This window comes from Pelecanus crispus, chromosome 8 (assembly GCF_030463565.1).
Source record: "Pelecanus crispus isolate bPelCri1 chromosome 8, bPelCri1.pri, whole genome shotgun sequence".
In the NCBI taxonomy this organism is placed as follows: domain Eukaryota; kingdom Metazoa; phylum Chordata; class Aves; order Pelecaniformes; family Pelecanidae; genus Pelecanus; species Pelecanus crispus.
This window is the reverse complement of record NC_134650.1, coordinates 7556157-7628245: the sequence shown is the minus strand read 5'-3', so window position 1 is coordinate 7628245 and position 72089 is coordinate 7556157. Positions and strand designations below refer to the sequence as shown.

The 72089-nt window shown below is 43.8% G+C and overlaps 1 protein-coding gene across 2 annotated transcripts; it reads left to right on the top strand.

Moving 5' to 3' along the window:
- Positions 1–29761: 29761 nt before the first annotated feature.
- On the top strand, positions 29762–71236 carry GLRA1 (glycine receptor alpha 1). 2 transcript variants are annotated; one of them, XM_075715133.1, is made up of 9 exons: positions 29762–29817; positions 46712–46842; positions 50734–50801; positions 59427–59650; positions 63992–64074; positions 64742–64879; positions 65409–65623; positions 66283–66429; positions 70922–71236. In XM_075715133.1, exons 1-9 carry the CDS (start codon positions 29762–29764, stop codon positions 71234–71236), a joined length of 1377 nt encoding a protein of 458 aa, XP_075571248.1. The 2 variants fall into 2 exon arrangements, with proteins under 2 accessions (XP_075571248.1, XP_075571249.1); XM_075715134.1 differs by lacking the exon at positions 29762–29817 and having other exon boundaries at positions 46764–46842; positions 70946–71236.
- The last annotated feature ends 853 nt before the right edge of the window (positions 71237–72089 follow it).

Here is a 72089-nt window from a genome sequence, read left to right as displayed (position 1 = left end):
GCTGAAGTGAAATATGAACCAAGCCAAAATACAGGCACTCCACAGAGCACCACAAAGCTCAGGACAGTATTTACCTGCACACAGAGAATTAATACTGAAACAAATAAAGAATTCCATTTTAGCTATGTAACATTGAAATATTAATATTGTTGGCAGAGAGAGTACGTGAACCTATTATTTTGCAAAGTGTGGCTAAATATAGAGAAGACAAACACTAAATAAGTAACTAGAAAATCCAGTTCTTTCACTGTTAGTTATGACACCCGGAGCCAGACACACAGATAGTTTATTCTGTTCTGCTTCTACAACTGAAGCAGATTTTCCATAAACAACCTTTTAGGCAGTTTTTAAGTGTGGGGAAAATGTGTTTTTTAAACGTAGATAATTTCATTTCCAACTATGAAGGCATATCTACAGAGCTGAGAACTAGGGGACATCATTGGTTTCATCAGTGGAAAAGGTTTGACTCTAGGATCTATGGAGATTAAAATACAGCATAATTACTCTGAATTACTTCTTACCACAGTAATGTCAAGAGAGTTTGAATAGAGACCCCCAATCTAAACTAGTGTAAAACACAGTAGCTCCACATAACTACCACCACTGATACTATTTTCTGTGTACATCTTCCTGCCTGTATCGCTCGTACATACAGTTTTGCATGAAGGGATCCCTGCAGAGTATCCAAGAAATAAGACGTATTTGTCACTGTTCCCATGTTTACTGTTACTCTTAATTCCTTTCAAGGAGGGAAAATATCAGTTGCAGAAAGAGGAAAAGTAGAAAGTCAAATCTCATCATGCAATCAGTGAAGAATGTCTTGATCAATGCAATGGAGCCTTAACAATTGCAGAGTTAAATACTTGTCAGCATCTCAGCAAGTGTAAAATACTAAATTCATTGGGTGTGACCTTGAATTTAAAAAGAATTCATGAAAGACAAGAATTAACACAACGGGTGGACACGGCCTATCAGGTTATCGGTGATTCAAACCATATGCTTTAGGCATGCATTAAAGACTGCATACATCAGACAATAACAACATTGTTTTCTTTCAAGTCCTAGACTGCAGGCAAAGGACTGAGATTCAGTTCCTTCCTCTATGCAGTGCTATTTGAATTCACATTTCTCAAGAATGGGTTAAACCACCAAGCAAGCCACAAATTCCCAAGGGCTCTTGCTCACCAGATGTTGTATGTGGGCTGCCCAGAATATGCAGGACTGCCCTACACAGGGTAGAGACATGCTCTTTCCCTTGCTGAATATTTAAGTATTGTACATGAAGTACAACTACTGAAGCAGGAATTCTCGCCTTCATTCACACACACAAAAACCCTGCCTACAACCTCATTGGTAGGGAAGTCTTCTGTGAGACAATTAAAGCAGGTTTGAACCCATTCAGCCACAGGAAAGGATTGAACCTAAGACTCTCAAACCATAGGCAGAGGGGCTGTAAGGAAAAACTGCTTTTTAAAGTAATCTTCCACAACTGTGAAGATAAATTCTCAAGTCATTACATAATGATCAAAGCTGCATTTCAATTTTTTTTTTCTTTTCTTACAATGACAGTGAATAAAAGAGGATTTTGTCAAAAGTAGAATTTTGTAAATTTGCATAAGCCTGTAGGAGTACACAGCTATTTGGCCACAAGGATTTGGCATTTGCTTCTACAGAACAGAAGAAAACTCACTATGTATATATCCAATTTCATATGTATATATATTATTTATTTGTTGTTGGCTGTTGACCACAGACAATACCCTGCATGGACGGACCTGCAGACTGTCCCTCTATAGCCACTTTGATGTTCTTACATCAGCAGCAAACATGATGGGGTGGGAAATACCAGGGAATTAATATGCACTTCACCTGGAAGATGGAGTTCATAGACCATGATCCTGGAACATATTTGTAAGGTTATTTCTGCTGCTCACCCTTATTCAGGCTAGAAGCACATGAAGCAATGTGGGCTAGTTTTAAGTCTCAGTAAGCAACACAAAATGGCCATATGCAATTTTAGGAAGTACAAAGAGGATTCTGTGGCTGCTGTTGAATGCAGGCCACCTACATCCCTCATTTTCCCTGTGACAGAAAGGTAAATGGAGTTCCTCCCTCCCTCACATGGAGAAATATAAAGCAGAAGATTACAGTTATTACAACCACCTCTTGTTTGAAACAAAGTTCAAAGGCTTGTCTTCTTTAATCAATCTTCCAGCAGACTAACAGGGCTGTAAATTTCACTTTCATGGAACCAAAGCACTAGGGCTAAATTAGAGTTTTTCCCTCTGTTCCCCTTCTCAAAGCAAAGCACAAGTGAAGGAGCTCAGATGAGAAAGTTAACTGAATTGACGATAGAAGCCACACTGCTTTCTCGGAGGAAAACAAAAGGCAAGAAGTAATAAAACATCTTGGCTGCAATACCATATGCTGGCAAAGCACTTTCAGTAGTCAGATATAATGAATATTTAGCAATCTCTGGGTATTGTGGTATAGCAAAGTGCCTCTGTCAGGGGAGCCATTTCTGTGGCTGAGGTGAGAAAATAATAGATGTCCACTTGGCAGAGGTAGCCACAGACATGTTAACTCAGAGCACATAGATCTCCCTGGGTAGTGTCCAGCTGGAGATTATTAATGAGTCTATTAATGAGTCTGTTTCCACTGCAACAGAGTGGGGAAGTGGCTTTTAGTATATGCATTGCAAGTAACCCTTGGAATTAAAGGCTCAAGAAAAAAAAAGAGGAAAAAAGAAAACGAACATTCATAAACAATAAGAGCAGAGACTTGTCTAAATACATTGTGCTATTGAACAGCATCCACAAACATGCACAGAAATGCTTTTTTTTTTTTTTTTCTCCCCACACAGCCAGTCAAGGACAGCAAAGATCTTACAAATGCACAAACAGAAAGATAGTTTCAGAAGCATTGCTAGCATGAAGCCATCTGAAAAGCCTAATTTCTTTCACCGTCTTCATAATAGTCCAGGCATAATTTAGTCTGGATTTCTTCCAGTCCAGATTCACTAATGATACCATGGACTGTAAATGGCCCCTCAAACACCAAGAATAATGGGTAGCACAAGACCTGGTCAAAGGAAACAGTTTGCAAACAATCTGGGGATCTGTGTCAAATTTAAGGCCATATTGTAACAATTTTGTACATTCACTAAAGCTTAAAAAAAAAAAAAAGTGCTTACCTCTACAAATTTTAAGAACTAAATTCATTCTTAAGCTGTCATGATTTAACTCTACACACCCATTTTATCCCTATTTTTATTATGAACGCAAATGTCCCCCTCGCACAAAAAGCACTTAATCTAGCTGTTGAATTCCCAGAAGTACAAGGTAATGGCTCATATGTGAACGGAGGCTGAGGAGAATCTGTGTTTATTAGTCTCTGATGGGCTGCAGTAGGAACTTGATTAGAAAATAACAACTGTCACACAGTATCTGGCAGAAGTTTCTAACTCAGGATCCTGTCTCTGGCAGCCGAAGAAGATGAGGTATATCTGATCCTACAGAAAACCAAAACTTTCAGAAACCAACCACCTTCCCCTCTACAGTATCACATCATTACTATAAATTTCCCACTGTCCCCCTCTGTCCCTTATGACTCCTTTGCATGGCAGCTGCCTGGCAACCTGGCCTGTACTACTGCAAGGCTCCGGGTGTTGGTTCACCCTCTCTCATTTCTGGCTTGCTGCCCTGCGCTGCAAAACCCGTGCTTTCCAGAGGGTGAGCAAGCCCCTTGACTACTGTGACATGTCCCCTCTGGACGCTTGGCCCAGTAGGTGCAAGAGCAAAAATTACAGTTGCCTGATAGACATTCAGCTCTACAGAAGTTCAGTACCCAATTTATTTTGTCCTTTGCCCCACTAGTTTGTGCAACCACCTCATAATGTGAGGAATTTAGCCTTGTTCATACTGCACTGGTCTTTTTTTCTTCCTCTTTCTTTCTTTTTGTCTAAATCAGGTCTTAACCCTGTTTTCCCTGAAGGAAATATAAGAAAGCACAGAGTCATGCTCTGCTTTCCTAGATAAAAAAGACATTTTCTGCATTACTCTCCTGTCAATTTTCAAGCGTTGCACAGGAACTGGACCAACATAAACCATCCTTCCATCAGCTCAGGCACATCCCCAGAGGTTGGAATATTTGTAGAGTTAAAGATAGCTATTATCAATAAGAAACTTGTCTCCCTTCCCCCTCACTGTACTCTCAGAGCATCTCTGGAAACAGCTCAGTGCTGCAGAGAGACATGACTTCGGAAAGCAAAATTAATTAGGAGTTTTGTGTTAAATCAAGGGTGGAGAGGAAGGACAGGGAGAGGCTGGAGGCAACTGCAGGATTCTCCTGGGACCACACAGGGGGACATCTGAGCTAGTGCTGCACCCAGCCCCTGCAGCGGTGCCTCTGCAAAGTGCCAGGTGAGTTCCACAATGCAGCAATCCGCCCTGCCAAGCCTCCTGCCCCGCAGCTCCCTGCAGCACAGACACAGCTCCAAACAGAAAGATGCATCCACCACCATGCAAACTAGATCTCACCAAGTCCTCTTAACGTTAAATGGCTCAGAGGTAGAGACAGAAAGCTTTTCCTTGCTTATATATTCACTGAGCTACAAGACACCCTGAGAAAGAAGGGGGCTGAAATACAAGCTCAAGGTGCTGGACTCACTAGAGTTGACCAATGCACTAAGAAAAGGTTCCCATCTCTCAGGCCTGGAATTACCAGGGACATGCAAAGTGAGAGACCTTCTCCACACCAGCACCACCCGGTTAGCACGGAGACTGTTCCGCAGAAGTGTCCTTGAGTCCTTCATCATTGGCAACTGCCATGCTGCAGGTGCAACCTTTTCTGTCCTACACACCAGAGGGTTAAACCCATCTGAGGACAGTGAAGGGACAGTTTCAAGCATGTGCAGGGCAACTCTGAAAGGACCCTGGTATACCTATTCATGCTGTCTGCAAGGTCTTCATTGTTACCATTACCCATACTAGCTACGTAGACCCACAAGAACTCAGGTAGCATCTGTGCAGCTTTGTTACCCAGTCCCGCCTACCACAAGGCTTGTGCTCTGGCAGCTAGGGAATCTGTGCTATAGTTCCATCATCTGCCACAGGGCAGAGGCACTTAGAAAGGCATCAAAACACTCAAGCCAGCATGCAGCAGTCCTGTTAATGCAGGAGCATGGAGGCCAGTGCCAAACTGCTGCAAAATGTCTGACAGCTACAAAGATCCAAGCAAGTTAATTTAAAGCTGTCTATGCTGCAGCACAGACATACCCAGAGAAACAGCACCACAGGGAAATGTATGCAACATAGGAGGACACTGAAGGGTGAAGTAGCTGTCCCACTTCTGTGCAAGACTGAGCCTCAAACGCAGAATTCACACACTCATCAAACAACTGAAAAAAGGGCAACAAAGTATGCGACTGCATGTTGCTGATTTATCTGCAGCCTGCACATTAACAACATTATCTCTGGGGCCCTTTTGGCCTATGAGATGGTTCTGGCTCAAATGTAACCTCCTCTTTCCTCCAAACAGAGGAGGAGGGAGGAGCAAAAGGAACCATCTGTGGCCAAGCCAGATTTTTACATATGCAACTAAGACAGGGAAATAAGGCCAACAAGAGCAACCAGTGCTGGCAGTATGTTAAAGGCAGCACCAAATCTTTGGCAGAAATTCTTTTGTAGTGGACAAAAAGGGAACATGCCAGTGAGAAGCTGTCAGGTCAACATCCTATATCCCTGTTTTAAAGTCATGAGGGATATTATGCACACCCAAGCCATACTGAGAACAGGTATCCAACAGGGTAACAGAATTGAACAAGAGGTCTCTCAATTCACTCGTTAAGATTCTATTGCTTGTGAAATCAAACACTGTAGATCTAGGATGATGAAGAACAAATCACAGAGCAGACAGTCTCCCAAATCCTCTATAAAGGTGTCTGAGTACTCAGATGCCATGAATGTGCTCTCAGTCATGGTGCAAAAAGCATGCCTGCAAACATGGGAGCTCAGCAAGATTACCATGGGAAATTTCACTAAACCTCTCTTCCATATGCACACCCCCTATTCCTCTCTGAAACGCCTAAGAGCCATAAGCTCAGGAGGAGACTGCAATGAGGTATACAAGAAAAAATTCTGTAAACGACTCGTTTCTTACTAGTCCTGCTGAGACACCGTATCTACAGCAGTTTCAATTCACACTTGAGGTTGAACTGACCAAACAACTTCCTCCAAATTCACTTCCATGGAAACAGGCCAGTGTCTCCAAACACATTATGTGATAGAAGAGGCACTGAGCTGTATGTGCTGCTTCATACAGTCAGGTTCAGTGGATACGAGACCAGGAAGCTAACTTCCCTAGAAAGAGCAATAAGGTTTACAAACTCTTTATTCCCCTGTTACATATAGTTTGGTTAAGCAGAGTTTTTGTCAATCAGTTTGAAGCTGTGCCACTCTCTTCAGCAGAATTTTCCTACAAATTCTAGCATTTATCAGCTAAGGAAATCTGGTATTTCAGTAGCACTGAGGGAGCCCAGCTGAGTACCAACATCTCTGTTGAAGTTGATACCTGCCACCATAATGTTTCTTTACCTCTATGAGGAGCACCTCCATCACATGGAGAAGTCAAAGGCTGGACTTTGGGAGGCTTGATGCTCCTGAAGAAGTGAGGTAGAAGACAGTATGTCTTCTATACCACAAGCATATTCCCCACCCTGGAAAAACATTCTGTGAAAAAGATAACTTCTGCCAAACTCTGCCACATCTCTAGTCGTACCAGCCACTCTCTTAGCCCCAGGCTCCAGGCCCCTATGGGGCTCCTCTGAATGATGTGAGTAACGTAGGGGGCTGTGTCAGATGCTGCTGTGAGATACCGTGGAAGGCATTCAGCTGTGACAGCAACGGAAGCTGTACAAGTAGAAGACACAGAGCTAATTGAGTAGCCTTGTGGATATTTATGTTATCCATAAAGGCCCACAAGCCTTAGTGATGGTGTCAAATCAGGTTACGGTGCCAGCGAGAGCGGCATGAGGACTTTGCTCCTTTCCAGGCATCTAACATGAGTGAGTGATTGAACAAGCGCATATATGTGTCTGGCACTTCATGGGGAACAGAGCTTTAATGAGTTGGAACAGAACTCTGTTCATCTTGCTGAATTGAGACATTCCCTTCCCTCCCCTCCATGCAGATCAATGTGACATCTGGATAGAAGTTATCCCTGTTCCTTCTGACTACTCCATCAGGGCCAGTTACTGCCACACAGGCTCTCTGCAGCTCAGACAGCAGCTGCCTCCTGGTGAGGGGGCCCAAGAAGAGAAGGAAACATAAGAGAATAAAACTTCCAGCCAGCCTGTACAGCATTGTATACGCTGGCTCTGGTCAAGCCATGCTTTCCAACCCACTTTCTGCAATCTTACTAAGTCCCCTGAGCCTCTGCAGAAGAAATACCTAAGCAGCCTAGCACTCAAAAGCAGAAGAGACAGCTGAGTAGGAGTATGAAATTTCTAATATTGAGCAATGTAAAGAGGGAAATTGTTCACCATCTCTCCCAGCGCACAAAGTGGCATCAAATGGACTAGTAAGTGGCAGGATCAAAGCAGACCAGAAGAGAAGCTTCACATAGCACTTTGTTAAGCTATGAAACTGCTTGCCACAGGAGGTTCAGGATGCCAAATGCTTACCAGCATTCAGAAAGCAGCCTGACAAGTTCAGGGGAAAAAAGTCCCACTAAGACAAAGATATTATGTCTGGTTTAAGTAGCTGCTGAGCTGCAAACTGCTGGAAACCCTTGCCCTGTTCTTCCAACTCTCCCACAAGCATCCATTTCTGATACTGTTGTAGACCAGCATTTCATAGCTGGACCTTTTTCTGGCTCAGAACAACTACTGTAGGATCTGCCAAGGAACAGAAAGCACCAGAACACTGCAGGGGATTTCAAACAAATCTCAGGACAGCTACTGATGTACAAACAGGCCGGGAGAGCTTGCAAAGCTTTCAAACTGCAGTACCCATGGCTGGCCATTGGGCTGAGGCTCCACGGAGAAGCAAACGTGTTAGAAGTAAACGTGTAAGGGATGGTCAGAAATTTCCACAGAAAGACAGTGTGAGCTAGATTTGCAAGACGAAGAGTATAACTGTATACTGATGGGAGGTGCAGGAGAAGAGGAATGATGCCAGCTTAAGTTTTATTACCTTATTTGCTTTAAATACATTTTAAACAGACAATGCTGAACTCAAGAAGACTTAAACTAAACTAAGCCGATTATACTGTGATCAATAACTTACATTAAAAAAAAAAAAAAAGGACACTTTTAAAGCCAGCTGTGACTCTTCACAGAGAGGCTTATACTTCTTTGACAAAAGCAGTTTAATTTTGCACTGTGGTTTCGAAGTCGGGGCCACATCCTGGCACAGATAAGCCTTAAATGTCTCTGATGTTTTCTCTCTACTCAGGGAGTTTCAAATTGCCCAGCCCCTACAAACAAGCTCTGCTCAGGCTCCAAGCAAGCCACCTGCGGCTCAAACACACAACTCCTACCACTTGAAAGAAACACGCCAAAAAGCCTCTTTCAAAGCAAACCCCCCAGGCGGCTGTGTTTGAAGAGGCAGAGACAAAAGCTTTTGCAACTAGTGCAGTCTTCAGATGCTCTCCTGGGCACGCGACTAAACGGCAGTTTTCCCTGGGGAACCTATTTTTTCTCCCTTCTGCATCAGTTTCTGCAAAGGATGACTTTGTTGGCAGCTCAGCCAGGACTTCTCAGCTCGGGCAAATGAAGCCCAAACACATGTTCCCTGCTATGGGAGGTTCTGCTCTCCTCCTTGCTGCTCCGTACCAGGGCAGTGACTGCAGAGCGCTAAGCACTCGACTGAAGTCCAACAGGGAAGAACCTCCCTTGAAAGCAATATGATATCCAACAGTAGCTGTGGCTGAGGCTTGGGATCACTTCCACATTAGGCTCTCTTTTTTTGACTGAGGATGTCCAACTCTGACCTCTGCCAGGCTGTAAATGGTTCCCAGAGCTAGTGTTGCTGCTAGGTCCACATGACTCGATGAAGATGTATATGCACCTCCCCAGCGTAGGCCCAGGTGCAGTCAAAGTGTCAGTGTACAAACACATCCAGGTATCCTACCTCTGATCTGTCATGCTCAAATCCCTTTAAACCTTCTCCCTTCCAGTGTTTGTGATCTACAGAGAGCCTGCAAACAAAGTACAGGCTCTTTAGGTGAGGTAACAGCACTGTGATGTTATTCCCTCTTTGGTGTAAATGCCACTTCTCAACTTGAGTAATTAGGCTTTGAATAGACCACTTTTTCTCTCTCAACCCCTGCTTGTACCACACTCCATCCTGGTTTGGCCCTAATTACAGAGAATAATAAATCCAGCTACAGTGCATTTCTGAAGAGCAATTTGGTTTGACTTTTCCCAGCATTAATGAGTCTGTTAATAGAGGGATTTTCCCTCTCCCTCCCCTCTTCTAATCTGTTTCCTTAAATAGCATCACACACATTCATAGCTTTCCCATGCCACAGCAAGTGATGCCTCTCCCTGACCCATCTTCTCCTCTCCTCTGAGGGAAAGAGAGGGAGAGTACTGCACCTCCCAAACTTTTCTTTCTGTCAAAGGAGAAGGAAAACAAGCATGATTAGTAACTGTTTGTTAACTAGCACCAGGAGGATCACTCATCCGTTCATAAGTGTGGCAGACAAAAATGCTGGGCTACTACCAGTCTGCCTGGTCAGAACCAGTACTGGGGCTTGGAAAGCTGTTGAGTGCTGGGGAACTGATTTACCTGCTGGCCCAAACAGGAAAAAACACACAAATCTTATCAAAACTTACCTTTTTTGTTCACCAAAACAAAACTTTAAAACATCTCATTTATCTGCCAAATGAAAATTTTCAAGTCGCCTGCAGGAAAAATGTTCCACCTCAGTCTCTCCTGAGAGAAGCAAAAAACTTGAAGGGGTAGATGTTCTCAAAGGATTAACAGCTTCTGCCTATCCCCTGTTCAATAAAAGCCCTGCCAGAAAAGGGGAAATGCAGATTAATTTTTTCCCCTCCATGTGGAGACATAAGAACTGTATCTTCACACCTAAGCAAAATTTCCTAACAACTGGGACTTCGTCAGTGACTTTGTGAAAATCTCACCCCCAGTTTTTGTCCCCAGCAAATTTAGTCAGCATTTGCAGGGACAGATGTTAAACTTGACAAATTACTATTAACCTGAATCTAAGAATCCCACTTCAGGGTACTGGAGGGAAATCACTGCATGGTTGACTTTGCCTGCACTGTCTCTATAAAGTGGATACCAGATTCTGGAATTCCAGATTCCATTTTCCATATGAAAGTATTTTGTATTTTTCAACTTATATTTGGAAGTTTTGTCAGAAACAATTCCATAAATTCAACCCAAATTCATAGATGGTTTCAGTTCCCCTCCCTTAGAATATTCTCAGAATATTTTCATGCCTGTTCTGGATCTGGAGCTATGCCCACTGACCTGAAGAGCATACAGGGGATCCCTAGGTATTTCTTTTCTTGGATTATTTACAGTATAAATCTAACCTAGAGTAGCAAGTCTAAGACAAGGAGAGAAGGTCCTTGTGGTGATGTGTGGGGTACAGAGAGATAACAATGATTCTGAAGATGTCAGTTCTGACTTCACGCTCTGCATTTTTTCCCCTAAGCCCCTTATTTGACAAAACTATTTTCTCATATCTCTCTGTAGCCCATTTATTATCCTCTCTATTAATAAACCCTCCTTCCCTGATGAATCACTGCAATTTATCATTAAATTAGAAGATGAAACGGGTCCTTTTTTTTTTAAACAAGGAGATTAACTACTATCAACAGGATATTTCTCCATTATAGAACTCCTCACCAAATGCAGGAGCAGCATTGTTTAAAGCAGCCCTAAGGTGATCCAAGGTGGGAGGGACAACCAGAGAGGTGACATCCGGCTATATAAATACCTGGATCAATCTAAAAATGACTGTGAAAGAAAACACATGGCATTATGACCATGAGTCACTCTGGAGTTTTCTAATAGCACAATTAAAAAAATTTAACTTTTACATAGATGAGGCTGCCAGGAACTGATATGACAAATCACAGTCTAGATAACAAAAACCATCTCTCCACGCATACACCAGTGATTAATCACACAACAAAAGGTCAGTCAGGAAAAGCATTCAACTAAATATAAAGCAACTTTCTGCTGGAAACCCATGTCAGCCGCTCGTATCTTTTTTCTATCATACAGGTCCCAAGAGCTGTCCCTTCTGAGACCACTGAAATTTAATACCGGCACAGGCACAGAATGTATCCTGAGCTCCACTGCAGCCAAGCAAGCAAGTTTGGTCCCTGCAGGCTCCTCTGCATCATTTCATCCCCTGGACACAATCTCTCTGAGAAATTAAAATTGTATTTACCACCATGGCTTGGATATGAACTGCTGTATGAACTGCTGTATGAGGGCAGTGACAAAGCCTCCGTTTCCTGGGAGCTGTTTATGCCCCAGAAATGGTGCCAACAAGAGGTAGATCAAAGCTTGAGAGGGAGAGAGCCCCTGCACCCATCATGCTCCTTTCCAGGAAACCGCTTACCTGCAAAGGCTATGCTTGGCTGCTTGCCTTTCCTCCCACATCCAACCACCTTTACTGCAGATGTCAGCCTTGGTAGGGTGTAACAGAAGTCAGTCAACACTAGACACCACAGAAAACAAAAACCTCCAGTATCGTTCCCTACCAATCCCCAGATCCAACCTCTTCACACATCTAGTTATTTGATTTCTATCTCCAGAATTTAGGAAGTTATTTTCTTTCATTCCTGGACGCTAAGGAAACAGTCCATCTTCTGTGCCCACAGGTCTGCAGTACAGAGAGAAGAAAGAATTAGGATTTTATGCCTCTGTCACTGTTTGCCTGTGATGAGCTTTCTTAAGGAAAACAGGCAAAATCAGGGCAAAACCAACCCTTCTAAGCATCCTTCCTACATGCCAGTGTACTACTCTGCTCCAGATGTGATCTATTCTGGAAAAACACACTCTGGCTGGGCTATGCACAGGCCTGTGTCAGATTCCTGCAATGAAGGAATCTATTAATTCCAAGTAAGGGCTCATTCTCTGAAGAGCTGCTGATAAAATGGAGGTAATTTAAAGGTCAAATGAAATCCAGCTCATGTTCATCCTGCTTATAATGGAACATCACCAAGATGCTTCATCGGCAAAGGGGCATTTATGTTTGGGTTTGGGGGGGGGTGGGGTGGTGATTTTTTTTTTTTTTTTTTTTTTAAGAAAAATTGCTTATCTGTAACTGAGACTCTGAACATCTGATAGGAAACCTTCCCACATTAATCCACCCAACAGCTGGCATCCTGCTGCCTGCCTGTGTGTCCCTTTCTGGAAATTAAATCTCCTGTCATCTTTTTATCACACTTTGGAGAAAAGAAATGGAAACCAAATGCAGTGTTCACATGAGCAACAGAAGCAAGAGCTGAAACTGATAGGGTTGCATTTATTCAAGCATGCAAGAGATGAGCATGAGACAAGTTAGTGCTACACTCAGACACATTCCTCCCCCTCTGCTCTGTGCCCATAATGCTCTTTGCCAGCCCATTTCAGCTGCCCACAGCATCCTTTTGCTTGACATTTGGCCCACAGGCCACACAGATTGGCCTTGGAAGCAAATATCAGGTCTCTTTACACCTGTGCTGTATTAGGTTACTAAATGAAAAAAATTCTTCTCCCTTTTCACAATGGGATAAGCTATATCAAAGAAGAGCATGTTTGCACTGCAGCAGAAACAAGCTTTTCATGGTAGGCATGAGCTGATGCCACCAAGGGATCCAAACTCAAAGGAGAAACTCCAGGGTATTGAATATGTTGGACCAGAGTGTTTTCCCCCCTCAGTGTCCCATTTTCAGATCAGAACTGAAAGACATGACTGTTGGAAGGCAGCCACTTCCAGGGTGTTTGGCTAACCCTGTCAAATAGCCCACTGAAACCCTGAGGTAGTAATGCTGAAGAAGGCTGCTCAAAAGGATGTGGCAATGTAGCTGCATCTAGGTAGCCTAAATTCCACTGTGCACTGTTAAAGCTAGTTTTGCACCCACTATTTACACTTTTTTTAATATCTAGAGGCAGTCAGTGTGCAATATCCGGTTCCCTGGGTGTTTGGTCATCTGGACAAACCAGCTGACCCCCTTTGTTCCAACTTTCCTTGTCCCATCTAGGGGTAAGTGAGGTTCTGTGTGCTCATCTTGCCCCAGGGCATAGTAATTGAATGTCACCTGTTGACCACAACCTGAGAAAATCCTCAAATGTCATGCAAAGGCTTGAATGGCTGATAGTAATTAAATCCACCTCGGTGTGTTTGTATGGGGATTGGGCCTAAATGCAATTAGGATTTTTGGAAGCATTCAAACAGACAAAGGGCTCAGACAAAGAATAAACATGACCACAAAGAGAAGCAGTAGTAGCTGCAAATTGATGCCTCCCAATTCAGAGTGTCCCGATGCAAATGAAAAGGAGCAGTAAGCCATGGGAAGCAGGACAACAAAAGGGGCCAAGGGACAACAGCAGCTATCCTGGACACTGGGATTTCTGCCTTGCATCCTTTGGCTTGTTCCTCCATGTTTCTCCAGAAATCCCATGGGAGATTTCAGGCAGTACCCTGAATTGCTTGCCCTCTTCATACCCCCCTGCCTTGGCATTCACTATTGGCACCTCTTTGAGACAGAAGTCTAGGCTAAAGCTGGACTTACTATGGTGCTTCCAATGTGCTAAGGTTGTACGGTTGACATACTCTAGAGCACAAGTAAACAGGGACTTCCATGCCATGAGATCCAATCCACCTGGTTTTCCTCAACTTTTACACACCCTATTATTTACTGACTGAACTCAGAGATCTCTGACATCCTCATCGGGAATACAGAGAGAAACTGGGTCTGTCTGCAACACATGAAGCTTCTCTGCTGCCAGAACTCAACTGGTATGAGGTCTGGATAAACTTCTGCTTGCTGACCGGAGAGACAGGGCTCATCTGGGTCCTCTATTTCCTACTGCATCAAGAGACTGTTGCAATAGGATCTCTCCTTCCCTCCAGTCTATTCTCTGCCTCCATCCTTCACATGCTCCTCCCCAAATCCCTGTAATTAATATTAAACATCACAGTTTTGTCCTATTAACACAAATTGCCCTTTCCAGAGGCAGATTAAAGTTTCCACTGGGGATTTCTTCTCTGCTTTACAATTTTGCTTCTGTGATCAGTGCTGCCTGTGTCTCTCACTAGCTCCTAGGGGAAATGAGTGGGAGGGAAAGAGAAGACAAACATTTATTAGCAACTCCTTTGAAGAGCTGGAGATCGTGAATTAACCTGATTATTAACTGCTATCTTACCAACAAGGCAGGTTCCCCTTTTCTCCCTTCTTCTGCTCCTCCTATGGCAATGGTAATCGGGAATCGCGCAAGTCACATGCGTAAAGTTTCACCTAAATACTTTACTGAGCAGCATAAATCAACAGACTTTCTTTCTCTCCATCCCTTGCGGGGGGGGAGGGGGTGAGGTGGTGTTGCTCAGTGAGAAATAACATGCAGGTAAATTGCTAGAGCATACAGACATGCAAGTGTGGGGATACACGTGCATTCCCATTTGCATGACCCTTCCAGTCTGGTTCTTGGAACAGGAAAGAAACATACCTGTTGGCCCTGAGGCAGCTCTAGTTTCCTTCCCAGCTAGGTCCTCTGCCTTATTTTAGCCCTGAATTCTTAAGGGGCATTTAGGGACAGACCTGACTTATCAGACACGTCACCTGCATTCAGCATCACAAGGGCTGGCAGAAAGTACCCGTACTACCATCGCTAGCACACATACCACCACGCAAAAACCCATGCACCACCACAGCCAAACTTCTCCAAGTCTTCACTCTGACTCCTCGTTAAGAGTAGTGTCCAGAGGTACCACAAGTCCAAAACAGCAAGAAGTGCTGGTCCCTATTAAAAACCCCCATTCACCACTGAAATATTTGGCCACCAACAAATTTGGTAATCTTTCAGATATACTCCACACCCACATCACTTGTGCTTTCCCATAGACAACTGGAAGACAGCTGAGATTCTCCTTCTTAAAAGCACCAGTCCCAGGGGAGAGTCTGACCAGCTGGTGTCACTGGGGGCTTTGGATAGAAAGCAAAACAATTCTGAGCAAGTGAAAAGGAGCATGTACATTATCTGTTTTATTAAAACACTCCATAAGTAAATGACTATTTCTGGGACTCTGATGGTAAATGGATAACTGAATTTAGACACTCACAACATCACCAAGAAAATCTGGCCAATGAGAATTCACTATGACAGCTCATCACACTAATTAAAAAACAGTATTATCATGAGATTTAGGATCTATGAAAGAAGATGCATGTTTACAGTCAATAAGCTATTTATAATCAAGATGCATTTATTTAGTGTACAGCAAGCCTCTTATAAAATCTGAATTAAATGTGGAACTACCTGTAGACACATGGCACTTATTTAAAATGTTTCAGGATGCAGTAGCTTTTTCAGCAGAGAGAACTTAATCAGTCCCTTGAGCTTTCCCTTCTTCTGCTAGGACAAGCAAAGTGCAGCTGTATTGATTTCTAATATACAGCACTGCCACGTGAGCCATTTTATTGGGCCAACAAACTGTTTAACAGATAAGGTCCCAGAGGTCTCAGGTTTTATACAGGAGCATAGACACACCTTCTATACATAGCTGATGTAATGTTAACTGGAATTTACAAGACAATACATCATATTACCCAGTGCCAGGAGCAGAGCCTGTACTTCAGACTGCCTGAAGTCCATTGTAAGACCCTATTTAATTTACTACTTTGTCCACCTTCTGCTGTTATGGCATTTTCTATACTGGATTTCTCCTCAGCTTTCCACCAAAATTGTGCAGTCTTTTTGAGGAAAATATGTTGGTTTACCAATGCTAAAAAAGCATCCCTCTGTATAATTTATATAGGCACTAATCTGTTCCCAGTGATTCTGAATGAAGATTTAGATTCAGTAGGGCTGGGAGATGTGCCTCTTACACTTCCCAGTGACCTGTGTCCAACTTCAGCCAGGTTATGAGCCCTTGGAAAGCCTCAGTTCTCATAAGCCCATCGAAGTTCTCACAAATTTCTACTCCATTGGAATCAGACAGCTGTTTGGGCACATTCTTAGGACAGCAAAGATGCACCCAGATGTAGTCATTCCTGCACAGTCTTCAAGTTCTCATATCCAAGACTTTTGGGGCTTTCTGGAATGCTGAGACTTGCAAGACACTTTTCTAGGATTCCCTAGATTTGTCAGGAATGTCAGATAAATAGAAGCTGCCCATCTCCAGGATCTGAAGACTATTTGCATGTGGGATAAAAATAAAGTACTGTGAGAGCTCACCTCTGAAAGCCATGAAGTGGCTCAAATCTGAATGTCAGTTCTTTATCCCAGTAGTTGCCCAGAGGAATTCAACAGGTAGGACAGCTGCAATCTAGCAGCCACAGACTTTAGAACAGGAGTGTTTTCTAGTTTAAAAGTCCAGAAGTGATAAAGGTCTTCTAAAGGGATGGATGACACTTATGTGGGAGAAAGAGGCTTTGGAAGTTCTTGAATATCTGGGAATGAATATGCATATCCTTGAGGTGGGACACACACACAGCCCAGACTTGCAAGCACTTTCCCCCTGAAAGACTCCAGCGGATAGCTTGGAGGTACAACAAAATACCTTTCTGGAAAGGAAGAAATGTCTGCCCATTATTCGTGGAGGGTTAGAAAGGGTAGAAACTTCTACCAAACCTGCAGGAATGTTTCTACACACAGAACTGTTCTGTGAGTTACATATCACACTGCATGTAGGGTGATGATATATATGGATTACATACCATGCTACCAAGGGTTTAGGAGCTATGATGTTATGCCAGGTTTCCACAACATGTCAGAAAGACAAAAGATGTTATGGCTTCAGCTTATATTTTCTGTACAGAAAGCCCATGCAGGTATTATGGGTTATTTTACATATATATACACACACACACACTCTCAGATACATTATATTACTATATTATGTTATTTAAGTGTGTGTGTATATATATAATATTTTGATTATTCCTTCATAGGCAATTCAATCAGCTCTCAAATACCAAGAAAATTACATTAGAATAGCTAGTGTCTGTATAATAAAGCTCTTAAAAATTTAATTCAGTACCTAAGCTCTGGTCCTTTGGCAGAGTTCTTCCACTTCAATAATATGAATACAAAGAGTGTAATATCAGAAATATCTCCAATGTTTCTGTCCACACAGAAGTCAGGTGGTAGTCGCCACAGTTCTGTTTCTCCCTAACAGTGAATTAGACTGCCTCAAACCAGCACTACTCCTTGCTTTACTCTCCCTATCACAGCCCAAGATGGATTGAGGCAAGGGGGGCAAAAAAACAGGATTCTGTCAAATAAAATTCTCCACCAGTTGAAGGGGTTGATTTTCCCATAGATAAGCTATCTGGGGGGAGAAGGGGAGATTTCTTTTCACGGAGAAGAGTATCTCCTAGACTATGACACATTACATGAAGAGTTAAAAAGTTGAGTTATATTTGCACTTCTATGTGCAAGCAGAAATGTGCATGGACATGTTTTAGCATCTGCTACATTCAGACAATGAGCCAAAGGAGAACACAACATCACAAGCTCCTTCGTTTCCCATTGAAAGATGCCCATTGATTTGATTTACTGCTTTTTGTTTCCAGACGACAGCTTCATAGATTCGGTAATCAAGCAGCAAATGCAAAGTGAGGCCATGTCTGGTCATAGACATGGAGATTTAATGAGAGGATTGTGATTCCCCATGTCTCAGCCAAGCTGTTTCTCACCCTCAGAGTTCCACATCTTCCCTGAAACCTAACAAAGCCTTTTCTGTCTGCACAGCCTACATAAATCACTTTTATCAAATTCAATTGCCTTGGTAGAGAACTATTTTCATGGGAAGGGAAAGCTATATAAAAAAAAGATTCTGGCATGGTGCAACATCATGAATGGGCTGCAATTTCTTTTTTCTGACTTGTCTAAAGGAAATGCATGATAAGACTCCAATTTTTTACCATAAAGAATTGTATTGATGCTTGGGAAAAAATCAGAGCTAGCTTATTTTCACAAAAAAAATCCATTCTGTTTACATCCATTCCTTTTAATAAATACTGGCCACTGATGATAAGCAGGAATTTGCAAAGGCTTTGCAAATGTCATCTTTGCCAGGCATGCAGCAGGTAAAGGCAGCAGCAGAACAATACTGCAAAACTCATAACCAGTAGCACTTTAGTGCCTTTGCATTAGTTGAACTGTAGACACAGAAGCTATCTGCCTTGAGAGTCATTAGAACCCGCTATTACTTAAATATTTTGAAGAGGGAAGAGAATTTTGTTTCTGGTAGAAAAAGCAATCTTGTGGCTAGGGCAAAAAGAACTGTGATCTAGGAGATTCAGCATCCTTCTCCAACATATGCTTTTAGGAAAACTCACTGTGCAAGAGAAAGGTCATTTATCATCAGTATCTTAGGAAAGTCAAGAGATTCTGTTCATTAATGGTGGTAGTCATTTAGAGAAGGAACCTCAACAAGTGCTACGATCAAGTAGAGCATGTACAAGCTTGAGTCAAAAAGGAGTGTTCCCTCCATTCAGATTTGGCAGAGGATTCCCTCCATTCAGATTTGGCAGAGGACAAGTCAGCAAAGATGACTATGCCAAATTCCCTTCGCTGAATCTAATGAGTAGTCCACATTGCCTAATACTCTTCTCCAACTGGTGAATCAATAGTATCACACAAAATGTAGAAAACACAGCACACTGAAGAAAATTCACAACCTCTCTGTTGGGGAAATTTTGCCCAAGCCCTGGGCAAACAGTAGGCTGAGAAGTGGCATGAAAGAGGACTTGTATCTGTCATAGGGTTTAACACAGCAAGCTGCAAAGAAATATATAGCTCAAGGCAGTAACAATCTACTTAACAAATGTGTTAAAATAGCTGTTCTCTCACCTGAGGCACAGATTTTAGGTGAGGTAAGCATCTCAACTTGCACGCACCCAGCAGAGATTTTCAAATGCACCTTTCACCTCCAGTAGGATTTCCAGAAACAGTTATCAGTAAATCTAGTGCAGAAGTGCCTTTAGTAACCCAACCCTACAGCAGCTTTCTGCCTGAAAGAGGCATAAAGCAAGATGTTTTTATGAAGACCAAACAAGTAGCTCAAGTCAGTGATGCTCAAGTAAATTTCTGCAAATCCACAGGGCCACAGTTTCAAACAATAAAATAAAATACAGCTGGGTAATAAGCCTTTTGCCTAATGACCTCTCAGAATTACTGCTTACCCCACTAGGGAATGACTGCTTTGCATGGCAATGAAGCAGCCAGAGCTGCCACTCTCATGAGTAAAATAACCTCAAAGTGCATCCACTAACTTGGACAATTCATAAGGACAATGATACTGAAGCAAGAAACGCATTCTACCAGAGAGAGGCCCCTACTGATACATTACATCTCAGCAGTGCTATCAAACCTGAAGGCATCTCAGATGGGTGAAAAGCTATTTCTCCTGCTAATGCAATGTGAAAAGCTACCCTATTATCAGCACTTTCTGGTGTATTAGAAACTGAGATCACTAAACAAGAGCAGTTCCATACCTCCCTTCAGAGTCAAAAAGCTTCATTAAAGCAGATGGAGGATCAGACCTTTTTTATTCATTAAAAGAAGAGGGATCCTACAGGGCTTCTTTTTATCCTTTAGATGTCTGACATGCAAATATTTCCATTGCCAAAAGCTTTGGGGAAAAAAAAAAAAAAAATGGAGCTTGTTTCTTTCACTCCAGAAGATAAATTATGCTACTTGGTCCTATGAGTGAATTGGGGCATGTAAGAGGATGTTTCAGTATCCAAACACTTGAACACTGAGGGGCCACTTCAGCATCACTGGCTGTCGCCTTCTGATTTGTTTTCTGAGTCTGCTGTTTGCAGTCAAAAATTTTCCTCTAAAGGGTTCCACTTCTTGGTGTCTCCCACACACATTCTACTGAATTCACCAGACGAAGCAGTTAAAGTATGCAACGTATTTGTTTCCCTTTTCTTTATGTTTTGTTTTGGTTTTTTAATCCATGACAACAGGAATGAAGAGGGTGACGTGTATAGCTCTAGGTTTTCCCTGTATGCTCCTACCTCTGTGTAAACATCTCTTGAAACCTGGTGCTGCTCTGATCAAAATAAATAGATGATTTCTTTCATTTACAAGCAAGGTTCAGGGTAGAAAAGTTCCATTTCCCACAGCACTTGAGGGCTGCTAAGGCAGGAGAAATGGGTTTCACAGACCTAAAAGCTAAGATAATATTTCCAACAACTGCATGATGTTCATCACCTGACAAGTTCTGGCAAGACTGGCTGTAAAACCAACTTTGGCTTATTTTTCATTCACACAGTAATGTAATGAAAAAAGTTTTATTGGCCAAGACCTTTGAAAGAAATAGTACTTCTGGGTTCTCTGGGATTGCCTGGTAATTATTCTGTCCGGGTCAGAAAATAATTAACTTATGACCTGCAAATAAAGCTTCTAATGGAAGTAGCAGTGTATTTTCTTTAGGGCTACAAGGCCCATGCTGCTTTCTTACTACATAACACTACATAAATTATAACAGTGACAAGTCTATTATATGCAGCAATACTACTCACAGCTCAAGTCAAGTGTCATTATATGACATATGAGACATGGAAATTTATTAATAAATCAGCACTGCTGGGGGAAAAACCACCATCCGATCTTCTTTATTTCATCTTCTTCAGGAATTGCTGCTTTAACCCGATTCATGTACCTGACACAGGAAGCAAACACACATTCAGGTCAGGAAGACCTGAATGCTGCATTCAGCAAGCTCTTCATTTGTCTTTCTGCAAACATACAGTCTGTTATGAAGTCATCCTAGCACAGGGCTTCTCTCCACTTCCAAAGAGTCTATGATCACAGATTGGATACCACTAGACTCATGGGGGCTCTGCTTCCAGCAGTGAGAAGTCAATATAGCCCCTAATCTACTAGTCAAGAAATACATTGCCCAGTAGTGTGAAGGTCAAGGACAATCTATATAACTGCTCTTTTTGCAGAGAACAATGTAGGGCAGGAATCTTCATATTTAAGACACTTAGCATACAGTGTACATATGCCTTCATATGAAGGAAAAGCTTTTGTGCACTCGTAGAAACAGGACAGTAACTGTAGATGGACCGTGCGGGCACTTCAAATGAGTACCTGTACAGCCTGTAGGGAAGAATGAGGATATGGAGGCCTCAGCAATTCTGTACAGGACACGTCTACTTGACTACTACACACATTTATAAGAACACAAATGTTGTATATAGCAACAACGCACCTTGTGTGCATTGTGGATGTGGGTGTGCATGGCTGTGAAACCTTCCCTGGCTCAAAGCATCAAGGTAAGTTTTCCTCCAGCTTAAAAATAAATAAATAAATTTTAAAAATTAGTTGATAGATAGTTGTCTAGGCCCTGGTTCCTGCAAATTGTTTTTCATCTGGTCTGTATCTTGAGCTTTCAGTCATCCCATCAAGAGCTCAAATTGCCAGTAATGTACCTCGGAGTTTCAGCATTTCTCATCCTGGGTCCAGCTCCTAAGAAAGGGTCCTTATGTAACCAGGAGACAATTTTATAAGGGTACACTATGCATGATGTAGTACTTCATAACCATTAAGCTCCAGTGTATTGACTGAATTCAGCTTTGTTATTTTTTCTAAGACAAGCTCTATTTCTATGGTTAGACCTATAATTTTTTTAAACAAATGGGGCAAAGACTGTCAACAGTGATATTTGGGTTGAATTTCAGCCAAAAATATCAATCACTTATACCACAAATCCCTCAGCTCCATCCCTATTGGCCTTCTAACCTTAGTCTGCAAGTTCTGCTGCATTTCCTATGCAAAACTCTCCAGTGGTTGTTTTCCACAGATCCACTGCATATCAAAACAGAATTTATCAAACTTTTCACCAGAGTTCAATTTTAAACATATTTTTTGAAATACAGATAAGAAGAACCTCTACATTAGTTCCAGTGAATTCTTTCATCTGTATATTTTTCAGTAAAAAAATCTTGACTAAACACTTAACTTTACAAAACATTGCAGGAACATTTTATGGTGTTATTTTACCAGCAACTGTTAAAAAAACCAAGTGCCCCAGGTTCTTCAGTTTCTAGTTGAACCATCTTGCACAGAAATAGCTTGCTACACATGGAAATTAACTGAATAGGAATTTACTTTATAGAATCCTTTGTAAAATTCCCTGAACTTAATTTTAATTTTAAATTTATTTTTCATTTTTTCAGTGTCAAAAGGCAAGTAGTGCTGCTGTAGCAATTTGAATCTCTGTCATGGGAAGCACAATCCAAGTTCTTGGGGCACTGTTTCCTCATTAACCATTCTCCAAAGAACGAACTGACAATAATGGATTTAGTATTCCCAAGACACGCTGAGTGTACTTTACTGCTATGCTAGCCACTTCATCACTGAAAATCCTGTAATTTATTTGGGGAAGGAAGGCAGTATGTGTGCATGTTCAGCTTGAAGGAGTTTACCCCCATATATGAATTTATTATCAGAATTTTAATTTTAAAAAGGCAAGCAAAAGAAACTAAAACCAGCTCTACCTGATATAAAATCCAGACATGAAAAACAGATCAAGAATGAAATCAACTTGCAGTTGTGAATGAGGCTTTAGGTTAATTCTCCACACAGGGTGCATGTTCATCTAGTCACAGAGTGACTTCCAAGGCCCTCTGGGTTCCCCTTGTCTTTAAGCGATACTATCAACTATCAAACAGAAAATGAACTCACAGACTACCAGGAACATTGAAAGATTAATTTTCTTCACAGAGAAGAGAAGAAATTCACTTGCATTCTTCAAATGGAAAGGATCAGGAAGGAACCACATGAAGGAAACTGAGGGAACAGATATTCCCTGATTCTTATAGCTAGAAAAAGAATAAAGAAAGAAAAGGGCATAATTAGAAATCAGATTTTTTTCAGCCACAAAGGACTTGTACATAGTGATGGACATATCATCAGAGTATATATTACTCCTCATGCACACCCTTTTCTTCAGGTGTCCCCGAATTTTGTTGAATGCTAAACAGGAATTAAAAGCATTATGCTTTTTTTTAACCATTATGTTTCCCATGGCTCCTCTTGCATTCCCTGAGAAGTCTGATTTGATCCTTTGTACCAAAAGGTCTGCTCTGTTCCTACTGTACAAGGAATCAAGAGAAGACATATTGAAAGAGAGACTTATGGTTATAGGTGCATTTCAGTAACTCTCTTCTGGATCAGACCCAGCCTTTGACTGGTCATTAAACATCACTAAATTATTACTTGCTATTTATTACCTGTGACTCTATGAAGAAAATAATTTGGAAAACCTCAGACATGGTGACTGAGCTTTTGGGAGAGGATATAGGCCTGGAGATGATCTCTTGTACAACTGCCTTATACAATTAACTATGACTTCAACTCATCCCGCTGTTCAGTCTATGTGTCTTTGGCTTTCAGGGGATCTTGTGGCAGTTCCACGTTTCAGTGCTGGGGGTACAATGGCTGCCCAGCAACAACAACAGCTCCTTCTTCTTGAACAGTCATAGCTTTCAGGTGCCCTTCAAGGTCATAACCCTCACTGTATTGGCAAGACTCAATTCTAACTCTGTTAGCCCTCATTCCCAGAGAGCCCAAGGCAAAAGTGTTATTTCACAAATTCTTTGTCATATCCCTGTCTTCATCTCCCTCCACAGCTGAATCTTATCCCACCAGCCACCTAATGGCCCATTCTTGATAACAGTCGTATCCTGTTTCTGATAATCAGCATCTGTAGAATAGCCAACCACAATATCACTGAAGATTAAGATCTCATCAAGAAAACACTGGAAGCCAGTGACACCTGAAAAAAGGAAAACCAGTTGTCCATCTAAAAAACTGGCTGGATGGCCAAGCCCAGAGAGTTCTGGTGAACGGAGTTAAATCCAGTTGGCGACCAGTCACAAGCGGTGCTCCCCAGGGCTCAGTTTTGGGGCCAGCCTTGTTTAATATCTTTATCAATGATCTGGATAAGGGGATTGAGTGCACCCTCAGTAAGTTTGCAGATGACACCAAATTGGGTGGGAGTGTCGATCTGCTTGAGGGTAGGATGGCCCTGCGGAGGGACCTGGACAGGCTGGACTGATGGGCTGAGGCCAATTGTATGAGGTTCAAGGCCAAGTGCCAGGTCCTGCACTTGGGTCACAACAACCCCATGCAACACCACAGGCTTGGGGAAGAGTGGCTGGGAAGCTGCCTGGCCAAAAAGGACCTGGGGGTGTTGGTCGACAACCAGCTGAACATGAACCAGCAGGGTGCCCAGGTGGCCAAGAAGGTCAACAGCATCCTGGCTTGTATCAGGAATAGTGTGGCCAGCAGGAGCAGGGAAGTGATCGTTCCTCTGTACTTGGCACTGGTGAGGCCGCACCTGGAATACTGTGTCCAGTTTTGGGCCCCTCAATACAAGAAAGACATTGAAGTGCTGGAGCGTGTCCAAAGAAGGGCAACAAAGCTGGTGAAGGGTCTGGAGCATAAGTCTTACAAGGAGCAGCTGAGGGAACTGGGATTGTTTAGTCTGGAGGAGAGGAGACTGAGGGGAGACCTTATTGCTCTCTACAACTACCTGAAATGATGTTTTAGTGAGGTGGGTGTTGGTCTCTTCTCCCAAGTAGTTAATGATAGGACGAGAGGAAATGGGCTCAGGTTGCATCAAGGGAAGTTTAGATTGGATATTAGCAAAATTTTCTTTACGGAAAGAGTGGTCAAGCATTGGAACAGGCTGCCCAGAGAGGTGGTGGAGTCACCATCCCTGGAGGGGTTCAAAAAAGGTGTAGTCATGGCACTTTGGGACATAGTTTAACGGGCATGGTGGTGTTGGATTGATGGTTGGGCTGATGACCTTAGAGTGGATCTTGGATCTTTCCAACCTTAATGATTCCTAGTTTTACCTTCATTAAAAAATAATCCAGCCACCAAGCCAGGAAATATGAAATTAGTTATTATTCTACCCTTAATTGGTTTAGTGGTGGACTTCATAGTGTTAGGTTAATGGTTGGACTGAATGATCTTAAAGGTCTTTTCCAGCCTAAACAATTCTATGAGTCTATCTAAAACACTAAAGAACAAGTGGAGAGAACAGAAAAACCACCAGCTGCACTGGCTGGATAGAGTCATTACAGAGTCCTCAGCCATCAGCTGAAAGGTTTGAATCACCATAAGGAAATATAAAAATCAAATTCACCTGCAGTGAAGACAGTAATGAGATTATTATAAGACAGAGTCAAGATCTAGCCCTCTGTCATAGAACAAGTGTCCTCAGCCCAAATCCTACAGCCCCAGCAAATTCCTTTCTACTGAAAGCCTAGAACTGCACCGAACTCAGTCCCATCTGTCTGCTAGAACTTTTAAAATATTGACCTGCTCCTGAAAGTTTAGATGTAAATACTGACCTCTTAAAGGAGAAGACATTTTATCCTACTCCAGCAGTTACCCTGCAATAACCATCTTTGTGGTGTCACATGTTGAACAGAATCTGTCACTCACAGCCCAGAAAGAAGATGACACAGAAGCTTCCCAGACAACTTCACCTACAGTGAGTTTTACAAGACTCATCCACTTTGAAACAAAGTAATAAAAACAACAAGGTGAACACACAGCAGGTAATTCTAATTTTAAGACCCTCATTTGACATCATGATAAGTTATCTTCAACTCTGGCATTTGTACAAGTACCACCAGAGAAAGACAAATGCCTTTCAAAACCATTTGGACTCTGCTTGAAAAATAAGAGACCTAGCAAGTAAACCCTCCCAAAAATCACAAAACACTGCAGCAAAACCAACTAGAGAGCTAAAACCCAGCCTAAGAGCAAGCCAGGACAGATCCAGGGAGAGAAGTCCTGCCAAGCAGTACCTGATGACAAGGGTTACTTACAGTAACGGTGATAAAATTGACTTCCAGCCCTTATTAGATCTCCAGACCTGATTTCCAGTTTATCTGCCCTTAGCTTCTTGGAGAGCAAAAGGAAAATAAAAATCAGGCACTGTACAGAACTTATGTGGGTAACTTCACCATGGATATCCCTATAGATGGGTTTCAGTGGGGAGTGACTGGCTGTTTCTTGAATCATCTGGGTTAAGTCAGAGGGTGGGAACTCCAAGGATGTGGAGGCACCTTGACCAGGGTCTGACACATATAAGCAACACATACTGTACCAAGGAAAGCAAGCAACAACTGTCTTGGCACCAGGAGGAGGTACAAGAGCATACAGTCTAGAAGTAGATATCCCTAAAGGAAAAGGAAAAGGAAAAGGAAAAGGAAAAGGAAAAGGAAAAGGAAAAGGAAAAGGAAAAGAAGGAAAAGGAAAGGAACCACCATAACAAACACACAAACAAAAAAAACCCAACCCAAAACCCAAGGGAATTTTTTTCCAGAATACGTTCCTTTTCCAGTCACAGCAAAACACATAATGCAGAAGGTGCAGGTACCTTTGGGGTCCTCCTGATAAGATATGTAAAACTCACGTCCCTTAAATTTATATTTCTTTTGATTTTACTCCCTGATCTAAATCACCTTGACACCTAGACCTGCTCCAAACATCTATTGCAATGTGTTTTTGCCTCTGTTTCCCCAAATGCCAAAGCAAATAATATTCCTATTTCTCACCAGTGAGAAGAAATGTTTGAATACCAGTAGAAGAGTCCCTGGGCCCACACAAATCATTCAGTCACTATCATCACCAGGATAGATGCCAGCAAAGCAAGTAAGTTCTTTCCCGGGAAAAGCAGTTTTGAGACCTTTCAACAGGAATAACCATGAAGTTTCTTTGTGTTATAGACACACAGAGATTCATCTGCTTTCTTGATCTTATGCACAGCCACCCTGCTCTCCTAACCCAAGGTAATGCAAGGAGGCAAGTCCGGATTCCTTTGGTATAAAGAAGTTCAAACTTACAACCAAGGGAGAAATCACTTGAGACGGCCATATCTCTTACGCAGACCATTTCTAAGGGAACCAGAAGGTTGACTAGCTGCTAGATTTAACCCACAGGTGCCAAGAGATGATTCTGCCTCCTTCTCTTTGTCTTGCTTCCCAGTAAAAATGCAGGGAGACACCATTTCTCTCCTGCCATGCGGGTCCTGTTAACACTCCCAGTTTAGAGCTCCTCCTCTCATCTATCAGCACACTGGGGGCTGGAAAAACACAGTGACCGGCTCATCCATGTGAGGATAAACATAGGGAGAGAAAGTACAGTGAGGAGCCAGCAAGTAGCAGGCGGGAAACACTGTATGGAATCACATCCCCAGGAATCTCAATGAGTTGAAATCAGAGCCTGTTATTAATCTAGCTAGACACTGAGACCCACTAGCTGGAGTAAATCAGATTAAACTCCTTCTGTATCAATGGCTAGAAGCCAAGCAGATCTGTCTTCCCTTTTCTTTTGAAAGACAACCTAAAGGATATTTCTGTCTGCTTAGCTGAGTAAACATACTGCTTTAAAACAAATAAAAACAAGAGATCAAAAACACCAGATGAATTCTAGTATGGCAGTACGGTCCTTTGAGATACGACCCAAAGTGAGAAGAAAAACTTGGTTATTTCCTAGCCTGGGGGGCTACAGTAGTGGTGGAGCAAGCAGTCCATTTCACCTCCACCATCCCAACACGGGATAGGACGAGTCTTTGAACAGATTAAAAACAGCTAAAAGGGGGTTAAAAGCGACTCTTTCTTTTCCATGGGGTGTTTTGCAAAGCACAGGAGAAGTAAACAAAACAGATCTTAAAGAAGAAAAATCCCATTACACCAGGACAAGAGAGAAGAAAGGAATCCTAGATTATTTAGAAGAGCTAAGTTTTAATTTCAATTCTCAGAAGTTAACGAGAAGCCGAGCAGAGTGACACGCTGACAAAGTGACTAAGAAACCCATCCCTCCCCACCCCAACCACACCCGGCACCCTGCAAGCACAGCTGGAGCCCTAGGTGCTGGAGCTGCGATAAGAAACTGCTAAATGCTTCTTACCTGCCCTGGCCTTGACAGCTCTGGTGTTTGCCAAACCTCTTTGCAAAACCAAATGCAAAATGGAAAAAAAAAAAAAAAGCCAAATAAAGCAAAGAGAAAAGAAATAGAAAAAAAAAAGAAAAAACACACACAAAAAACCCAACAAAAACCCAACACCACAGAGATGTTCCTTAAAAGTCAACAGCAACACATAGCAACTGCTAGCCAAGCAGATCTTCTGCGAGATGAAGACTTAAGACATGTTACGCTTGCCCTGTCAAGGGAGGCGATTTCAGAGACTTCTTAAAAAGACAAGGATTCAGGTTAAAAAATTTGAAATAAACCAAAACATATCAGCGCTTTAGAGGTTAACAGCTTCTGCTGAACAACATGCATTTATCCAACCACCTCCTAGAGCAGTTTTTTCAGCCCTGAGACCAATGAGCACAGCTAAGAGGAGGGCCTTGGGATGGTGGAGAGGCTGAGTTACCCCCTCCCCTCTGCCTTCCCTCTTCTCCACCTCCCCCCACCCCTTTTTTTTCTCTCTCTCTTTTTTTTTTTTTTTTTAGTTTAGTAAATTAATGCAGCAAGAAATTCCCAAGATCTGGCGAGTCCTAGCAAGGGAGAGAGGGCAGAAGGGAAATGAGATGCATTAGGAAGACACTGAGCCACTTTCTCTCTCAGCACAATGGGAGTGCTTCCCAAGAAACTTCCCCTTCGCTTCCCTCCGCTCTAGCCCTGAGCAATGGGACACCTTCACTACAGCAGCAATAACTTATTCGGGAGGAGAACAGCCCAGGAAGCAGGAATCAACAGCAGCCAAGCGGCGGGCAGGAAAGCGACACAACCGGGACTGCAGCACGGCTCCACACTGACAAATTCCTGTGGATGTAATTAGGAAGACACCCCGGCTAGCAGCGGAGATTAAAGCCCTGGGTTGTTGAGGGTCATCCCCCCGCCTCCCATCCTACCCCCACCACCCAGATGGCAAACCTACACCCCCTGAGTCTCCCCCTCTCGCCAGCCTGATGTCCGGAGAGAGATCCCGCTGACGGGGAGATTTCGGTGTGGGAAGCCCGGTCCTCCGGCCCCGAGCAGCACTGCAGTGGCGGTGGCGGGGGCACAGGCGGAGCGGAGGGACGAGCCAAGGCAGCGCGGGAGCGGAGCCGCCGGCCGCTGGGCAGGCGCCCGCGGAGCGCCGCTCTCCAGGGTGCTGAGCGGGGCCGCCCTGCCCGCCGCTCCCCAGGGTGCTGAGCGGGGCCGCCCTGCCCGCCGCTCCCCAGGGTGCTGAGCGGGGCCGCCCTGCCCGCCGCTCCCCAGGGTGCTGAGCCGGGCCGCCCTGCCCGCCGCTCTCCAGGGTGCTGAGCCGGGCCGCCCTGCCCGCCGCTCCCCAGGGTGCTGAGCGGGGCCGCCCTGCCCGCCGCTCTCCAGGGTGCTGAGCCGGGCCGCCCGCCTCCCCCCGCCCAGCGCGCCTCGGGAGGGGTGGCTCGCTTCCCCGACCAATTCTCCCCAAGTGCCGCCGGGTTACTTTGTTGGCCAACCCCACCGGCCCACCCCTCACGGAGTACAAAAAAAAAAAAAAAAAAAAAAAACAACCAACCAACAGCACCAAAAGAAAGAAAACAGCGAGAGCTGGAAAAATGTGCAACGTCAACGCGCTCGGAGTCTACGTGTGGGAGACGATCGTTTTCTTCAGGTAAGGCTCGGCTTTACGGGAGGAGTGTGCGCACACCGGGCGCTGCCGGGCTGGACCGCCGTGCCGACCCCAAGCTCAGGGCACAGCCCCCCGGCACAGCCCCAGCCTTGGGACAGCGGCGTTCCTCCTTTCTCCAGCTGCCTTTTCGCCTCCTCTCGGTTCCCCGAGACCGGCTAGCCCGGGCTCGGGACTTTCCGCGGCTTGGGGAGTTACTCCGCTTAATTAGCACCGCAATCTCGCTAACCGCAGTGCTGAAAACACCGAGCCCGGCTGGTTGCAAAGTGACAACTAGTGGCGGCTGGGAATGCTGCACTTGAATTTGCCCGGGTAAATATTCCCACCTCGCCCCTTCCCCATCCTCAGATTGCAGGTTAAGGTGAGTTCCGTGGGATGCTGTCACTGTTTAGCTATGTTATCCTGAAATGGTCAGACTCCTTTTCAAGGAGGGCTCACCCTATCTTCTCAGCTTGCTATGTCTAAAGTCACCAAAAGCAAAGAAATAATCATCTTCGTTCCCAACTTTTTTCTTTCATGTTGTTTTCAACATCCTTCCCTTGCAGAATCTAAATGAAAGCCAAAGGGGATGTGGGAAGCTTTTGCTAGTATATCCATTATCGACTAGCTGTATTTCGACTCTGTTTTAGATATGTTCAGTTTCTCATTAAGGCTGAGGTAGAAGAAGAAACAGGTTTAGTCTTAAAGAATTGTTTCTGGTCCATGTCTCCTTGCAGTGCTTTTATGAAATGGACAACAAAAAAAAAATATTGGAAGGTAGAAGCTCTCCTGTATTTGCATGAATAATGCAGCCTGCTATCTAGCAAGTGATAGATGCCAGATATATGCAATTGAAAAAAAAAAAACCTTCTTTCATGACCTGAACTTGTTCATCAGTCTTAGACTTCATTTCAGTTGCATGGCTCTTACTTCTGCATTTCAGTATTTTAACAAAGTCTCATCTTATAGTTTAACATGAAAGAACAGACATTATTTACATATATATCACTGGTGTAATACTTATTATTTTATGAGTCACAGTAGCAGACCTGCTGATACTGGCCAGACTTTTCTAGCTAGCAGTCTCTTTCTTTTTCAACACTAAAGTCTTTCCAGGCATAAAAATTGGGATATCCCCACTTTTTCTGTAATTCCACAGAAAATCAAAGACAGCACAATTGCAACGTGAACTCAAAGCATTTAATTTTTATCTGTTAGGTAAACCTAGAAAGAAGTTCTAGAAATAACTAAAATCACCAATATCTGAAAATCAATGCACAACACCCAGTACTTCAGAGCCATCCTTTCTCATCTTATTTAGTCACAAGCATAAAGCAGCACTGCACAATATAGTGGGGTGGACTAAAAGGAAGCCTATGTATGCGCAACAAACTCTTTAGTTAAACAATGTTGAAGCATAGAGATAAAATACAAGATTAAACAACACATAAATGCTCTGCAGTGCTGTCCATAAATAAGCTAGAAGGCAAAAGCAAAATAAAAAAAGAACATTTCCAGGCTTGAGTTTCCTGTGGCCCTGGCATTAAACCATCTGCTCAGCTCTCCTCTGAACTGCCTGAACAAGTGAAATTGATACATACTTGTCTGGCTGATCCTGTTCTGATGCACACTTATGCATCACACGACACATGCGAGCGCTTACGGATTCTCAGCACGTCAATTAAAGTCCTGGGCATTCAAAACCTTGGTAAACCTGTCCCTTCAGGTCTAATGTAAATGTTTATACTGTTATAAATTTTATACTATGCATATACACACACATATATATATGCTATAAGTGATTATGTCATATTGCATACAAAAAGTATTTCTGGAAGTCTAGTTTTCCTGAAATTAACATTTAAGAAAATTTGAAAATGCTTTAATTCAATTACAGGGAGATGTTGAAATCAAATTGTTTTATATACTGCAATCATTTTCCAAACAAACAAACAGACAAAAAATTCAGTAATTCCTGCTCAGAACTGACTCTAAGCAATGTTTTTCTTTTTTCTCCCACTTTGTGTTATGTGTTCAATTTATCACAGGCCAAAAATCTACCAGCCTTTCTGGTCCAGGAATAGCTTTGCTATTTCAGTTTCAGTAAGAGAAGTTGATTCATTAACAGTCATTCATAAATTTAGTGAGCAAATTAGTCCAGCACTCAGTCATACATAATGTTTAAAAACCCCACAAGTTGATAATCCAATAATCTGTAACAGAAGTCTGTGTTGCTTTAAATTACAGGGTGTACCACACTTTATTGTCAGCCTGTCGAAAATATTCTGGAAAGACAATCCATTATATGCTATCACATACATCAAAATAATAAAGAAAAATCCAAAGTCCCAGAGGAAAATTAGATACAGCCAATATAGGAAATAAGACTAGATCTGTTGCTTAACAAAAATGTCCTTCGTCAGCCTTTTAAAGAGCAAGACCCTGTGGGAAAGAGTAACATCTGGTGTGTGAATGCAAACATTATGGTATTGCCAATATGATATTTGTTTCTGTTACAGTTGGGGTGTTTTAGAAAGAATTTGTGATAAGCAGCTTATTCTGACATTCCTTTCTTTAGGGAAGAGCATTTCCCATTTTGCTACCTGCCTTCTCGGGCTGCAGTCACTTAGCTGTGACTAAGACATTTACCGAGAACCTGAGTAGAGGCAGGGATGGAAATTGTGTTGGGGTGGGAGATGAAGAGGGTCTCCTGTCAGACAGGCTGCTTGAACAGCCTTTCCTCACACATATCTCTAAGGCAAAAATGTTGCTTCTTGAAAACAAAAACAGATTGGACAGTATTTACATAGGGACATCCAGATGTCCTGCTTATACCTGCGGGGACATATACAAACACTCTCCCAAAGTCTAACTATATACACTGCATGTTTGTACCCTGGTTCAGTTGTGAATTCCTTCATGCAGAACAAAAGCTAGCCCTACCCTGTGATGATCTTGCCTGGACTTTCTGTTGTACCATCACATTTTAATAGCTGTAGTGGTCCAGAAACACCACTGCATAATCCTGGGGGTAGGAATGCACTTTGCACGAGTTAGGAGACAAAAGATAACCTAGAACTAGCACCTTACCCAACTGGACACTGTCCTGTGAGGCTTTGAAATTGTTTGGGCCCAATTCTTGTCCTAATTGCACTTCTGTATATCAGGAATCAGCAGCATGACCTTCACTGAATCAAGATCAGAACTGGCCCCTTCTGAACAGCAATCTGCCAGCTAGCAGGAGTGATTCAAGGCTACTGCTCCAAGTGATTCACAGGCTAAAAGTTGCTGCCAGCCTCACGCCTATTGGATTGCTTTAGCTGGCATTTTTGTATTCCCACCTGTCAGTAACAGAGCTCTTCAATTCCAGTTTTTAAAACAATAAGATGATGCCATTGTGAAGATGACGCCTCTTAACTTTGTGGAAAGAGAGACACTTTTTCCCAAAACAGACTTGAGAAGGAAAGTAGGCGATTGGGGAGCTGCTGATTTCAGCCCCTTGAAAATACAACAAAAGAAAAGGCAGGGGAAGGAAAAGGAGAGTAATGTGCATGTTATCTCCAAACCTTCTGCTATAGCTCTGCAGTGCTAGAGAGCATTACAGAGGTACCTGTGAATGAAGCGCTAACCAGAGACTTCCAGAGCCACAAGCTAACCAGGGTAGCAGATATTCTCAGTAGTTAAAGAGTACTTTCCTCACACTAACCAAAATCTACTAGAATTTGTGCCTTATGACCTGTTGTGCCTCTGCTGAGTCTGTCTGCTCCTCCACAAAATAAAAATGATTTAGCAAAGGCTTGGACTGGCTGGCTCTAAGGGCACTCTTTAGCTTCTTTGGTCTGCAACCTGTAACAGCCCCACTAGAGACCCTGCTAAAAGGGTTACGTATTCAAGATTTGAAGATGTGATAAGGTAGACAATTCTACCTAGAAAACCTTATAAATCATTCCACAATGAAAGATTAATTTGATGTCATCCTGATAGAAGCCCAAAATGTTTGGGACCCTACCTTCTGCAGGGACTTTATACACACTTCTGTCCATTCATAACAATTCACTTGCATTTTAGGCAATTAAGACAAATCATTGTAAAGTACACAAAACATTTTCTAATGCCACCTGATCTTAACCTTTGTCTCTAAACAGCTGCCTTGTATGACTCCAGACCCGCTCTTTGGATAGATCAGAACAAAAGAAAGGCTCCACAAATGTCTGGGCAAAAACCATTTTCCCCCTACCCCCTTATATTGGGTGCAAGGAGCAGGAAAACCATAGAAAATCACCTTGCTTAAGAAAAACATTACAAAAAATGTTGCTGTTTCTCACACTAATAAAATATCCTTCGTCTCTGAGGCACTGCTTCTGTGCAGGTTATAGGTAATATAAACTGGCTGTCCACCTTGACTTCCACTGAACATTACCCTATACTGCAGCAAATGTGGAGGGAATGGTAGGATCCTGCCCTTACGCGTAAGAGCATTACATCATATGAATTGTCTACAGAGACTTCCTTCAAGAACAAGAATTTAGGCATGGGAATTTGGTCCCCCCTTATTCCTCTTCTCCCATGAAAGAGGTGTTGGAGACCCTTATGTATGAAGCAAGTCAGCAGCAAAGGGTCCTCTGACTCTAAGTGTCTCAGATTTAATAGCACAGACTAAAGGTTAAGAAGTTCATTCTGCTACTGACCAAGCGATTCAAGTCACGAAGGAAAGCACTTGTAAGCAACAGGACACTGCAATTCCCCTGTTCTTGGGTAAACACTTTCCTTATTGGCTTATGAAATTCATCTCACCAAATCCTCATGAGCTGACCTGGATAGAAAAGGATCCCAGCATCTGAAATAAGGCGTTAATCAATGTTCAAAATTAAATTACTTTATTATCCCAGCACTGACCAGTGATCATTCATCTGTGATAGAAAACCAGCAGAGAAGTCTGTTCTCATTTCATCCTAGCATGCAGGTTAAAAGGGCTCTCCAAATTTCAGTACTGAGAACAAGATGTCAGACCACCTAATGAATATAATTATTATTTAGGTACTGCTGAAAGACAAGGGTTTTAAAAAATAAATCATGCTTTAAAATCACCACATCCAAATCAAACTCACAACATTTAAATATGTCAAATCATCTAACTCTATTCACTGAGTTTCACCTGCTCATTTTCTGTAACATGGAGCTTTTCCGAGAATCCCAAAGTGACTAGTATTAAGACGACAGATAGAAGTCAAAATGCAGTATCAGCCTATCTGTTTTATTTGCCTGTATCAGCTCTTGCTGTTGTGGCACATTAAATCAGGGTTTCACTATTTCCAATAAATTACCCTTTTGCTATCATTACCTTGCATACTTTCTGTTGACCTTTATCTATCAGCAAGAGCACAATGATTTCTATTCTTATGAAGTGTCTTTACACTTGTGCACCTCACACCTTTCCAGAAAAATAGCTCATGATAATCTTTCCCATGCTAAAAATGTCATTCCTGCATACATTCCTCACCATGGCTTGATTCAATTTTTTGATTGACAAAAAAAGTCATTCCAAGTGCTTTTGATAATTTCAGTTTGGGGGGGGGGGGGGGAAAAAAAAAAAAAAAAAAGGCCTTGGGATAAATGAAGCAAAAAGGCAGGAGCGAGAGAAGCAGGAATTCCTCCTGCTGCTCCAGTGCAAGGCACCAGAAGGTTGTTAGCAGCCATGACCAGACCACTCACCACCAGGCTGTCTGGCTGCTGACTTCTAGACCTACTTGCACAGCCCAGAAAAGAGCAACTTTTGTGTTGCACTCGGCATAATAAAATATTGCTAATTCAGCGGGTCAGTTCCCCTTAAAGGTGGTGGGGGGGGGTGGAATTCACCTCTTTGTTTCTCTCACCCTTCCCCCAAAGTACCCAAACAATTTACATTTGTGTTTACAAAGCCAGACAACAGAAACCATTTCCCTCGAGGGGAGGTGGTTTGCATTGATATCTCTTAGCCAAGACGACTGGTTGGTGCAAAACGATGTAGTCCCCTTAACCTTTTGGGAAATTGCTGATATGCTCTAGCTGCTCTGGTCCTGGAGGTCTGCATGCTTTGACCATGCTGGTGCTATAGATCAGATACACACCTCCAAGTTGCTCCTAAATCTCTCCTGATACTTCAAGAGACTGATGCACAGGAACTGAAAAAGGACCCAGAAATCTAGCTTTTGTCCCCTCAGTAAGGCCAAAGCACAGAGAGGGCCTGCAGAGAACAGAAAGAGATAGAGACAGATGCACCCGTCATTTACACGCTCTGAGCACTCCCCATTACGCAGACAATTATTTCATCCATATAATGCACCATGGTAAGCTGCTGATTTGGGGACTGCACCACATCTGGCTGGTACACAGACACAGTTGGCATCCTGTAAATACATCTCTGCTGGATCTAAGTGCCAGCTGAGAAAAGCAGGAGAAATCTTAATTTACCAAACCCCACGAAATATGGATTGGGGGGGGGGGGGGGGGACGACAGGGATGGGCCAAAAGAACACACTTTTGCACCTGCCTTCCTTTTGATTTCTCCCTCTTCATCTTTCCACTGTGGCTCACCACCTATTAGGAAAAAAAGACAAAAAAAGACAAAACACCCAAATGCCTTAGCAGACAGCCAGGGAACTGTCGTGTTTTTATCAGCGCCTCATTGCGGGGTGGGTGAAGAGGGAAAAAACTACCAAGAGGTTGCCAAGACAAGGAATGTCGCATGCACGGAACGGCAGGGCTTGCAGTGCAATCAATCATCGCACACGCTGTCTTCAGACGAAAGCGGCGGACAGCAGCTCCCCCCATGCGCCTGCCCTGCGAGCAGTGCCTGCCCCTATGACCACTCGCCCAGAATGCGGATCCTGTCCCCCCGCCAGGCTGGAGCAAACAACACATCAATAAATAGCAACAGAACTGGGATTAATGGTGGATCAGACCACTATCGCATGTGTCCGGGTCAGCAGCAAAACACAGCTTAGCCAGGAATCATGCAGAAAACCCAACAAAATTCATCACCTCTCGCCTTTACCTGATTTCCTTTGATTTTTTTTTTTTCTTCTTTTATTTCAGATGATGCAAGTAAAAAGATGCTTTGTACAAAGCCCAAAGCATAGGCCCCTCCTCCCTTCTCTTATGGAGGAGGTATAAAACCTGAAAGCACACAAGGGTCAGTTGTTATCAGCATCCTTTAAAAAATCCTTAGCTCCAAATATCCTTATTGGTGCTGAGAGCCCCTGTGCAAGATGGGTCAAGTCCCCTGTTACAGCAGGATCTGTGCACCACATGTATTACTGCTGTTGGGAGTAGGGAAGCAAGATGCTCTGAATTCCTGGGTGAGGCAGCCTTTTCTTATCTTGTGAGAACTGCAAAGACAGGCTGTGGACAAAAGAGTGACTTTTTGTGGGGTATCTTTACATTCTTGTCTCTTTGTTCACACCCAGTGCTTTTACCCTCTGGAACCACTGCTGAGCAGGGCAATAGTTCCTGGCATATCTACACACACACACAGATCATCTTCCTGCACCAGAGCTCCCACGATCTGATTTACAAACCAAAATAAATGCATCCCACATCTCCTGCCGCCCCACATGCCTGAGAATTGTGAGCATCCTCCAGCTTCCAGCCCCATCCATCACACCCTGACACAGAGCTATGAGCTTAGAAATCATCTCCCAGCAGCGTGGCTGATGAAGTACGAGCCTCGTCAAACACAACCAGCTCTCCTGCACCAACACGGGACCTGCAGCACTTCCAGAGTTGAAAAGATGGGTTTTCTGGTCAGGGAGCTGAAGAGACCAAAGTCAGAGGGCAGACAGAGTGTGGAGGAGAAGAGCCCTTCTGGGCAGGAGACCCCAAGCTTAGCCATTTGTTCCAGAAGTTACATTTCATTACAGTTCATGAATAAACTGATAAATTGCACCAGGAATCACAGACAGCACAGAGGCAACATTCATCTCCAGCAGAGTATTTGCATTGCAGTGACAACTAATTCTATCAAAAAATATCAAAATGAGCTCTCTTATCACACAACTCATTTTATACAGTACCAAATACCCACATCAGAGCGCCCTGGTTTTAGTATGGGACCCACAATTTTGTAGGTAGGTTATGCATGTTAGTTCAGGAGGGCTTTTCAAAGGATCTGTAGCAAAAAGTTTCAGAAGATAAAACCCACCACCACTCTGTACTGCACGTTATATCTCTTTTAAAAGAATTCTATTCATACCACCTCTGATTTATCAAAAAAGAAAAAAGCAGTTACAATATTCTTATCCAATGATAACAAGCAGCATAAATCCTTAAACTAAAACTAATTTTTAAAAAGCTGCTGTAGCAAGCTATTTGAACTGATGAAAACACGACTGATAGTGCAACTGCAGAGCTATAGATAGAAGAGCATTCGCAGTTTCTCGTAATTCTCTGACACTTGTCTGGTCTGTGATCTAAAACATTCTGACGTCAATTGAGGTTCCCACCACAGCTCTCCATCGAAACACTAAATCAAGAGCACATCAGTGAAGCGAATATTGTTACCTAGAATATGAAGCTTTGTCTTGTAAAGACACTTTCCCCCCTTGTTTACTGCCTTCAGGAAGGCTGTTTATGCATAACTTTAAATATCTGACTAGCCCCCCTGACTTTAAAGGGAATATTCAGTGTGTGTGAAGCTAGACACATGCTTTTGTCTTTGCAGGGACTTTTTTTCCTTTGTTTTTTCCATGAAAAATGCAATTATGCTTTTTTTTTTTAAACCCCTTCAATATATGCAGATGTAAGAGTCAATGTTGGTGTTTGCTGGATTTATTTCACAAGTGATTAAAACCTGAGTATTGATTTGTGCTTCTCCATTGTTTGAGTTATGTTTTCAAACCTGTCTCAGCAGCTTAGGATCATACATCTCCAGAAAGCCACTACTTGTGCTCCAAGAGCTGTAGACCCTTCTGGAAGAGAGGTTAGTTGAGAATGTCACTGGAGAGAATGCCTGTGGCTTCAAAACTGAATTTAACACACACATTTTTATAAGAGGCAACAAGCAAGAGTGACCATGCAACATATGAGAGTTTGAACAACAGTCTTTGTAAGAGCAGGGATCTTGCATGCAACTGAGCACTATTCCCATGCCATTTGTTGGTCTCCCTGTGCTCTTCCCATCTCAACTATATAATATACAATGTGCAGATTTCTCCCGTCCCCCCAGCTGATTGTCCAGTCATTTATTATTTTCTTATTGCTCTGTCCAGGCAGCGTCAGCAATTGTTCCAAGTGCTGGTGTCCTTCCATAGAGTTAATCAGTGTAATTGGGATGTTTTATAGTTCTAGACAGGGTGTTTTGCCATATGGGGTAGGAGCCATGGGCTGCAGGAATATGGCAGTGGAACACAGAGACATCGGAATGCTGCAGTCTGAAGAGATTTTTCTCACACCAGTAAAGTTGTTGCAGCTTTCCCTGGATGGGAACGATCACAGAGGGTTAATTCCCTGAGGCCCAGGTAAAAGTGGTAGAAGTGCCTCCCAGCTCCTCTCTTCCTGTACAGCCACAGGGACCAGTGGTATCATGTGCTGCGCAGGACCTTTGAGAGTGTTTTGGGATCCTTTGGGTTAAAACTTTTAACTGATTACATCCTGCGACTACTGCAATGCAGTTACTTCTGGTGCAAAAGCTAGAATTGGTTTAAACAGCTCACAGCAACGTTCTACAAGCCTACTTTTTCTTTCCTGTCACCCTCCTCCTGCCATGGATAGGGATAAATAATAGCTTATTGCCCATTTCTTTCTCAGAGTGAAATCTCCTTCTCACAGGCTCTCAAATTCCATATTTCACCTGTCTTGCTATACACAATTATTTTCCTATCTTGTCCCAATATCCAGGTCTGCTCCACACTTCTGTTGCATAAGCTCTCAGCTGAATTAAGAAAACAAACAAGTTCAAATTTCCTCTGCACCTCTGAGAAATGGCTTTGCAAATTCACCCCTGTAGCACACCCACATCCATACTGCATGGACTCTAACCGCCAGCAGTTGAGCATGACCACATGGATTGCAATCAGCACTGTGCAACCAGCACATCTGTAACACTCAGAGCTCCTTCTACTCTGTACCATGCCAGGACAAAAAATATAGCATCGGGGCTCTCTTCTCCCCACACACCTCCATTCTTCTTTTATCCTGTCCACCTCTACTGCTGTAGGCCAGGAATTCAGACAATGTGACAGAGAAGAACATGCAGACAATGAGTTTCATCTTTTTTAATTGAATTGCATATCAATATTGATTGTGCTATTCATTTTGATAGTAAATCTAATCATTAAAAAAAAAAGTCTGCTTGCAGTCTCTGCCAAGCCTTCCCAGGCCAGCATCTGGCAGCATTTCCCTCAAGACAACATGTTGACGTGCAGTCAGAAATAACAGTCTGGGTACAGAGTTTAGGGCTGCCCCTTTTCCTTTTCACCAGGAAAATCTCTCGTCTGTCCTTCTTTCCTCCCTCCGGCTGCTGAGGACAAGATGGAGCTGGGCAGCCCCTGCAGCAGCAGAGGCTGAGTACAGGCTGGGCTCTGCTGAGCTCCGGGCTCTGCTCAGGGGCCTCTGTGCCCAAGAGGCACCATCGCAGGGACCAGGGAGATGGTTTGGGAAACCCAGGCAAGCAGAGCAGGGGGAGAGTTACCACGGGTAATGGTAGTCAACCAGGGACAACATGATGCATTTCTGTGCCCAACCATCTGAAGTTGTCTTTGTGGCTATGCCTCTCAGAGCCTGCTGGCGTCAATAAAGCTCAGCTGATGAATTCTCCTGTGTTCCCAAGACCCCATGCTGCTCTAGAAAGGCCTGGCTTTGAAGGTAATGGGGGAAACAGTTATACTGGTCACTTCAGCCCGCCTCAAAGACCTGACGGCTATTCCTCTCCCCTGGGATACCTACGTACAGAAAACAGCACATTTGAAAGACAAATGTGTGAACCAGGCCACCTGAACACTACTCCCAACACATCCCTGCCAAGCTTTCTGGCTTGTGTTGTGTTTCAAAAACAAACCAACCACTTCAGAAACCTTTGTTGAGCAGCACTGAACTGCAGTATGTGATCAGGTATCTTCTATTTCCTCAACCTGCGGAGAGCCCAACCAGAAGAATAAACCAAGTGGTGTTGTCTTGAGCCACTGGTGTTGTGGTGTCATACCAGTTTACCTTCACAGGGACCTGAGCCTTCCACACTTGGCAGAGATATATTTCCTCTGCGAATACTTGTTTTGCAACAGTTTGTGCTTCTGCTGCCAGACATTATTTTTTACCCTCAGAATTAATGATTAACAATTAAATTATTTGACAGGGGAATAGCAGCCCAGTGCTAATTAAATTCCTTCATCTCTCCTCTTCGCAAAGAAAAAAAGATTTATATTTCTCAGTATCAGCATTCAACCAGAACAGGGTAGTTTGTGATGTTGGACTTAATTAGATGGACAACCATAGGCATAGCCAAAAAAAGCATGAAAAATTTGCACAAGGGCCATACAAATAGTGGGGGGGATAGAAGGGGGTAGAAGGAAGAAGCAACCAACTGAGGAGCTGGAAACCAAGCAAACTAGCATGTCCAGATTGCAGAAGAGCCACTTTCTAAACCAAATAACATTTTTTAAGAATATATAATCTGTTTAGCTGAAACAAAATAATGCAGACAGAGCAAACAGAACCTGTATAGGCTAGGAGAAACGAGTAATAGGTGTCCTGCAAAGCTTGACTGCTCCATTTTAAGGAATGCAATTCTTAGGTATCCTGAGCAGCTGGGCTGTTCATCTCCAACAGCCTTCACCCTCCTGTGCTTGCTGGTGGGCTGGACCTCCTAGGGTCTTGGTGGTGTCTGCTTACATGCCAGTGTTAATATCACAAAAGATTATGCTAATTCATCAACCCTTTGAAGAGATCCTTTCCATTGTTGTTACTGTGATGATTGCCTGATGGCGCCTTCTCAACCAGATCCACTAGGGATTACACCAGCGTAAATAAGATAAGCCACTGTCTGGCTGCTATTAAAATGCACCAAGTCCCTCTCAGCTCAGACAACACTCTTGCACCAATGCAAACTACATTCTCGGTGTTTTTGTTACATGTTTTGCCTCTTTTTATTTATTTGGAGAATAAATGTTCTCTCTGAGCAACACAACAACCCACCCTAAATTTCCAATTCTCTTCTATCATCAGTAATTTTCAAATCACTTGTCAGTTTCCCTCTCCTTGTCTCTGCTGGGCCAGGAGATGAACAGTCCTATGAGACTTTCAAGGGTGCTTCTGTAAGAACTAAGGGATGGAGAAAATCCCAGAAAGTTCCCAAGGCAGTGCACAGCACTGGCCAAGACAGACCTGGAAGAGAGCAGAAGCCGACAACTTTTTTGGGTGCTGTCCAGCTAAACTGCCATAGCGAAGCTCATTTGTCACAACCAGACTGAACATTGCAGGGTTGTGTTAGATATAATCCATCCCTCCAAAGCACAGTGGGGTGGGCCAACCTCTCTGTAGCTCCCAGTGTTGTTTTCTACAATTACTTCTGAGCTAGAGAGTAGACACATCTGCCTGCAGGCCATAGAGCCTGCTGCTGGAAAGGCTTTTGCTATTTCCTAGGACATCACCTGCTTTCTTGACTTTTCTTGTTAAATCCACAGCAGGGGGGGAGGTTGTTACTAGCCAGTTTTAGGAAAACATTTAGTAACCAAATAGAAACTGGAAGAAACTCAGAACTCATCATTCCTAGGTCACCTGGATAACACCACACAGCAGCTAAACAGAGCTTCTAAAACACACACCAGGAGGACAGTTTCAGCACATCCCCAAAGGTGCTCATAGAAAATGCTCATAGGGATGGGCATGAAGCTGCAAAAAGCAGTGGGGTTGTGAGAGGGCGGTCCTCTCCCAGATGCTTGTGGGAATCATTTATCTTAGATATATCCTTCCATGGAGGAACTGAGCCCATGAATTTCATTTACTTGCAACTTTGAAGCAGAAAGGATCAGAAAATGGCACCTAAGAAATACCAGCAGAGTCACTCAGTGGAAGTGGAGTGAGCATATTCAGCATGGGCTTTCACACTAAATTTACAGGAAAGCTGAACACCATTTTCTGTGTTTTTTCACCTCATTTTTTAAAATGAATGTCAGAGGAATTGCAGTTTTTAATTATCTTTTTGCACTTAAAGCTTATTAGATTTGTATTGCCTCTTCTACCCTCCCCCCCCCCTCCCCCCCCCGACTTCCTGCCGGCCTACAGTTAATGAGAAGAAATCAGTGTATTGCACTATCTGGCATCTTGCTGCTGAAGTGGCAGGAGACTTCGGTTACCAAGTCATTTGCTGCTTAATTGCAATCTTTTCTCTAGACTCATTGCCATGCAGACACTCTATTGGAATGCAGTAGTCAAGCCCAGTATTGATTGTCCTCCCACTCCCAGCTTTCTTCCTCTGAGTTTGCAAATCAATTGCACCCTGTTGTTTTCCTTCTTTAAAAAAAAAAAAAAAAAAAATTAAAACAGATCACCCATTCCACAACCCTATTTACCCCTGAAACACACTGGCTTGGCTTTACACAGTTTCTTAGAGCAGAGATGTGGACAAGACAACAAATGGCACGTGGCTATTTATAGAACATATATAAAATCATACATGTTCCTTTTTCCTGGTTAAGTAAAGGTGGCCCGTCCACCTAGGTAAAGACCAGTAATTTTATGCCTTTGGCAGGAATTTGGATGATGTGTCATGATTACCGAGCCCATTCATTCATACATACTATCACACCCTATTAAAAAAATCATGCTTTTGCCCAAGCTTTTATCGCCCTTTGGCACTCTCCAGTGGGGTCCAGCTCCTGCCATAGATAGATGAAAGAGGCAAATCAATTTATTAACAGTCAATTAAACCGATTACATTTCTAATACACTAAGATCTTATAACAGTCTGAGACTGGCTTGCAAACATATGTACAGTATCCACAGATGAAAACAGTGCTTGATTCGATAGACGACTAGCAACCTTTTCCTGTAAGGAACAGGAGAGTCCAAAGCCTTCTGGTAGTTCATAATTGCCTTCCCACCATTTTCCCCGTGATCCCAGCAGAAATCCCATAAATTTAATGTTGCTGGTATTCGTCAGTTCTTGTGTCTGCTCTTTCAGATGTTGGTATTTCTTAACGTTTTCTGCTGCTGCACCCACCAGAGATGTTGATTTACTTTCCTTTCTGACTGTGGTGTCAACCACTATGGCCCGGTCTCCTTTAACAAACACCAGCTTGTATAATTTATTCCATTTGTCTTTCAGCAGCAGCTCCTGGAATACTACACAGTCCCTCTTTTTTGCCTCATTTGCCAGCAGTTCACATAATTGATTGTGCCTCTTGATCCTCGCATCTTGTACCACTGGGCAGTATCTGATATGTGAGCAGGTCTCACTTTCTGCTTGACAGTTTCGGCACAATTTAATTTAGGTTCCTTGCCTACCCCTTGCTGAAAATTCTCTTGTGGGGTAGATGTTTGCTCTCAACTGTAACACCGTGATGATCTTCCTGTGGGAAGATAAAATTCTAAGCAGTTGTTACTGATCTTGTCTTTCTCAAAGTGGGAAATTCCACAGCCCTGGGACACCAACTTGGTCCAGTTCACAAATTCCTGTTTCCTCCAGTTATAGGGACTCAGAAAGATGACTTTTAGAGTGGGCATTTCTCATTCCAAGGTTGGCTCCTCACCACCAAGTTCCTCCAATATCACCATAACTGTTCTCAGATCCCAGACAGATGGAGTCTTATCCTTATTCCCACCTGCTGCAATTCACAGATATAGTAAAAGCTAGATCCACACCTTGTCAGGTCATCTCCAAGCATGAGTGTGCATCAGCCAGTTCAGATAAGGTCCTGTCTGGGAGTGGATTGTAAAGATATAAAGGGTAAAATTGAATCCTAGTTTCAGACTCTCAATGGAAATGGTCTGGCATTTCTCTCCTCTCCTTATTGCAGAAATTAAACAATTTTTAACAGTTAAAAGTCTAGCAGTCAGAGAACCCTAATAGAGTTGCAGCTTGCAGAAGATGCCAGACTGCAGTTGTGAGTTTGCAGGATTGAAAAACCAAGGCTTGGCAAGCCATCACCTGCTAACACTAGAAAAGAGAGTCAACACAATACAGGTTACTACAGACTCCTGGCTTTGAAATTATGGCACCCAAGCCCTTTTGAATCCCCTACATTTTTAAAGTTCCCAGGGAACTCTGTGGTTCAAAATGCTCTTGTCAAGGCCTTGTCTAGACAACAGTTGTGTCTTTGGAGTCTCAGCTCAAACTTGCACTGTATGAACAGGTCTTTAAGGGCAGGGTCCTTCGATGTGCACAGCATTAATGCTATGCACAGTAACTGTCCCTAAATTGTTCCCAATAGATCTTGTCTCAGTACTTAGCTCTACTCTTCTGAAAGACAGCAGTTTTGACTACTGCAGACTCTCTTGAGGCAAGAAATGTAAGACTTCCCAAGGTGAGGTCCTGATGCTGTAAGAGGACTCCATGGTATCATTTGTGAGGACATATGATACAAATATCTTGTGCCTGTTGTAAACATGCTTAGGCCTCTCAGCTGCTCTGCCACAGTGACTTCTTGCAGTTCACACCCAGCCTTTGTACTTTAAAAAAAATTCAGTTTTGCAAAGGATGAAGCAATGAACTTTACTTCCTCCCAAGCAGCTTTCTTTCGTTTATTATACATTTGTATTGCAATACCACCTGTAGGCTTCAACCAGCATCAGGCACCTGAATCCACAGGCTGAGACAGCTCTTGCCCTAAGCACATTGTCACCTATCATGTTTTGGGTTTTTTTGTGTGTGGTTTGGGTTTGGGGGTGGGGGTGGGTGTGTTGGTTTTTTGGTGGTGGGGTTTTTTTGGTTTTTGCTAATCTAGGCAATTTTACTCCACACTTTCAGCCTGGGAACAGATCTGTGTTCAAGTAGAAACCATGTAACCATAGGAAAGGAACTGGATAGTGTCTATTCCTGTCTCGGAAATCAAACCTTCCTGCAAAGTTGAATGAGCACCTAGTACCAGGGGTCACTTGTTCCTGCATAGATGGCAACAGAGACTTCCTAAGCCCAAATCATCACCCTGCAGATCTTGTGGACTCCCACACAGTCAGAAGGCACATTGTCAGCCTTAGCTTTTCATCTTGTACAGATAAATTGGTAATTTCAATCCTTCTGCCCCAGAGGCCATACAGGTCCCAGAAGGATTTCATTTCCTTTCATCCTCAACCCAACACAAGTATCATTTCAGGATCACACTCCAGACACCTCCCAGTCCAGAGACCATGTTGCTGTATTGAATTCAGACCCCTGCATTGCAGGTACCAATAGCAAATGCTGGACTGACCAGCAAGCAGGAAGAAAAATACATGTATCCCCTACAGTCCCAAAGGAGCTATGCAATCACACGACACTCATTTAAGCCTCAAATTCCAGATTGCTCTGATTCTACCTGCCTTTTGGAAAATTAGACTGTCAGAGTACCAGATACGCTCCTTGCTATTTGCCATGTAATTAAGCAGTAATTGCTGCCCAAGGCTAATCTCAGAGTGTATTTTTCCTGTGGAGCTCAGTGCCAGAGTTCACATTTGTAATTTAGTGGCATGCCAAGGAGCTATACCTAAACTCACAAAAGGATTTTCTCCACTCATCATCTCTCTTCTACTTTGGTCGCAGCTAGGATTCTGTATTCAGAGATGTTTGGGCTGGGCAAACAAATTAGCAGAGACCAGCCTCATTAGGAATTCACATGGGTACCCATCCTGCTTCACAGTGGGAATGAGATGCTGACTGCTTGGTTTCTGGACCCCAAACACTCCCCAGTATGGAATATACACTAAAACCTCCTCTTTCTTTCTATTCACACAGCCTGGCAGCCTCCAAAGAAGCTGAAGCAGCAGCGCGATCTGCCCCCAAACCCATGTCTCCTTCCGACTTCTTGGATAAGTTGATGGGGCGAACTTCAGGATATGATGCCAGGATCAGGCCAAATTTTAAAGGTATGCCAAAACCTTGCTTTTGTGGCTTTGTTTCATTTTGGGACTGCAAACTGCATGCAATCTTCATTAGTGCCTCCCTAACTGTATATCAAATACGAACAAACTTTATGTTCATATGAAATATGTATGATAATGACAGTTTTGGCCCATAGATCCCTTGTAGATGTACTGGAAAGGTATCTGATTTCCACTCAGAATGGGAACAACCTTGTAATACCTTTACATGCAGGAAGCACTTCAACATCAACACACTGAGGGATCAGGATCCTGCCAAACCAAGCAGTGACCAGCAGGGAGCTGAACATCTTGCAGATTAGGAGAAAACCCTTCAACTTTCCTTTCCCCCTAAGTCACTGCCCACAGCACCTTCTAATAGTAGGCAAAGCTCTCCCCTTACGCCCACTGAAGCCAAGAGGAGTCTCCCCCATCAGCTCCAGAGGAATTCAGCAAGATGCCAGGTGCAGCTCTGACCCATCACTGTCCCCCATAGTAGAGGGGCTCTTAAGCTAGTGCCAAACACAGCCCCATCACAACAGCTGCATTTCACACCCGATTTCCCCAGTTCATCCTGTCCTCACTGGCAGCCAAGCAGCATTGAAGCAGGCCTTGGAAGAGGCAACAGAACAGCTTTCTTTGCTCCTCAAAACAACTCCTCTAACAAGGGTGGGTTTTGTGGGATTTTTTTGTTTTCTTTTTAACTGAGCTCACATTCCCAGAGCTATTTGCCCTTGAATCACACTCAGATAAAGCAGGACCTGCCCCCTCTCAGCCACTGTCTAGCCCTCTTCAGTGCTCATTTCATTCACTTCTTTTGTTCCTACCACCAGTTCCTCCTCACCCTGAATGTCACTGGCAGTGTTAACATAGGGCTCCCAGGACCCATTAATCATAGTGACAGCACCTGCCATCCAGCTTCAAGCAATAAGCTCTATTCTGGGCTTTTAAACCCAAAGACAGGTGGGAATCTTCTGTCCTAGTAATCAACTAGGCAAAGAAAATGCTGCTGTTTTTATCCAAATCACAAAGAGTTAAAAAACCACCCTGTAAACCTGCCTACCACTAAATTATGCACACACACAAATTAAACTTTAATATTTAATGAAATGTATACATTATCTTCCTGCTGAAGGCAGCTGTATTGCATTTTTATTTCAGATAATTTAATTTCAGTTTTATTTCAATGAACTACACCTTCCCCACAGGGCAGTTTTGCTGGCTTAGCCTCCCACACATAAATCAGGCTCCAATTTATATGGGAGGCATAGGAGGTGTTTTACAGAGCTTGGGGTTGTAGCTCTCAAAGCATGTCATTTAAATTAACTGCAGTAACTCATAAGGGCATTTTAATGGCTTAGATCTAAATTAAAATAATACCAAAGATCCGTATCAGATTGATTTTTGGGGAGGGGAAGATTAACAAAAAGAAGATTGCAGCTTTTCCATAAATGTTGTAAAGTCTGGACTTAGCTGGGGATTCACATTCTGAGAACAAGGAAGAAGCATTTGAGCTTTGGTTTAAGTTGGAGGATGAAGTCAGTAACTCAGGCAGGGACAGAGCCGAACCCGGCAGGTGTGGGACAAGGGACCTCTCACCCAGGCTGTACCCTTAATCCCACTGCTGGAAAAATATATTCCTTCACAGCTGCATCCTACTGCAAAGGTGGCACGTTTCAGCAGTAGGCAGGGAAGTTTCTACAGTCTCACACAAGCTAAAAAAACCCCAAACCCTGCAGAGTGCTCACAGCTCCCCTTGGACACAGTGGGAAGAGCACAGTGCCTCAACAAGAGCTGGGCTGCCCCGAGGAGAGTCTTCTTCACATGCACTGGGCCAAGCTCATCACACACTCAGCTTCTTATCAGCATGGGATCAGGAAGAAGAGGGCTGAAATCTTCCATGTGTGTCAGAGGCATGAGCACATGCAGTCATCCAGGAGGTCACCTCAGTATTTTTCTTATGCTGTGCCCTTTAGAAAGGGAAATCACATGCATATGGACCTTCTACATGGTTCATGAGATTAGCTCAACAGAAACACTACAGAAGGGATAAAACAAGTCTTAAAGCCTGACCAAATGTGTGCTTTCAGCTGCTGGATAAAATTCACAAGCCTGTTGAATAAGAGGGGTTGGTGAAGGAGGGGAAAAAAAAAAAAAAAAAAAGACCATTTTGTATCTGATATTTTAGCCCATGCCTATGTTTAACAGTCCGGAGGAAGAGCTGCACAGATTGAACAGTACATGAGCTGCTGCTGCGCTGGCAAAGGACTGTCTGGGAGCTGGTTAGACAGAAACCTGCTTAGATTGCCTGGGACTCATACCAAGAAAATCCCAGCCATAAAGAGCATTGCTGTTACATGGCTGCAATCCTACTCCTGCAGAGGACAGGCACAAAGTTTCAGAAGAGGCCAAAGTAGGAGAGGGAAATGAAGAGGAGCAAACCAAGTTCCAAATGTTACTTCCATTTCCTGATTTCCTATCTCCTATTCCTAAATTCCATTTCCTGATTTCCACACAGGAGGAAGCTTGCACTGATTAGAGGCACAAGCCTCTCGTGATAGCCATTCCTCCCCCCAGTATTTCATCTTGCAGCAGCTGCCAGACTGCAGATGTGGCCTTAAAGTACAAGGCTGAGTGATCAGGCAGTGTTTGAAATGCAGACACCATCCTCATCTCCATAAAGGATATGGGAATTATCTAAAAATCCACACTTGCCACTTCCACAGATCATATCTTCCCAGAAGCACCTGTCACAGGGATGATAACAAGATTAATACCCCCAGTGTTAAAGGGGGACATTGGTTCATGGGGCGGTGTCTCCCTGCTCTCTGCCTGGGCTCCCTGTCCCCACCACACACTGGGCAGGACCAGCAGCAACTCCTTGGGGAGCCGCCAAAGCAGGGGCCCTTTTTGCCTCTCCCCTCCCCTTGTTAAGGTTCTACAGAAATCCTCTCATTATATGCAGGCAAGCCACTGGTTTGTCAGCTATGCCTCTGGTTCCAAAATGTTCTCCAGCTTTTTGCTTTGTGCTGAACTGCAGCTCTTGGCATCTCCCTCAGCCCAAATGCGGCATTTCCACCTCAAATTTCCCATGCAACATTGTGATCCACTTCCAGTTATACTGATACTTTTGGGCACCAGTACCACATGAACAGCCTGGCCCCCCTACCCTCTAACCACATCCCTTAACCCTCACTCCCCTCCTTTGGTGGCCCCTTAACTTTTCTAATACAAGCAGGCTAAGCAAAGCTTCGGTCTGAAAGCAAATAGTGTAGGAGTACCCTCTCCCAAAACAGGACGGCCAGAGAATTTCTGCCAACAGAACCCTGTCTCCCATCCAGCTGCGAGCCTTAGCAGACACCACCATTATTACATGGGGTACTTGCTCCTTTACCCAGCCTGATCCCTACAGCACACTCTGCTGCCCTGGCTCTGTAGGGAGCATATGGTCCTAGTCTAGAAACACTTAGATGCTTTAAATGAGTATTTTAGAAGTACAGAGCTCTAAACAAGAGGGCCTGTGAATAGTCGCTCAGCTCTTTTCTAGATACATTGGTATCATGTTCAAGGTGAGCTTGGCACCCACACAGCAATGTCAAGATATCTAGAAAGCTGTCCTGCCTGGCTGTGATATGTTCCTTTGCATCAAAACCGTTCACAGAAGAGTATATATAAACACTCTCCCAAACAGGTGAACAGAAGTGAAGCAAGAGCATTGTCTGATATCAAATTGGCATCAGAACCAAGACTAGACTAAGCCAGGTGATCCAGACCTTATTCCCACACCCACCCCTCAGTCACCCTGTTCCCACAGTAGGTTTTAATACGACAGAGTGAAAATACTTTGTCTTATAAACACACAGTGAACTGCTGTTCCAATCTGTGTTTGTCATGCAGGCCCACCAGTGAATGTCAGCTGCAACATTTTCATCAACAGCTTTGGATCAATTGCAGAAACGACTATGGTAAGTAAAAATCACAGCACAGCTGCTCAGCTACTGGCTCAGCTTCATTGCAGCATCACCCTCATCTTTAGTGTGACCAGAAGAAAATATTGTCTCTGTGTTCCCAAGTTTACCTAAGGTTTGAGCAAATTAATGGTCAACACACAAGACTCACACTTCATGTAGTTGAAGGTCACACAGTCTCTATCTGCATCTCTACAAATACACTGTACAGGCAAAGTATAAGGGTCAGAAAAGGAAACAAATAGTTTTTTCTGAAGACGTGCCTAAGGCTTGAAGCTCAGAGACAGTTGCAGATACTTTGTGTTTAAGTGCATATAAATCCAGAAGTTTAGGTCAACACTGTAAGTGAAGGGAAACGAGCTGAACTCAAATTCAGTCTGCACCAGATTTCATATTCCCAAAGATTAAGAGAATCACTAGATGATTATTTGCTTGGAGATTATTTCTGTTAGACAATGATTTTTAGTAAAAAACTCAAACCCAATATTTGCAAGTTAAGGGTCACTTCAGACAAAATTAGTGAACATGGCTAAAGGCTGTATCTAATTGGCAAGACACTAGGAGCAGAGGATCACTAGAACAGGAGATAATTGCTCCATCTGAAAACTATTAAAGACTGGTTGTGACATAACCAGTGAACAGCAAAGGAAAACTCTGGAAGTACAGTGCCTTACATCTGTGCTAATTAAAGGTAATCCAGAAATATGGTGTTTAATTACTCTTTGGTAAATCTTTTTCTAGAAAGATGTTGCATGAAGAATGCAGGACTCCAGCTTCAGGTGTTTTGTGCATTCAGGCAGGATGTTATAGGCTTTACATATAGATCACACCCCTTGACTTGAACAAGTTACTTGTCATGCACACCATTGTCAGAGGACATCAACAGCTATATACCTGGGGTTATAAGTATCTTCTGGCACTATACCCTTCTTCTGGAAATGTTTGGGGTTGGGGGCAGTTCTGTTCCAGTAGGGGGGGGGGGGGGGGGGGGGGGGGGGGGGGGAAGCGCTGTTACTCTGTCCAAGCACAAAGAAACTGATAGCTGGATTGCAGAATTTGTCAGAGTTCATAGGCAAGAAGTGTATTCATGGATTCATTTGTATATAAAGCAAAAGAATAAGAACTAGAACCGAAATACACATCTGTTCCTAATGTACTATTTTATTGGATACCTCCTTCAGTGTTACAGGCAGCAAATACTCTGTTCCTACACAATCTAGCAGAGACGATCCACAGATTGCAAAGGAGAGGGGCAGGCCCACAAGGGATCCCTGTGCAACATACAGAGCACATTACAATGACGTGGTTTTCAATATATCTGTCTTACATTACAAGATGCATTAGACACCACAGGATCACAGTAAGCAGGATGCTCCATAAAATTAACATAGACTAGCATGAAAGAGAAAAATGCAGTTCACCTCCAAGACATGCTGCAGGGACTTGCTATCCTCTCCAGATGCCACTCATTTCATAGTCTATCTTCCATAGAAAAAAATTCCCTTGGGAACCCAAGAACACCCTCTGGGCACATTGCTTTGTCTAGAAATACCCAAGCCAGCACTGACAAGCTAGTCCAGATGTCAGGCTGACGCAGCATTGTGCACAACCTAATATAATGCGTTTCTTTGGGGACAGTGATTCTGCTTGTAAACGCTGATGAGAACACAAGCAACACAGGTACAGAAACATCTAAAAATAAGAGCCCAGCAGGTTAAAGCAGTCTTTGGGATTTGCTAACCTGGGATTTACTCTGCAGAGAAGCCAGTCTCTCCCCTCTGTTTGAGGATGCAGCTGGTCAAACAGGCAGTGTCAGCTCCCCACCATAGTTTCTGGGAAAGGCAGAAAGTCCTGTCATGAAGGGATTTTGAGACAGACCTGACTACTTTGAATTCAAACAAGTGATCAAATATCCATGGGGGGAAAAAGCTGGGGGAGGCAGAGAGAGGAGAGGCAATTCAATGTTTTACCATAAAGAAAGCAGTTGACATTGACCTGGGACCAATGATGGCAACACTCCCCCACTGCTTCACTGGCCAAAAGAAAGAGCAACATTATGGTTTAAACCTCAATCATTAGGCACCCTAAGCCTGGCCAGGTTCAGGTTCTGAGTGCTACATCATCTTATATTTGGATACTATTGCAATACTACCTGCAGGAGAAGAGTCACAAATTTTTATGGATACTACACATGTAATTAAAGAAGGCTTTAAAATATCTCCATAGTGGGGCTGCTAGTTCCTACAGAAAATACCGCTGCTGACATTTAAATTTACACTGCCTGAATCTCACAAATCAGTGTAAATTATTGGGTCACCATGCAGAGGATTAGACAAATTGGAGGTGAATGCTCACTTAAAGTTTGAGGCATCATGGAAGGTATAGGAAGAAGAGAAAATAGAACAAAACAGGCATTTGATGCCTGACTACAAACCTCAGAAGGGAGGATACTGAGTTGGGGCTGAGAGAAGGCACAGGCTTCCCAGAGTGGGCAGAAAGCTGATATTTGCCTCATAAAGGTTCACAATGAACAAGGCAAGAAATTGAGACCTGAAAACTGTTGCAAGGATAGAAAGAAGGGGGGGTGAAAAAAACCACACCAAACAAAAAAACAACACAGCAAAAAACCCCACACCAAAACACAGTCATCCACCAAACTGAATTCCCCAAAGCAGAGCTGACTTAGCATGAGTGAAATAAACTCCTTTAAGCATCCTGCAGAACTGGAGACCCAACATAAAAGCCTCTAGTGGTGCACATAATTGATTGGACATTTGTTAGATTGTGGCTCATAACTTACATCCGTCAACCACACTTGCAATCAGCTCTAAGGACCAGGGAACCTTGGATTTGGAACACATCCCTGCAAACTCAACAAGTGCTTCAAAGGGAAAGATACTACCAACTACAACAGCCAGAGGAGTCCAGACAGCCTCCTTCTGTCCCAAAGCATTACTACAATAGTGTAATCCCAACAGCAAGGGATTACAGAGAACAAATGCAAGATACATCCTCTCTATCCACTTATTTTTATTAAAAACACCAAACAACCCCCACCCCCAACCACAAGCTGTTAAATCCCTTTTTGCTCTTCAAAAGCATAAACACCTTTCCCCCCAGCCACACCTATCACAAAGCTACAAAATCTTTATTCAAAATGAAACAGAATTCAAGCACCCAGGGAACAGAGTCTTGGTTTTAAGTTAATAAACTGCACTGGTTTTGGCTTTTCTTTGTAGCATGAGACAACTGGTAGGATTATCTGAGCATTTCATCTAACAGATTTACTGCTATAACAGCAAACTTGGAATGAAGTGATGCCCTTGTTTTCTCTTCCATTAGAAGCTGCAGTTTTATGGATCTCTCACTGGCTTAGGCAGTTGGTAGCTTTTTGTATACAGTGAAGGCATATGGAGAGGAGGAATATCTTTTTATATCATCACCTAGAGTTACTAGGAGCTGGACTCAATGCTTAAGATGACACCTCCCTATCTCATGTTTTAAAAAGGACCCACAAGCAGCAAACAAGGGAGGGTAAAAGGAAGAACAACACAAAGCAGCCAGTACAGGCTCCCCTAGATACAGTCTATATATGCAAATTTATTTCTGCTGATTTCATGCCATAGTTATGCCATCTGAAAAGAACAAACCAAATGTAACCTTCCAGCCAGGCTGCAACACAGCCACAATTGGTCTCCTAGCATCTCCTAAGGGCAAGAGAAGCTGGAGGCTGCAACTGTCCAAATGTTAAATACTTGTTCAGAGACAACTGTATATGAGCTTTCCAATGAGATAACAAACCATGCAGCAAAACAGACTAAGCAATTCACTCCAGCCTCACAATCCACAGTGCAGAAGACAGCAGATATGACTGATGAAGCATATGGGTCACATTTAATACTAAGCCCACTCACCCCAAGGTCAGCAAAAGACATATCAACACACAAAGCCTGTAGCAAAGGCCAGGTTTTGAGCTCAGCTGTCTGCAGTCAGTCATTCTTAGAACCAAGAATCAGCCCCGCAGAGATGATAAGCACATAACAAGTCACACAATGCAAAATGAAAAGGTTTTCACAACATCTCACAGTTGACTGCAGTTTCAATGTTAGACCTGCAGTGTTTTAGCCATCTCTATGGTTGGAGTTTGTCATTGCACTGAATGGGCGGGGGGCAGCACAGGGGGAGGGAAAGCCATGAAATGGGACTATGCAACTCAAATACAAGGACATAGAAAACCAGGCTGAAGAACAAGACCTCACTACTAAATTACTAAGCTTGAAATTCAGGACAGCAGCTACAGCCCACCCCCAACAGCAGCAGCTCCATCCTTGGCCCAGAGGAATAGCCTTCCCCCTCCTTTTGTAGGAATGGCCTGAAAAACCTTCTGCTTTGGGTTCCAGAACAAAAAACCCACATACATTAAGCGCTAGGGTACTGCCACCACCCCTCACCACATGCCTACCTTCCTCAAGCAACAGACTTGCTCCTCAGCAGCACCTCCTCCCCTAGGCCCAGCTGTGACTTTCACACCAGGATTCACATTGGCTACAGCTGTGGCAAGGTAACAAGGTCCCTTATTAACTCTTCCAAGGTCTGCTCCTAGTGCATTTAATTTTTTTTTTTTGCAACCAGTTGGTTGTAGTTTTAAGGGCAAGCAGCCTTAAAAATGTTTGTTCATTCCCTTTCTGGAGAATGAACCTGATGTCAATCAAGTCCCTTGTGCTCTGCTGTCCAGGGGGGGATAACAGAATCCCCTCCCGAGGGATTTCCGCCTCTACCCGGTTTTGTTCCACCAGCAAAATGTAAATTTATCAAAGTGAAGTCTCTTGCCAAAACTGTTCAGTGCAGAGGCTGGTCTGACAGAACCCCTGAGTCAGAGGCTGAAATCTATTGTTTCCTGACAGCCTCCATCCCTTCTTTGCAGCACTACCTCCAGCCTGCCACCGCCTTCATCAGCTCACTCATCATCAGGTGCCAAGACTGTGGTATCTTGGGAAGGAACAGTCTGAAATGATCTTCCATTTCCTTGGCTCCTTGTGAGGCCACTAAGCAGAATTTCATTTCAGCATTATCAAATTGAACTACTTTGATCACTTCAGTTATTTTCTTCCTGCCCTGTGTTGTTTCCCCCTTGGGAGTAAAATGCCTTTATGCAAAATTGCAAAGCTCCTGAATGCCTTCACAATGCAGAGTTGCTGCTCTCCACTCCCAAGCCAGCCAGAGGAGCAGGCTGCACAAGATAATCAATGTCTGGATGTGATTGGCACACAAATGAGGAACTCAAGTGATAAGAAGGATATGGAGAAAGATATTTTTTTTGCTGAGTTTGCAGCCCCGGTAAAACCTCATTTTTTTGCTTGAAAGTTCACATCAGAAATTGGTCCATTCTGTCTATCATTTAGGAATAACTGCAGACTTCTTGGTGATGCTAATTAAGATCTCATACAACAGCATTCAGGAGAAACACTGTATACCTCCAGGCAGCCAACAAATGAGTGTTGTTCAGCTCATCACCTCTCAGCTTGACTGTAATGCCTAGGCACAAAGCTTTCAACACACAAGATCCTTTAGCTGGTACAGAACACTGCAACCCTTATCTTAGGCTACGTCACAGCCACAGATATACTTTATTTGCTCTCCATGCCTTCTGCTGGCTCCTCAGGCAGTGTCATGTCCAGTTTGCAGTCACAGTGCTTGTTTTTACATTTATACTCAAATAAGCCTAGGCACAAGAAATCTAAATGGCTGCTCAGCACCTCCAATACTACAATGCAATGCAGCTGTCTGTCATAAGGGAAAAGGCATCTGGGAGGAAACAACCATTTTCAGGGGCCAGGCCAGGACTGCAAAATAAACCCACTGAGAAGGAAGGTCTTCATAAACACACACACACAGAGGTAAAATATTAATGCCATAAAATGGCAAAGCCAGAGAATTGCATTTAGTGCATGTATTATTTTCTTTGTCTTTGCCTTTTTTATATCACAACATAAATGCTCAGGTGTCTATATTCCAAAACAGAAAAATATCTACTGCAAGCACTTGTCTCCAAAGGAGGAGCACGAAGAATAGCACCCACCAGAGTTACTCACCACACTGCTGAATATCCCCCCTGGATGGAGGTAGTGCAGTGTCTCACACCACACATCCACGACATGCTCCTGCACTGTTCCCATGTAGGGTATGAGTACAGGACACTTGGTTTCCGGAGATTAGTTAGGAGGGGCCTTCTCACAGCCATCTACTGTGATAAAATTTTCATTTGGCCCACAAGCATGTAATTAAGATCCTTCATCATGGTGACAAAGACTAGAGCAGTCATTCTGTCTATGGCCTCTTTTGCCTGCTGTGGTGGCAACATAAACCACACTACACCTCTCTTCTCTGTCCTTCCTTTCCTTTTGGCTAGTTTTGGAGCTGAAGTAGTGAATTTACTCCAGCAACAAAGCTTATCTGTGGCAACACAGGCTGTTGTAGAGAGATTGGCTCCATTTCCTCCCCCCTTCCAACACTCCATCAGGCTGAGAACACTTCTGGGCAGCTACCACTGAAGTTTCTTCCAAACATGAGTTTAATTTGTGTTGTACATGACATAAGCCCCCAACTGGAGCTGACCTGCTAGCATCCAGCTTATTTGTAGCTGAATAAGCAAAACAACCTTTTGCTTTCTACCTATTAGGTCAGTGACATTGATTTCGCCTGACTGCAATGGCTGCAGATCTTTTACACACAGAGAAGGGAGAACTGAAAGTATACAAGTTGTTTGGGGAGCTGCTGCATGCCATGGGAAGTGGAGATTCAGGGTTGCTTTTCCAGTTGCGTGATTGGCTAGTCCTGCGCTAAGACCCTGGTTCCTAGCTGTCCACAGCTATTCACATTTTCTCAAGACACATTATGCAGGACAGACAGAGATGAATAATTAAGTCAGAGGGATGCACGAGGACTTGTGAAGGTGAAATGTGGAATATCAGCAGAAGAAGAGAGTGTTGCAACTCTTTTTCATGTTCAGAGCTCTGCTCCTTTTAGCATCAAGTCCTTGGCCCATTTGCTGTTGTCACAATCATTAATGTCATTAGCAGCTCCTGTGCTCCAAGGATGCAGATGGCACCAAGTGTCCTGAAACAGATTCTTGACGATGAGCTTGGGTATGAACTTCCCCATTGAAAAACACAAAGCACCCAAGACACAGTCCTCTCCCAACCCTCCGGTGTGACTGGACTCCACAAGAGTCATGTCCTCCTGGACAAGAGGCTGTAGGTTTACAGTCAAGTGAGCATTTGAGAACAGCATCAGAAAGACTCTCCTCCACATGCACCCTTCAACTGTGGAGCTTTGTGTTCTCCAGATGGAAAGAACAGACCTGATGGCAGAGTCAGAGAGATCTCCTCAGACGTGCCAAATAGTCTCACTGAAGGAAAGGTCCTAGTGCCTGCAGCAGGTATTAGATACCTACAAGCATGTCAGACACCCTCCATTAACTGTCTCTTAATAAAAGTCTTCAAAATACATTGGTATTAGAAAGGCACCAAAGAAACCCTTAATCATGATAGCAACTATTAGTTTGGGCCAGGGCAGTGGAATTGGTTTATTATATGCTGCTCTTCAGACGCAGTCTGCCTCTAAACTTAGAAAATGTCAATTAATTTATGGACATGGAGCTTTTATCCCCCTCCTGATAGTTGGCATGTCCTCTCCCTATTTCAATTTGTTGGCTCACTTTCTTATCTGAAATTCAGCAGAAAAGCAGAATGCAGATCACTCTGGGAAGCTATTGGTCAGACAGGGAAAACAGAAACTGCCTTTAATTGTCCAGGAGAGTGTCTGAGCTTGACCTCAGCAGCCAGTCTTGGCCTGGGGAACTCAGGGGAGCTGTAAGACACACAGTTAGCAGGCAGATAAAATTTTGCATAGTGCTGGGGCACTAGCTTCAATTAAAGAAGACAGCCATCCTATAAAATCTGTAGCATTTATGCCATTTTGGCATTCCAGAGGGGAACCCAGAACACTCACTTAGGATTAGAAGAGCAGACTTCATGCACATCCCTCCCATGTTCAAATACTCTCACCAAGGGCAGTTGCTCCCATCAGTTCATCTGATTTACCCTTACATTAGTGAACACACAGGGAATATCCCTTCCATGGACTGCCTGTCTCACTGTGCCTTTTCTTTTCACAAGTCTGGAGGAACCATACCTAGTCACAATATGGGATGGTTCAACACTGAAAGGAAGTTGGCTTCAATGTCCTTTCCCCCATAATCCTCTGCAACAGCTGTCTTGCTGACACCAGCCCTTATGACCCCTGCCAATGAACATCACTTCTCCAGCCCTGGGGTTCAGACTAGAGGTCTTGACACTTCATACACAACTGATGATCGCTGTGATGGAGGGATGCAAGGATAGACAGCTGCTCATGCTACGAGATAGCTGTAAGCTACAGAGCTAAAAATAACAACAGGTCCATGAGAAAGAATGCCAAGAAGGCATGCCATAGCTTGGGAACGTAGGTCTAGACATGGTCTGGTTTTGAGAATGATTTTAGTACATGTTCCCCAGTTCTCAGGACCTTCAGCCTGCTCTGAACACTAACTGCACTTCTCTGCTCCCTGCTTACACTGCGCAGGATTACAGGGTGAACATCTTCCTGCGACAGCAGTGGAATGACCCGCGGCTGGCATACAACGAATACCCTGATGACTCTCTGGACCTGGACCCCTCTATGCTGGACTCCATCTGGAAGCCTGACTTGTTCTTTGCTAATGAGAAAGGGGCCCATTTCCATGAGATTACCACAGACAACAAGCTTCTGAGGATCTCCAGAAATGGCAATGTCCTCTACAGCATCAGGTGAGGTGACTCAATATGTACAAGGTGGGGGAGGGCAGAGCTAAACTCTCACTGTTCAAGGCTAAAATGAGAAAGTGGAGACTTTGAGCATGCCATTGGATAAAAGAAATTGAGGGGTTTTAAGTGGGAGAGCATGCAATTAACAGTGTCATAGCAACATGGTGGGAAGGGACTTCTGGAGGTCTTTCACACAACCACGTCCTGAATATTGACAACAATAGCCCAGGTTAGCTGTGGCTTTGTCTGGCCAAATTGAAATGCTCCATGGATGGAGATCCCACAACCTCTGTGAGCAGCCTGTGCCAGTATTTCATCCTCCTTTTAGGGCAGATTCCTTCACACAAAAATCACTGAAAAGTAAAACACATCCTTATTTCCCTGACCAACATTGTTTCAAATTTTTTTGAGTTAAATACAGCTACACAAGCTAAAAGAAAGAAAAAGGTCATTAACCAGCTCCCTCATCTGGACCTTTATATCCAGCATTAACCTGTGCTTAAGAGCAGTGAGGTATATGGTTCACTGTTTGCATGTCTAAGCACATCCTTGTGGGAGCAGAGCAATGTGCTGTAAGTGAAGATGTCTTTCTCCAGCCACCCCAAGAAGAAGAGGTTCGCAAAATTGTGGAATCCTTCTGAGCTTCAAGTCCTAATTTTGCATTAGTAGCTTCCCTTAAAAAGAAAGCATGCAAAATACCATTATTTTCCTTCATGTTTAAATAAGAAGATGCCCATCCAAAAGGACTGGGCAGCGTGGCAGTGCTCTATCACACACCAATGAAGAGCTTGAGACAGAGACAAATTTTCCTGTGCCTCATGCCCTCTTCCAGAAGTCAGGATCTTGGAGAAGGATGGTGCTTTTGAAAGGCATGGAGACTGCACACCATAAGCTGGGTTGCCTCTGGGACAGCAGAGACCACTGCATAGCTGGGGGTTCTTCCACACCCCCAGCAGCTCTGTCCTCAAGAGCTGCTAAGACACAACTATGCCTGGGAAATTTATTTTCAGAAATAGGTTTATTTGCAGAAGGGAAAGAAAAAAATTGAGTGATGGGAAATGCCTTCTTACATCAGTAGTTGAATCCATGTTGGAGCAGAAGGATGTGGGTCCTTCAGCCAGATGGTTGCCACTCACTACTGCTTCTACAACAGGCAGAAAAGTAATAACCAGGAAGGTGTTAGCTAAAGCATATTGAGATCAAGGGTTGGTCTGGGAAGGAATCTGGCTCATCTCTACCTTTCTCAGTCTGAGGACTTCTGCTCCTCACTAGTAGATTCCTTAAGATCCGTCATGTAAAATTACTGGAGATATTATACTAACACAAGCCTAAAACCAGCTGTACTACATGAAGACTGGTAGAAGACCATGAAAAACTGTTTTGAAAGCTGCAGCATTTCCTGACAAAAAATTAGGGAAACTTCTAAGTAGAGCTCCATGTCTTTGTCTCAGCATAACTCTTCCCATTTATCCCCTTATCGCTAGATCTGAGAATCCATCAGTGAAGCTGAACTAATTGCGCTGAATTTCCCACAAGAAATCAATCCAATCCCCCACCTTCAATTCACTTCCAACCCCATCGACTCCTTATTTTAAACCAATAAAATTAAGATCAAATTTCATGAGCTTAAAGAGGGAAAGTTTAACACTATCTTGAAGACTTTTTCACCTCATGTATAATGTAAATTTGCCTAAGGTACGCACACCCCATCTCACACTGCAGCTCCCAGTGGCAGCCATGGGGAAGAAAAAGCAGCATGGAGCTGTAAAATGGAAAATAAAGAGCTTAACTCTGCAACGTAGACAGCCTCCATCAAACATCAAGGTGGTTCCAGTCCAAAGACCAGATCCCTGATGGCCAAAACAGTAAGAGAATTGTCATGCATGTTGGCTGAATGTGGAAACCTCACATTTCTTAATTTCTAAAAACAGGCAGGTAGTAAAACTGCCGCCAGCAACTTGGCAGTGAGTGTGGCACAGAGTCCTGTTCCAGGTGGGTTTGCAGGAGCACAGAGGGGAAATTATGGGTCAACTCCAGCCCTGGGGTTGCTCTGCAAAACAGAGCAATGACTTAGCAGGGGACTTGGAGCAATGTGACTGAGCTGATCACTGTTTTCAAGGCAAAAACTTGAAAACACTTCAGTTCTTGTTTTAAAAAAAAAGAATTTTCCTATATTGCTCATCTCCAAATGAAAATATAGGTTTCTTCTTAAGTACATTTTCCTGTGAAAACCAAAAAGAAAGAGGACATTCGTGATGGAAGAGCACAATGTAAATAGTTTCCAAAGGGAGAAATAATCTCCCTTTTAAAAAAAAACATTTCCATCTAAAGTGCTCTGCTTTTCTCTAACTGGTTCTTTGTTACTACTATTTGCAATAGTCCAGCTCTAGTCAAGGCACTTACAAGAAGGTAGACTTTGTCCCATGGACCCAAAACTCAGCATGCTCAGCACTGGGTTCACCCAAAATCACCATCGAGGATTTCACTCTCTGATCCCTTTTCAGCACACACTTGTCCGGCATGTGCTCAGCATCTCACGACCTAGTTGCAGCCACAGTCACCCCTGTTTCACATCTGGCAGATATTTACAGTAAGTTCTTCTCAAGGAGTTTGTCTGAAGATCTAATTGAAGGCTTATCTCTCCGATTGATCAGAGATAGGAGTCCCCTGTCAGAGGTGCGATGAGAAAAACAAAGTCAGCAAAGGCTAGTGGTGACTCTCTTCTACTAAGGTGTTTGTTTAAATACAGAAAATGCAGTTGCTTTCCTAAAAAGGAAACTTGAACAGGTCGATTTTTTCTACTGTCACATCTGTCCCAACGTGCCTCTAAACTCAAGCAGAGAATTTCTTCCAACATAAGGATTTAAGTTAACTATCTTTCCCTCCTACTAAGTTTCTTGTAGGTCTGATTATAGAAAAATTCAATTCCTGTCCCCTAGGAAATTCTGCTATTTCTACATCAAGGCAAAAAGCTTAAAAATCTAAACACTTCAGGGAACAACATGTTCATCATTATCAAACCAAATAACACAACTCTAACTCTCTGAATCAAATCATTTAATAACAGCTTCTTGAACTGTCCTGGTTTCGGCTGGGATAGAGTTAATTTTCTTCCTAGTAGCAGGCATAGTGCTGTGTTTTGGATTTAGTAGAAGAATGTTGATAACACGCTGATGTTTTAGTTGTTGCTGAGTACTGCTTATGCTAGTCAAGGACTTTTTCAGCTTCCCATGCTCTGCCAGGCGCACAAGAAACTGGGAGGGGGCACAGCCAGAATAGTTGATCCAAACTGACCAAAGGGCTACTCCATACCATATGACGTCATGCTCAGTATAGAAACTGGGGGGGGGTGGCCAGGGAGCAGCGATCGCTGCTCGGGAACTGTCTGGGTATCGGTCGGCGGGTGGTGAGCAATTGCATTGTGCATCACTTGCTTCGTGTATCATTATTATTATTATCATTATTATACTATTACTATTAGCATTACTATTTTACTTTATTTCAATTATTAAACTGTTCTTATCTCAACCCAGGAGTGTTTCTCACTCTTACTCCTCCGATTCTCTCCCCCATCCCATCGGGGTAGGGGGAGTGAGCGAGCGGCTGCGCGGTGCTTAGTTGCTGGCTGGGGCTAAACCACGACAAACCAAACAAACATTTTGAGCATAGATCCTGGTATAGGGCAGCACAGCAATAGACCACAGAAAATACAGCCTGCACCTAGTGGAAAACAGAGCTTGAGAGACAAAAGTAGAGGTCTCAAGAGGCACAGCAGGAGTTCAGGAAGATACAGAGATTCATGCTGACTTACCACAGGGCATTTTCCCTGCGGAAGTCTCTCTTTTCCCCCATAGCAATGTGTGATCTTGACCAAACTTCTTTTTTTTTCTTCACACAGAAATGTTCTGTTCAAAGATTTCCAAACAGTCCCACTCTCTAGAAACGTGTCTGGGGGGTCCAGAGGATGAGTTTGGGCTTGCTGCTAGTCCAGACTGTTGTGAACCTGAGGCAAGAAATGGAGACAGAAGCAGCAAAACTGTTTGGTGTGGGAACCCTTTGTTCTGCAAAGTCCAAAACAGCATTGCAATGAAACACCATCTGCAGCAGGCTACTCTGCTGGGAATTATATCACAGACCCAAATGCTCAGCATTTCTGATGCTTTCCAACACCACATGAGAAAACACAGGCAGGGAAGAGGTGAATGATCAGTCATTCCCCCAGTACATCAGTGTGTCTTGGGCAAGGTGCCAGCCTGTTTGCAACATCAGGTGTCCAAGAGGGTTCACCCCCCCATTGGTACCACAAACTGTTTGGCATTCCCCTGTGCTGTCTTCTCTCCTCAGGATCACGCTGACTCTGGCCTGCCCCATGGACCTGAAGAACTTCCCCATGGATGTACAGACATGCATCATGCAGTTAGAAAGCTGTGAGTCCTGCACACATCTCTGTCTCGGAGAGGAGACAACGTGTTTTCCCTCTCCCTCTCCCCTGCCATCTCTCTCCCCAGCTGCAACCCATTCCCAGTTCAGCCTTCACTGGAGGCTTGCTTAAGAACCACATGCTCAGGATTTTCCATTCATTCAGCATGTGACATTTCCTAGAGAAGCCAAACCTTAAAAGACCCCACGAGAGGAGCCCTGGCTTGCTTGTATTTACATTGGCCTTTCACTTTGGAGGAGAAAGATGAAAGTGCTTTCAGCTGCAAACGTGATTTTTTCTCTCTGGATGAACATTTGCCCCTTGTACATGTTGTTTATCCCAAAGGAGGGAAAGACGATGAACGACTTCATTCAGAGAAAGAGGTCAAGTTTGAAAAAATAGCAAACAGCTCAACAAGCCAAATTCAAGAAAAAATGTCATCTATTGCAGACAATTCATTGCACACCACCACAGCTCCGTGCAGGTTATTATCCTAGCTTTTTACCATATGCATAAGCAGTTCTGCCTCAACCCAAATCCCATTCATTACAGCATTGCCAAGGAAGGCCAGGATAAATCCCTGCCTCTAAGCATAGCTCTCTACTACAAATCTCTCCCTTTCCAGAACAGTACTTAATATGTTTCACATGGTATTTTTCCCCTGCTCTCAACAGTTGGCTACACAATGAATGATCTCATCTTTGAATGGCAAGAAAAAGGAGCCGTGCAAGTTGCTGATGGGCTGACTTTGCCTCAGTTTATCCTCAAAGAAGAAAAAGACTTGAGATACTGCACAAAGCACTACAACACAGGTCAGTGCTGTTTACTCTTAGCTGCTGTGTTCGTTAGAGAGGAATTCAGGACTGTGCATTTGCCAGAATCTCTTGCTGTGTCTGATGGCACTCTGGTGATACAAGCCTTGTCCTACACAGCTAGGGACAACACATATATAAATACACATAGATATGTTGCCAGAAAACATACACATATATAGCAAATAAAAAGCTAATAGGCACAAGTGTGTGGAACCCTCTTGTCCCCAGTAACATCTGCATTTGCTCAAGGGTGTTTGGTCTGTACCTTATCTCCGAACATCTTTTTTTATCTTTGATGCAAGGGAGCAGGTGAAATTTAAGTGACAAAGAACATACTGCCAAGAGCTTTCTTTGCTATGTTGATGTTGTACATTCATATTTCAGAACTGAGCAACAGCTGTTAATTTCCTCCTCCAACAAGACTCTGGTTCTAGGCAATGCAAGGAAAGTCCCCAGACAATAGCTGAAAACAGGAGGCTCACAGTGCCTTATCAGTAATCTTCCACATATTTCCTGTCATTCTCAGGCAAGTTCACCTGTATAGAAGCTCGTTTCCACCTGGAGCGGCAGATGGGCTATTACTTGATCCAGATGTACATCCCCAGCCTCCTTATTGTCATTCTGTCCTGGATCTCCTTCTGGATCAATATGGATGCTGCGCCTGCTCGTGTTGGCCTGGGGATCACCACAGTGCTCACTATGACCACACAGAGCTCTGGTTCCCGAGCATCACTGCCCAAGGTAAGGAACACACTTATCTTCACAGAGCATCAAAATGTGCACTTTCTGGGGACAGCACATAAGCAAGTCACCACACAGATCCTCCTGCTCAACACAAGAGACATTCTGCTGCCATTGCACTATTCTAGTTTAAGGGCAAGCAGAACAAATTCCAGTCCCTTCCTGCAAAGATTTTAGCAGACTTGCTATGACTAGCAGAAAAACTTCCCCAAGATCCACCACAGCTCCCAGTAGCCAGGAGCTCTGTACCTTGCAAACCCCTGCAACAGCCACACTTGGATATGCAGTCTACATTCTATCTTTTTACTCACTTGATCATCATACTTTTATAATAGTACTGAATTTCCCTGTTATGAAGTGCTTCTGGTGTGATCAAACTGGATTACTCTTTTCCTTGCATATGAACCATCACAATCAAGACCTGGATAAATTAAAAACTGTGGAATTATTGCTACTTAAGAACCCAGGAGCACTTCAGTGGTTTGATAATATATTTGTGTTAAATGAGCTAGATTTTGGTATCCCAAAGCAGATGTCAGCCATATCATGGTTTGATCAACTCCTTCCAAAGACCTTGGGAGTAACACATAAAATAGCAAGCAAAAAGGCATTTGGGTGAAGAAGCCGTCCCCATCTCAGTCTCTCTCTCTGACTCCTAGGTGTCCTATGTGAAGGCCATAGACATCTGGATGGCCGTGTGCTTGCTGTTTGTGTTCTCCGCACTTCTAGAGTACGCTGCCGTCAATTTCGTGTCTCGGCAGCACAAAGAGCTGCTCAGGTTCAGAAGGAAGAGGAGGCATCATAAGGTAATACATAAAGCGTGAAGGACACAGCTGGAATCTGTCCCAGCAGAACATCACTACATGGTCAACTGAACCGAGCCACTAGCTCCCAGGGAAGTCCTCAGTATATGCTCAGATGTTAAGGAGGGTCACACATCAAAAAGCAGGGCTAACTCAATGAATTGTGCCTCTTCTAATAGTCTGCTGACCCCAGGAGTCTAGCAAGCTGGGTTTTGTTAGCTAGCCAAATGCTCTAAGCCAAAAGGGTTGACCTCAACAGAACAATTTCCACACAGCAATGTTCTGGTCTGAGTTCTCTTCAGAAGACACAGCAAGGGCCGGGGGGAGGCAGGCAGGGAGGTGGGAGGGATGTCTATCAGAGAACAGCATCCCCCCAACAAGGCAGCCTACATTAGCCCAGAGGTAAGTGACACCTCTTTTGTCTCTGTCATCTCTGTGTTCAAAAGCATCTGCTGCTCAGACTGACTGCAAATTCCTCTTGGAAGGAAAGAGCATTATTCTCAGCCTTAGCCTCGCTCCATGCTTACTCGCCATGACTGATGCCAACCCAAGCATGCATGCGTCACATAGACACGCATCTCCTGCAGCCTGGACCCTACTAGTTTTTAGGCTGAGGTACCACAGCAAAAATTTCACCTCACAGGAGGCACTAGAAAGAAACATAAAGATGACTGTGATCACAAGACCAAAGGCACTTAAAAATTGTCCTTAATTAACTAGTAGAATCAGGTAGATGGTATCAAATGTTCAGCACCAGGCCTGAGAGGTTGCCCTCAAGCTAGCATTAAAAAAACAGTAAATTTGCTAAGGAAAAAAAAAAACCAACATAGAAAATTTTACTGATGGGAATCTCAAGAGAACCCCTAGGAAACCACCAAGGTCTGCCTAAAATATTCCTCATTGGTGTGTTTCTACCCTCTATTTTAAAGAGCACTCTATGATCCATCCCATCCAGAGACCCCCCCATTCCATTGCTTCACTGTCTCAGACATTAAAAGTCTTTCCCAGGGTCTAACCTGTCCTACAGCAGTTCACAGTGTGTGCTTGGAGAGCTGCCACCATTCCAGGAGGGAGTGGGGGCTAAGGAGCAGGAATCCCTGTCTTTTTGTAGATTTGCCTCTCTCTGCTTCAGTTGTCCTATGTGCAAAACAGGAGATAATTGTTCACTTGTCCCCAGCCCAGTCAGGACCAGGGATGAAAAGTGTTGGACAAATGCAAGGGAAAAAAAGTAACAAATGAGACCATCAGCACCCATCGATTTTGTCTGGCCAGAGCAAGACCCTGACATCTTAAAATCAGCTGAGGCAGTTTTGGTTCAGAAGATGCAGCCTGTTTTATTAAGCCAAAGCTAAACACACCTAACCTGAGTGCCTCATAGTACTTTTATCTCTTCATCTAGATTCGGACAGCCTGTCTCTGTATCCGTGCTGTTGTATGCAGATTGCCCTGTTGATAAAACAATAAGGAGAAAAAAGCCACTAATATACAGAAGAGTTTAAAAGATATTTGCCAGAGATGTTCCATTGAACACAAGGCTGCTATTACAATCCCTGCCCAATCTCACAGCAATTTAATTACAACAAAGCATAAACAAACACACTTGCAAAAGCAAAATGAACAAGGTTTGCAGGCTCATCAGAAAACTAGGAGCTGACTGCAAATATGCAAATGGATTAGTGCAGCTGGCAAAGAATCTAACTGCTCTGTCCTGATGTCCTGACTTGTCTGGGTAGCTCTGCCTGGTTTATGTATGACATGCCAGGCTAAGAACAAGTGAGATGTTGCAGTGGTCCATGCTGGTGGAGGCAGCTGGGGAGAGGACCAGCCCATGCCCACATTTATTAGGTCTGCACAAATCAAAACCTACTAGCCATTCTTCACAGCTCAATGCGCCAGACAATGTGCCACGGTCTGGCATTAATACAAGTGAATCCAGAAAAATCTGTTTCTTACTTTCCTCCGAGTTAGATACGAGATGCTAGCTTATTCTCATCATTAAGAGTCTTTCTTCCTCTGTAAAAAGTAAAAATCAAATCAATAAATATCTGTTGCCGGGTTTCAATTGGCCCTTTCTATTTCTGAGCCACCTCTTACCTCCTTCCCTCTGGAAGATGGGGGAGGACTAGACTAGAAGGATCAACTAGACAGCTCGCTCTGAACCCATTACTCTCTCTGTATTTACTGAGGTCCTGGTCATGGGGAGATGTAGGGACTGTGATGGCTAGGGAGAGTTACTGTCCCTTCGAGGTATGGACCAGTCTGGTCAATGTGACACCATCATCAGACCCACTTGGAGTGTATTTGGAGACCCAGGCCAAGGAAGCCAGCCCAGTGTGGCTGGTGATGCCTTTGCCCTTCTCCTTTGATATGGCACCTTGAAAAAGGCACCATTAGCTTCTCTCTCCTGGGTACGGCACTCAAACAAAACAAATCAGCCACAGTAAACAGCCAGTGGCCCCTCGGTAATAAGGAAAGAAAAGAAATTCAGTAAATTAGGGAATTAAGTGATTCGGGTTAAACCAGACATGTGTCAGCACATATGTGATTGTGCAACCAGAGAAGAGCAGAGGCAGTTGTACCTGAACCCCCATAATAGAGATGTGATGAGAAGCTCTATAAGCTCTGAGCGTCGCAGGAAGCCAGGCCTTTGCAGCCCATGTACACACTACTGGCTGCACCAAGGAGTCCAGTTAAGGAAAGGGGGACAAGTTAGGGATGAGAGTGAACATTTGCAAAACTCTCCCTGACGCACTGGAGCTGAGGGATGCCAATCCCCGCACAGCCTGGGGCGTCTGCGTCGCCCCGTGCCACCTGCCAGCAGGCGCTGGAGGGTCAGAAGTGGCCCCTGCTGCCTGCACCCCTCCAGGTCCCCACCCACCCTCATCGCCAGTGCCTCATCTGCAGTGCAGGTTCTGCCTGCCTGAAGAGTAGAGCTCCTGCATCACCTATCATCAGAAAATCAGCCTTTTAACAGAAAAAATCTCTCCAAGAGAGCCAAGAGAAGAGTTTCTGTGAACCTTGACTCCTAGCTCACTAAGAGTGTCTTACTAGATGTTCAGTACCTGGACTCACTCAGGTGAGAACAGCTGGGTCCTAATTTTTGGTGCCTCAGTTTCCCCGACCAGAGCACTGCCTCCTAGCAGAGACATTATTAGGAGGCAAAGACATTGAAGGATTTTCAAGGCTCAGATGCCAGGAACCAGAGATACACCAAGGGGACACAATCAGAGCAGGGGAGAATTCTCCAAAGGCCTGCAAATTTGTCTTAGCCAGGACTCTGAAACAAATGAGCCTGCTGGTAGGTAACACAACTCACCAGTTTGCCACCCTCTCAAAAAAAAAAAAAAAAAAAAAAAAAAGAAGGCATGATTTTATTTGGGTTGTTTTGCTTTGCTCAGATATGCCAGCGTGCTCTTCCTTCTGCTCTTCCACCCAGACCCCGGCACAGTGCCTCCATCCCACGCAGCTACCTGCTCGATACAGGGGCCATCCAGAAAAGGCACTCTGCAAAGAAGAGAGGAAGGGGCAGCAGGGCACATCGGGCAGGCGGGCTATGAGGGAGGGGGTCAGTTTGGGGGACACAGGTCAGTGTTGGCGGGGACAGCATGGATCAGCCTCCATGACAGATAATTAGCGCCATTGGTCTAACAATTAGCCTCGGTGACCTGTAGTCAAGAGACTTGGGTTTCTGACCCTGCCTCTGCAACTCACTGGTTGTATTACTTGGGCCAAACTTGGTTCTTCCTGTGATTATATTCCCGTGTTTGATAAAATAGGACTAAATTGTCCTGAGAAGCCTGCAAGGCCTCCACCAAAAAACATCAATAGCATTTGCCTTTAGACTGGAAAATAAATTCTTTTTCTTGCTCAGTAATTGGAATTAGCACAAAGAGCCGTGTCTTACCGTTGACCTGCAGAAGGGCAATTCTGTTCCTCACCTAAAAGGTGGCTTGTGGGGAGGGGCTGTGGGGCTCGGGGGTCCTGTGGGCAGGCGAGCTGAGGGCTGGTTGCACGCTGCCTGCAGAGGTCTTTTCCTGGACAGGTCTTGGCGCCTGCGCATCCATGTAACTCTGTAGGAAGTCTCGCGCCGCGGCTTCGACTACCTGAGTTACATGGAGCCCACTCCTTCTGGGCGAGCTGATGCAGCACAGGCAAAGCAAAGAAGGTGCTGACAGGGGCGGGGGGAGAGGCAGAAGCAAAACAGGGGATGCAATTGGAAAAATGAATGCAGTACCACAAACTGTTCAAGTATGTCAAAGACACCAGTGGGGTGGAAGTCAGTCCTGTTCTCCATGGGGTGCCTGGATCCCCTGATTTGCATCTGTGCAACACGCAGCTGGCACCCCTCTATAAGGCTGATCTCCCAAGAGCAGAGGGTTTGTCCAAGGGCGCTGAAGTCAGGGCACGATGGAGGTGTCTTTCCCCTGGAGAGCAGGAAGCTGTCAGTGGAGAGCCTTATAGCGAGGGTGCACTGTCTATATCTCATTTTAAGTAGAGTCCCATGCTGAATCTGTTTCAGGAGGATGAAGCTGGTGAAGGCAGGTTCAACTTCACCGCCTACGGGATGGGACCCGCTTGCCTACAAGCCAAGGATGGCATCTCTGTCAAGGGCGCCAACAACAACAACACAGCCAACCCGGTCCCCCCGCCATCCCGCTCCCCCGAGGAGATGCGAAAGCTCTTCATTCAGCGAGCCAAGAAGATCGACAAGATCTCGCGCATCGGCTTCCCTATGGCATTCCTCATCTTCAACATTTTCTACTGGATCATCTACAAGATCGTCCGCAGAGAGGATGTGCACAACCAGTGAGGGAAGGGGAGCAGCTGGGAGGGAGTGAGCAATCCTTTATATATGTGCAATAGCAATGCAGCAATGCATGAATTTAAGAATGTGGCAATATCTACTAAAAAAAAAAAAAAGGGGGAGGGGGGCTGGGAGGGACTTTTAATCATGTGAACTGAGGAAATCTGGTACAGGGAGGAGGAAAAAAACTCTTGATCTGGGGATTGCAGGGTGGGTGTTAGTTTTAAGGCATAGGAAGGTTTGGATTGCTCCAGCTGCAATCCAAGCAGTGTAATATATTAATATATATTCATGCTTAATTGTAATGCAAAAAGAAAACAATCAAAAAAGATAAACAAAAAAATCCTTTTTTTAGCCTATTAACAGCTTAGATTCTCAAGTCACTGGAATGATTCATAATTCCATGTGCAGAAACGACCACAATTATGCTTTATCTGACTTTTGCTATAGAAAGGCCATACCAGTCAAGCATGTAGGGAAAAAAAGCCCTAACAAAAGGGGAAAAAAAACCCAAGAAAATCATTCTATGCTTCTCTAGGTTTTGCACTTTGAAAACTGGATAGACAGGGAAACTTAAGAAAGAGGCTGCGGGTTGTTTATTTTATGTATTTACTTATTTTAGTCACGGGTTTGCTGATCAAACACTTTGTGACTTTTGGATAGAGGAAAGCAAATATATTATCTCTCTCTCATCCCCATCAGAGAGCATCCAATGGGAAACCCTAGAAGGACATCAGGGCCTTCATCAGAAACCGCAGGTACCTTCTGTCCTTTTAAATGACCTGGCAGGATTCGAGTCCCAGGAGTCAGTAATACTATTCAGAACACTAGAAACGATGAAGTACTTTTTTTTTCCAAA

What these genes read in the sequence shown, in the direction of transcription:
- GLRA1 (XM_075715133.1), top strand. Translation starts at nt 29,762, where the DNA reads ATGTGCAACGTCAACGCGCTCGGAGTCTACGTGTGGGAGACGATCGTT. An exon ending in GAGACGATCGTTTTCTTCAG is followed by an intron (nt 29,818 to 46,711) that starts GTAAGGCTCGGC and finishes CTATTCACACAG; the next exon opens with CCTGGCAGCCTCCAAAGAAG. An exon ending in GGAAGAGGAGGCATCATAAG is followed by an intron (nt 66,430 to 70,921) that starts GTAATACATAAA and finishes CATTTTAAGTAG; the next exon opens with AGTCCCATGCTGAATCTGTT.